The 72,089-nt window shown below is 38.0% G+C and overlaps 3 protein-coding genes across 6 annotated transcripts; 2 read left to right on the top strand and 1 right to left on the bottom strand.

Moving 5' to 3' along the window:
- The first annotated feature begins 19,230 nt into the window (after positions 1–19,230).
- Positions 19,231–40,076, top strand: LOC149845479 (uncharacterized). 3 transcript variants are annotated; one of them, XM_089995774.1, is made up of 5 exons: positions 19,231–19,317; positions 19,527–19,638; positions 19,750–19,795; positions 37,068–39,105; positions 39,660–40,076. In XM_089995774.1, the coding sequence occupies exons 4-5, from the start codon at positions 37,120–37,122 to the stop codon at positions 39,822–39,824; spliced, it is 2,151 nt and encodes a 716-aa protein (XP_089851900.1). In that variant the 5' UTR covers positions 19,231–19,317; positions 19,527–19,638; positions 19,750–19,795; positions 37,068–37,119; the 3' UTR covers positions 39,825–40,076. The 3 variants fall into 3 exon arrangements, with proteins under 3 accessions (XP_089851900.1, XP_089851898.1, XP_089851897.1); XM_089995772.1 differs by lacking the exons at positions 19,231–19,317; positions 19,750–19,795 and having other exon boundaries at positions 19,530–19,638; XM_089995771.1 differs by lacking the exon at positions 19,231–19,317 and having other exon boundaries at positions 19,619–19,795.
- Positions 40,077–44,354: 4,278 nt separating this feature from the next.
- On the top strand, positions 44,355–55,280 carry LOC149845478 (uncharacterized). 2 transcript variants are annotated; one of them, XM_089995768.1, is made up of 9 exons: positions 44,355–44,680; positions 44,812–44,850; positions 44,966–45,902; positions 46,067–47,256; positions 47,607–47,872; positions 48,673–48,739; positions 48,842–48,892; positions 54,907–55,003; positions 55,095–55,280. In XM_089995768.1, the coding sequence occupies exons 1-9, from the start codon at positions 44,498–44,500 to the stop codon at positions 55,130–55,132; spliced, it is 2,868 nt and encodes a 955-aa protein (XP_089851894.1). In that variant the 5' UTR covers positions 44,355–44,497; the 3' UTR covers positions 55,133–55,280. The 2 variants fall into 2 exon arrangements, with proteins under 2 accessions (XP_089851894.1, XP_089851895.1); XM_089995769.1 differs by lacking the exons at positions 48,673–48,739; positions 48,842–48,892; positions 54,907–55,003; positions 55,095–55,280 and having other exon boundaries at positions 47,599–47,748.
- A 1,469-nt stretch (positions 55,281–56,749) lies between these two features.
- LOC149845477 (large ribosomal subunit protein uL14-like) lies at positions 56,750–60,259 on the bottom strand. The gene is made up of 4 exons (XM_089995770.1): positions 60,184–60,259; positions 59,810–60,094; positions 57,410–57,451; positions 56,750–57,037 (listed from the first exon to the last, which is right to left on the bottom strand). The coding sequence occupies exons 1-4, from the start codon at positions 60,194–60,196 to the stop codon at positions 56,955–56,957; spliced, it is 423 nt and encodes a 140-aa protein (XP_089851896.1). The 5' UTR covers positions 60,197–60,259; the 3' UTR covers positions 56,750–56,954.
- Positions 60,260–72,089: the final 11,830 nt, after the last annotated feature.

The raw sequence follows: 72,089 nt of genomic DNA, 5'->3' as shown, positions 1-72,089 counted from the left end.
TCAAAGCCCTAATAAAAGGAAATCAAAGGAAAAACTTTAATTAAATCAAAGAAAAACCATAATCAACTTTACTAAAAAATAAACCATAATCAAATAAATTTCTTATTCACAGTCATAATCAAAGCCCTAATCGACGAAGAAGAGAGAGAGAGAGAGAGAGAGAGAGAGAGAGAGAGAGAGAGACCTGTTGCCGGCCGTTGGCCTTGCCGCCTGGCCGCTAAACAAGTCTATGTGTGTGTGTGTGAGTGAGAGATAGAGAGAGGAGAATGAGATGAGCTGGGGGTAGATCCCCTCTCCCCGACTTTTTTTTTTCTTATTAAGATCGTTCACCCCTTCCTGTTCTCAGCGTAACAGGGGGTTTCCATGGATGCGGGGGGGCGTCGCGCTTCGGCAGCATATCATGTGTTACGTATAGGATGCGTGATCAAACACACCGAGGGTATTTACATAATTTTATACTAAGTCAGTGGCCATAGGTATGACAATCTAAAAGAAGTAGCGTATTCGGGACTTTGATCCCAAGTGTGGTTTTTTCCTGTAATAAAAAGTTTCGCTTTTCTTGAATCTGATTATTTTGATACAAACCATCAACCAGTATGACGATGACGATGACAATATCAAGTATAGGATACCATATGATATGCTCATGTGACTCATGTTGGCGCCAAGTCGCCAACAAGCATGTCATATGATCCACTGATTTTAAAAAAATCGATGGTCTAAATTTGAAGTGAAATTTTTGTATTAGGTCATAAAACGTGTGGATCCCATGCAAAGAAAAGAACTATCAAAATGCATTGTCGACCTGTCCTGATCAGTAGCTCATATGTGTGTGGGGAATGGATCGGTTCATTCCTATCCATAAAGGAACTTTTTTGAGTTGCTTTATTCGCTTTCTATCTCTTTCTGTAAAAATGAAAAGTAAACAAAGCCAAAGTGATTAGCAACTAGATCCCATTCACTTCATGCAATGCAAGTGAACCAAGCTAGCCTTTCCAAGGGTTGATGCGTTGTTACAATCCCTTTATGACAAGGACAGTTCAACCACAAAGGATGATCATTAATCACTCTCATGGATAGGATCCATTTGCTCTCTCTCTCTCTCTCTCTCTCTCTCTCTCTCTCTCTCTCTCTATATATATATATATATATATATATATATATATATATATATATATATATATATATATATATATATATATATATATATATATACACACACAAAAGACATGACCATCTACAGATAAGAATAGGAAAAGTCTCATTTGGAGACTTCCTTTTGCCTATAATTCCAAAAGGAAACCTTTCTTTTTTCTCAATTTCCTGATATATACCTAAGTTTTTAGGCGATTGTCAAATAAGGACTTGATCAGTGATTACCCTCTCAACTACTTAACAGATGTCAAATGGTTTAAAAGGACAAAAGTACCCTTAACCCCTTCTTGTTTCCATTGTCCGCATCATGTGTTTGAAAGGACAATAGTGTGTTTTTAACTTTTTAGTAGAGGTGTCAACCGGTCAAGTTTAGTTAGGACCCAGGTGTAACCAGACTTAGACCAGATTTTTGGGTATGGTATCGGGTTCATACTTAGGTCTAATCCGGTCTACTGTAAAAGAAACCATATCCGGATCCGATAAGAACTACACGAACCAGACTCTGACCATGCCTGATAAAATAATATTTTTTATCATTTTTATATTGAAATATTGTGGATCTTAACCGGAAAATGGATTGGGCCTGGATCTGGTATAAAATTTCACAAACTATACCTGGGTCTACGTATTAATCTGAGTCCGAACCCAGGTCTTTTTATTTGTCACCATTTGCTCCATCAATCTTTTTTTTTTTTTTTTTTTGGACAGAGAAAGCTGGGGTTGGGCAGACACCTACTAGTTTTTTTTTTTTTTTAAGAAGCAGACCACTATCAGTTGTACAGCCATATCATTGGGATTCCAACTTGCAACGTCAAAGTGACGTGCACTAACCATAGTGACGAAAGTTAAAAACGGCAAAATCTTGCCAGGCAAAAAACTCGAGAGATTTTGAAAATTTTCATAAATCTAGTGTTTTTTTTTTTGGCAAAATCTCGGGAATAAAAACACAAATCAAAAATATAAAAAAACATTTTTTATAAGAAAATATAGATAAAACACATTTAAAAATAAAAATCTCTGGGCTTTTCATGATAAATATATTTTAAAAATATAAATATCACGATATTTGTAACAGTTTGAAAATTTTGCGAGAAATTGCTCTTTTAAACTTTTAAACTTTTAGGCAATTTCTCGTGATATATGGGCGAGATTTTTTATAAATCTCGCAATATTAATTTGTCACAGATGCATTAACTGCTCTTGGCTCCATCAATCTTGCAATGAGCTGGCTGGGATGGACGTACACCACGTTCAGCAGTTCGTTATAACTGTCACGTTCAGTAGTTCGTTGGAAGTGTAAGAAACACATCATGCAGTTTCTGAAGCCTTCTGTTTAAGGCACAATGCTTGGCAATAGACATGGAAACAAAGCAAGCTCTTTCAAATTTCAATATATGAAAGTGTGGTTGGGAAGACTGGCTTGGCTCATTAGGAAATGAACAGAAAATTCGGATGGGCTGAAACCAAAAATGTGTAGACTCACCAATCTTGTGGCACCAAGTGAAAGGGTTAGAATACCAACGAGGGCTCAGCTTGTCTGGTAGGAGCAGCTAGTGCACGTCACTTTGTGTTGGGAGGTTGCAAGTTTGAATCCCAATAGTATGGTTGTATAACATTGATGTAAAAACGACAGGTCCCTTTACCCACAAGTAGTGGTGTCAATGGGTCAGGTTTGACCCGTACCAAATTCTATAGGGTTAAGGTTTGGTGATAGATAAGAAGGCCCAATTAGAATTCAGGCCCGATTAATATATGGAGCCGATTATGGTTTGTGAAATTTCATACCAAACCTGGGCCCGACCCAAGTTTTGATTAAGATATGCAAATTTTCATTGTAAAAATAATAAAAAATATTATTTTACCCTGGTATGGTTCGGGTCTGGTTCATGTATTCCTTATGGGATCCGAGTATGGTTTCTCTTATGGTGGGTTCAATTTGACCCAAGTCCGGACCCAATACCATCATCTCAAGTCAGGTTTGGGTCTGATTCTACATGGGTCCGAACCAAACCTGAGCCGTTGAGACCCCTACCAACAAAGAGAGTACTCAGCTTTGACCTCGCATTAGGGGATGAGACACCCGTAGGTTTTGAACTCGTGACGTGTCTTCAACTTTATGAGGTTCAGGTGTCACTACAAGAAAATTGTTAATTAGCGACGGAATTTTTCCATCGCTAATTAGCGACAGATTAGCTAGAGAAACAATATGTCGCTAATTCGCGACGGATTAGCGAGGAAACAACTTTTATCGCTAATCTGTCACTACTTAGACGCGGATTAGCGACTGCAATGTTTTGTCGCTAATTCTTATTACAAGAACACCATTTTAGCGATGGATTTAGAGAGGGAACTATGTCGTCGCTAATCCGTCGCTAATTAGCGACGCCGTAGCGACATAATATATTCCGTCGCTTTTTTGGTATTTTGATTTACGATGGCTTAGCGACGGAATTATTCCGTCGCTAAGCCGTCGCTAAATGTCGCGTAAATCCCTAATCTCATCCCTCTTTCTCTTTTTCCTGTTTCGTTGTCTTGCTCCCGCCCTCTCCCTCTCGCCACCGCCCGGCCGCCGCCGCTCGCCAGCCGCCGCTCTCCGTCCACCGCTCGCCAGCCGCCGCTCCCCTCTTCTCTGTAGACGATCCATTAACCCCGCAATCCATTTTCTCGCAATCATCCATCTTCTGCCTCTCCATCTTCTTCTCCTTCACGATCTGCATCTTCCTCATTCCTCTTCCATTCCACCTCATCAGGAGCGACACAGCAGCTCGCCACTTCCCCTGGTTCCTTCTGTGCACCGCGCTTCACCCCATCACAGTACATCTGCGTCTTCTTCTTCCTCCCAATCGGCTGAACCAAAGTCACTTTTCAACCTCCAGGGCTCCGAGCAACCACGGTAAGCATCTCCTCCCTCCTTCTCTTATCCTGTTCCCCTTTACTTTGCATATTTCGCCCCGCCTCATTAGAGCATCGACATAGTATCGGTCTTGTTTATAGCAAGTACCGATCTATGTAAATATGCACATCAAAAGGAACAAATGTGTTCCGATATATTTTCTTTTATTTATCCTTGTTCTGTTTATGCTATGATATTCAGTAATTTTTTTTTTCTGCTAATCTTCGACTTGTGCTTTTATTTTGCTTATTATTTTTTTGAGAGTTTCCGATTCCCCATTCACGTTGTCATCTCTGTTCCCTGAATTTGATCCCACCTCTTCACTAGTCATTTACATGTTGATTTCCTTTTCTATTTCTTTCTCATTTCATAATATTTCAATATTTTTATTTCATTTTGCTTCACATGCTCTGATTCTCTGCAACGAGTTCAGGGTCTTAAACAAAAAAATCTGACAGGCTAGTTGGACAACGGCCTATCACTTTTTTTTTTCTTTCTTTTCGTTTCTGCAAGTGTTAAAAAAAAAAAAGGAGAGCAGATCAAAAGATCTCTGGCATCAATCTAATTTCTGGATTGATTCTGATTTGTTGGAATCTTGTTGAAGGTTAACCCGATTGCTTTAATTCTTTCATGGGTGTTGATGCTCTCGATTCAAAATATATTCAAAAGATGAAGATATTATATCTAGATATTGCTATTCTTATTTAAATTCTAAAGTTGTCTCTGTATATTCCTGTTACATTAATGTCTATTCCTGAAATTAATTTGCGGAGGCCACCTGACAAATCAATTTGCTTTTGCTGATTCTTTGGCCGAAATCCATCTGTTAACTAAGGTCATGTTGTGATATTCATCTCAATAACGTAAGGAATTCGTGGGGTAAAAGGGTTGATGTGCCCATAAGTTTGTTAAGGCCCATGTACAGCTCTGCCCTCCTTTATTTGTTGCTATCTGGATGGCAATCAGAACGAAAATGTGGGTTGAACATATGGTAGATAATGATGTAAGGGTACATGATAAGTGATTAGGAAGGGCAGGATTTCTCAAGGAAATGAATTACCGGTGCATAAGTGGTGGGTTTCTCGTGAAAACCTCACTCATCCAGTACTTCCATGGCAACATCAGGTTAATGGAATGAGAAAATTACAGATCAGTTGTCTGACCACACCCCTCTTCTCTGTATTGCAAGTTAATTTTTCTGTTTTCCTGTATTTCAATTTCCAATTGTGTTTTTCTCGTTATTTTCTTGTTTCATTTTTCTGTGTTTGCTTTTCATCATTGCATTTCATGTTTAGATAATTCCTTGTCTGCATTTCTTGTTCTGCTAATTTTTGTTAATCTTTTAGTTTTTCATTCTTGTAAAAGTTTTGTTTAGTCTTTTTGCTTCCTTTGCATAAGTGTTTGTGTTTCCCTAATTTGCTTCAATATTCATTGCAGTACATTACTTGCACACTTTATTTCAGCGCATTTCATCATTAGATATATCATCGTCAGTTTAGTTGTTTTTTGCATTGCATAAGTGTTTGTGTTTCCCTAATTAGCTTCAATATTCATTTTAACACAGTGTTTTTTGCAGATTTCTCAACGGAACTCGCTTGTGCCCCGCCACCCGTGGTAAGTAAGTGACAAAAACAATGCAAATCGGGTAAATAACCGTGGTGAGTAAGTGATGCAAGCGCATCACATGTTATTTAATTTATTGAATGTAACACTTTATTGTTCACACGCTCACTTAGTTGTTGATATCTAGGACTGCTTTGTTGGAGTTCGAAGATCATGCTGAGCATGATTTTAATGTATGAATATGGAAGTGTTCTTATTTTTGGAGTACGGAGTCCATGCTAGGCATGGTAGTAGTTAGTGGGATATTGAAGTGTGTTTGCTGCAGGTACATGTTTGACATTTGTTTGATATGAATTATTTCGATGTATTGCAATGTTTGATGTGATTGTATTCATGCTTACATGTAGTTACTTTCAATTTGATTATGTCTTCCATGTGAAATTGTATACTGAAAGCATGCTTCAAATGAATGTATCGTGTCATGAATAGTTTGCACATGAAAATATTAAGTTATCAATGCATGCATCATAATTCTTGTGATTGTATGACATCATATATTGCATGATAAATTTGATATTTTCTTTATCATAGCATTCTGATGGTTCTCTTTTAACTGGTTAGGATACTATTCGTAACATCATACGACAAAATGACTGTAAACCGTGAATGGATGTACCGTAGGATAGTGAACAATGAGTTATCGCATGAATATATGGATGGTGTTGACAGTTTTATTGAATTTGCAACGACAAGTGTCAGTACAGTAGATCCCACAGGTCGGATTAGGTGTCCCTGCAAGATTTGTAAGAATAATCGATTTGTAGAACCTCATGGCGTTAGACATCACCTATACAGGAAGGGTTTTGTGAGTGATTATCAGAACTGGACGTTTCATGGAGAAGAATTTAGAAACGATTTTGATGCACGGGTGAATGTGGTGCACAATAATCCATATACGAATTTGATATTTGATGCCGCAGGAACAGAACTGGGTTCTGCTATGAGTTCTAGTGATGTAAGAACTGCCGTAGATGAAGAATCACCAAACCATGCAGCTAGTAGATTTTATGATTTACTTAGAGATGCTGATGAGTCACTTTGGAACGGTTGTGAGAGTCACACTATCTTGTCTGCAGTTCTTCAACTAATGAATTTGAAGTCCGAGTATAATTTGAGTCAATCATGTTTTGACCGTTTGTGCATGATTATGAAGAGTATGTTGCCTAAAGATGAGAAATTGCCACAAAATTTCTATCGTGTGAAAGTTATGGTCAACGCTCTAGGTATGGGTTACAAAAAGATTGATGTTTGTTCAAATCACTGCATGTTGTATTTCAAGGAGCAGGAAAACGACATATCATGCCCGTCATGTGGGCATCCTCGGTTCAAGCCAAAGACAAGAGACAATGGTAGCACGAGATCAAAGGAAGTTTCATACAAGTCTCTCCGCTACTTTCCTATCACTCCTAGATTGCAGCGATTGTATATGTCTTCAAGGACAGCTAAACACATGAGATGGCATGCAAATAAAGTTCGACACGATGAAAACAAGATCACGCATCCTGTTGACGCTGAAGCTTGGAAGCACTTTGATCGTACACATCAGAACTTCGCAATGGAAGTGCAAAATGTTAGACTCGATATATGTACAGATGGATTTAATCCATTTGGGGGTAGATCAACTCCATACTCATGTTGGCCAGTATTTGTAACTCCATACAACCTTCCACCAAGCTTGTGTATGAAACGTCCAAATCTTTTCTTGTCTCTGTTGATCCCTGGTCTGACCTCACCTGGCTAAAATCTTGATGTAGATCTAAGGCCATTGATTGATGAACTAAAAGTACTGTGGGATGATGGTGTTACCACGTATGATGCCCACAAAAAACAAAATTTCAACATAAAGGACGTTGTTCTATGGATAATCAGTGACTTCCCTGCATATGGTATGTTATCTGGTTGGAGCACACATGGGAGGTTGGCTTGTCCGTACTGCATGGAGGATTCCAAAGCTTTTAGATTGAGGCATGGAAGGAAGCCTTGCTGGTTTGAGTGCCATCGTCGATTTCTACCCAGCGATCATCCGTTCCGACGTCAAAAGAATGCATTTAAAGCAGGCACAACTGAAACGGAAGGTCCATCCTCAAGATTTTCCGGCATAGAGATTCTAAGAAGATTGCGATACTTTCCAGATGTATTAACAGATGCCCGCAGTTCTACACCCTTCTGTGGATTTGGGAAGGATCACAATTGGACGAAAAAATCTATTTTTTGGGAACTACCGTATTGGCCGACCCTATTGATACGAATAATTTGGATGTGATGCATGTAGAGAAAAATGTGTTTGATAATGTGTTCAATACAGTAATGAATATTAAAGGAAAAATGAAGGATAATCCGAATGCCCGTATGAATTTAAAATTAATATGTAAAAGGCCAGAATTGGAACTCAAAGAGTATAATGGCAAAGTACTGAAACCAAAGGCGAAGTACGTGCTCGGACCTGATCAAATAAAACATGTATGTCAATGGTTGAGACAACTGAGATTTCCAGATGGATATGTCTCTAACATTGCTCGGGCTGTGAAGATTGACGATGGACAGTTATATGGGTTGAAGAGCCATGATTGTCATATCTTTATGCAATGATTGATACCCCTAGCATTCCATGATATGTTAGACAAACCTATATGGGGGTATTGTCTGAGTTGAGCGGATTTTTCAGAACATTGTGCGCATCGGAGGTCGTTGTATCAGATGTAAAGAATCTCGAGGACTCTATCATCACCACTGTTTGTCTGTTAGAAAAGATATTTTCGCCAGCATTTTTCGATGTTATGGAACATTTGATCATACATCTGCCATATGAACTAAGGGTTGGTGGCCCTGTGCAATATCGATGGATGTACCCATTTGTAAGGTATATGTTTTTTTATATTTGTTTCTTTAATGACAGATATTTAAAATTTGAAATGTATATTCTTGTCAGATGCATGTTCGACCTAAAAAAAAAGGTTCGTAATAAAGAAAGAGTAGAAGGCTCTATTTGTGAGGCGTACACTTTAGAAGAGATTTCAAATTTCTCATCTATGTACTTTGAACCTCATATTCCAACATGTTACACATGCCCGCCCTGTAACGATGATGGAGAACAAGTAACTGTAGCTGACAAGCTGTCGATATTTCAACCACTTGGGCATGCATTTGGTAGTTGTCGATCAAGGCTATTGACAGATCGAGAGCAAGATGCAACACACATCTATATTCTTTTTAATTGCTCAGCGATCGACCCATACATCGAGTAAGTATATGTATATGCAACTCAATTATAAATCCTTTTATGTTCTATATGTGGATACATGGCTCGGTAATATAAGTATTTGTGGTTTGCAGACGATTTGATCTGGAGTTGCAAAACGAAGTTTCACATCTCACTGATGCAGAAGTACAAAAAGAACGTGAAACTAAGTTTGTGGAGTGGTTAAAACAGTTGGTAAAGAAGCTAACATAAATTTTGTACTTATAAACAACACTAAGTTACTTAATTGATCGTGATCACAATCATTGTTTATGTCTGTGCGTAGGTTCGCCATGGTGATGTTAAAGATCAAGGAATATGTGATTTAGAAAATGGTCCGACCAAAGTTGTGCAATGCTACAACGGGTATATCGTAAATGGTTATCGATTCCATACAAAAGACTACGGTATAAACAAATCAACGATAAATAGTGGTGTGTGTGTTAAGGGTAGCAGCTACGGTAAAAATGAACATGATTACTACGGTGTTATAGAGGAAATAATGGAGTTGACTTACTTAGGCATGAATAACACAGTTACGATATTCAAGTGTCATTGGTTTGATCCAACTGCAACAAGACTCGACAAAGCTTCAGGCATTGTGGAGGTGAATCATAAATCCAGGTTTGGAACATATGAACCATTCATATTAGCCGCGCAAGCTCAACAAGTTTATTATACTTCATATCCGAGTATAAAAAAGTCAGATAGAAATGAATGATGGGCAGTTTGCAAGGTGAAATCCAAACTATACCCCGAGTATGATCAGTTACAGGAAGATGAGTTAGCTGAAGACAGTGATTACTATCAATCAGATGATGTCTATGACTTCGCTTATGGTCACGATGTTGCGCATGATATGCATGTCATATCTCCATTGGCCGATGAAACATTCATAGAGGAATGTGATCCAAATGATGTACCAAGTGGATGGGCAAACAATGAAGAAGAAGAAGAAAGTCAAACTAGTGACGAGGAAGAATTCTCAAGCTAGTGAGCAAAATCTTATACTACAATCCTCTATTTAAATGCATTGTAATACTTGATGTGAGTTGTATTGCAATACTTGGTGTGAATGATTAAAAATTTTATTTGAATGTATTGTAATACTTGATACGAATGATTCGAATGCATTGTAATACTTGATGTGAATGATTTCAATTATCTGAATGTATTATAATTTATGCAACGAATGATTTGAATTAGTGCAATACTTGATGTGAATGATTTGAATTATTTGAATGCATTGCAATACTTGATGCGAATGACTTGAATAAATTGTAATACTTGATGTGAATTATTTGAATGTATTGTATGACATATGTTATTTGTTAGAATATGGTTCGTAGAGGTTATAGTGGTCGCTCATCCAGTAGTAGTCAGGCTCAACCTTCATCTTCACAGGCTCCTGTGATAGGTATATCATATAACTAATTGGATGCTTGATTAGTTCAAATGCGCATTCTGAAAATTTCTAATGTATTTTTTTACAGATGATGTTGCGCCTGTACACGACCCACCTACACCAGTTGATCACACAAGTCAACAGCCAACACAGGAAACAGGGTCTTCTCAGGCTGGCACAAGAAGACTCATTCGAATAGTGTATATCGATAATCGACCGTAAGTATTTTGTTTTCAATTATTGTATATCTTTTAAATATTTTATATTGATATTTACTGTGTAACAATTCATGTGCAGCACGAGGTTTGAGCCACAAGAAGTAGTACGAGAGATTAGGAATTCACTTATTCAACATCTACCAGGACCAGTTGCTCAATGGAAAGAGTACCCAATGGAGGTGTTAGACAGATTGTGGTCCTCATTCATGGTATACAGTTATTCCTCATAGTTAATGTGTTTCATATTTAATTTATTTAAGCAATGTCTACTAGCTTTCTGAAAATATTTGTAGGCTTCGAATCGCTTCGCAACTACGGTGAAAGAAAATGATGCAAGGAAGGTGTGGCAGAAGGTGGCTGTCAATCGATTTGCAGATATGCTGCACACTATGAAGAATGCAGCAAAAAAAACATCTGGCGTAGTAGATGATCCATTACTGTGGAAGGGCAATGATCCTATTACTATCAGGAGAGATTACTGGGATGAAATGTGCGATAAGTGGGCGGGAGATGCATTTAGAAATCGCTCTGCGAAGGCTGCACAAAATCGATCGAAGATGCCCGAAGCCCATCTACACACAGGTGGATCTAAGACATTTGAGAGTCACCTAAAGAAAATGGTAACTCATCAATATATAATATTAATTTTATAAGTATTGTTGCAAACTTGTGTACTAAATCTTTTGTCATTTAACTTCGCAGGAAGCAGAAAAAGGAGGCAGTGTACCATATAAGGATGTGTTTGTAGAAACACATAAACGGAAGACCACGGGAGTCTTCGTATCAGAGAAGGCGAGAACGACAACGGTATGTATTAATTCTATTAATAATCATTGCAATATATATGCAAGTTATTATAATGTTATCATTAATTATTAATGAATACTTTAAACATTATTTTGTAGGAGGCATATGAGCAACAGATGGTAGAGCGATATGGTGATGACGCTACTCAGCATCCATCATTTGATCCTACAACATGGGTGACTGCAGCAGGTGAACCCAAAAAAGGTCGCGTGTTCGGGTTTGAGAGTAATATGAACACTTCACCAGTTATGGGTTCTTTCAGTTACGGCTCACCGACTTCTTGCGCCGACATAAGCTCCAAGCAGCCGACTATTCTTTCCGATGATGATGTACGCCAGATCATTAATGAATCACTGAATAACTACTTCCAATACACCGTCGCCCCCTTTCTCCGAAATGAGATCAAGGCCGCTGTTCAGGATAGGGGATCTTCGATTCCAGGTCCCTCTCAGGTATAATCACATATTCAGTTTTTTGTCTGCCTTAGAACACATATGAGCATAATCAAATCACATATATAACTTTTTGCCTGCCTAAGAACACATATGAGCATGTTATAATCACATATTCAGTTTTTTTACTGTCTTAGAGCACATATGAGCATGCTATAATAACGTATAGAGTTTTTTTATTGCATTAGAGCACATATGAGCATGCTATAATCACATATAAAGTTTTTTTGTCTGCCTTAGAGCACATATGAGCATGATAGAATCACATATAAAGTTTTTTTTACTGCATTAGAACATATATGAGCATGCTATAATCACATATTCAGTTTTTTGACTGCCTAAGAACACATATGAGCATATTATAATCACATATTCAGTTTTTTTATTGTCTTAGCACACATATGAGCATGCTATAATAACATATAGAGTTTTTTTACTGCCTTAGAACACATATGAACATGCTATATATCATTTATGATAGAATCACATATAAATTTTTTTGCTTTGCGTGCCTTAGAGCACATATGAGCATGCTATATTCACATATTCAATTTTTTGACTGTCTTAGCACACATACGAGCATGATCGAATCACATATATAGTTTTTTGCCTGCCTTAAAGCACATCTGAGCATGGTAGAATCACATATAGAGTTTTTCTAGATGCCTTAGAACACATATGAACATGCTATAATCACATATTCAATTTTTTGACTGCTTTAGCACATATATGAGCATGATAGAATCATATATATATATATATATATATATATATATATATATATATATATATATATATATATATATATATAAAACTTTTTGTCTGCCTTAGAGCACATATGAGCATGATAGAATCACATATAGAGTTTTTTTATTGCCTTAGATCACACATAAGCACATGATAGAATCACATATAGTGTGTGATTTATTTTATTATATTTTGTTTATCAATACTGACTGTTCTTTTCTTATGTAGGCTGCTAGCGATAATCTGCGTAGTGGAGATGAATGGACAGATAAAGACAATGAACAAGAAGACGCACAAAATCTTGGTGATGATTAGAGGACTGTGTTGAAGAAGTTCTATTTTTTTATGTTTCCTAATTGTAATTGTTGAATTGTAAATAATTAAACTTCTTAATTTTAAGGTGGAACGATTAATTGTTGTAGATTCTTGTTATATGAAATTTTTTGTGTGGTTTGTTTTTTATTTACAGGAAATATAAATTGTACATGAAATAGAAATTGCTCGGTATTTAATTTTCAAATAATTTTTTTTTAATTTTTTTTCGTGTTTGCGACAGATTAGCGACGGAACCATCCGTCGCTATTCATATTAATTTAGCAACGGCATAGCGACGAAAGTAAATCCGTCGCCAAGCCGTGGTCACCGTTTAGTACCGGCGGATTGACGACGGAATATAGCGCTCGTTATTCCGTCGCAATTAGCAACGGACCTGGCGACAGAATAATTCCGTCGCCAGTTAGCGTCGAAATATTCGCGACGTAAGCATACTGTCGCCTCGTTGTCGCTAATCCGTCGCTAACCATGTTAGCGACGGATTAGCGACGGAATGTGGTCGTCGCTAATCTACTGCTTTGTTGTAGTGTGTCACCCCTACAAGCCCGTAGGGTGTCAATGGCTTAGGTTTGACCTGGATCCAACCCGTACCAAACTCGATAAAGATTTGGTGATAAATGAGAAGGTCCAATTAAAATCTGGGTTATGTGTCTCATTAATATATAAAGTCGTGTATGATTTGTGAAATTTCATACCAGGCCCAGGCCCGACCTGAGTTTTGACTAAGATTGGCAATTTTTCAATGTAAATAAGATATAAAAATATATATATATTAAAAGATAACCAGGTCTGGTTCATGTGAACTTTATAGGATCGGAGTATAGTTTCTCTTGCTGTTGATCTGATTGAACACAGGTCCGGACCCGGTATCATCATCTCAAATCAAATCTGAGTTTGATTTTACCTAGATCCGAACCAAACCCGACCCGTTGACACCCTTACCTCCAGGCTTCAAGAAGACGTAGGCGTTTTTGAAATATATTCCACTGGAATGCCCCTCATTGGTATTATTCCAAATTCCAAGGTTCTAACAAGAGAATAGAAATATTCTTCCACAAGCAACCAAAGTACGACGGACGCGTTGGTTCCCAACGCGGCATCCAAAGCAAACCGTGCACAGCTTTTATTGACTTATGAGCAAATTACAGTAAGGTACATGAATTTAAAGTATTTGACGAAGGGCTGCTTCTTTTTAAATGAAATCGGATCTGACCAGATATCCCTAACTAGGGGTACTCATCGGGCCGGGTGCTCCACAGGGTTATTGGTTACTCGGTCCGTTTCTGGTCAGGCTAGGACCCAATTAAATTCGGGTGAGGCTGCGCCCGATTGCTTAATCGAGCCAGTAATGGACGACCGGGCCCATGTTCAAAAATGCACAAGGCTTGACAGACCCGGGCTGTTACTAAGTCTGGTCCGAGCTCGATTATAATTGGGTCACGAGCTCAAACCCGAAGATGGTCGCGCTTGCTTATCGGGGCTTAATTGGGTCAGGCTGGGCCGGGCAGGCCCCATGGCCAGTTGGCCACCCCTACCCCTGACGGTCAGAGGTCTCTTATATATATATGACAAGTAGGTGCTAACGTCCATCCAAATATGCCAAAAGATACATTGGGTTTTATAAGCAATATATATATATATATAAGATAATATTTAACAATGGTGACAAGCGATGCTTTTTTTGTTTTTATTTTTATATGGTTTTTCATGAAACTAACCTTACAAATATGATTTACATATTTTGCTTAGTGAGAATCGGCTTTTTAAATCACCCGATCGCAATAAATAGGTAGGTTTTTATAAGGCTTCAAAATACCAACGACATAGAATGTGCAATACTGTTCAGGGTCATCAAATTGTGTTTTTTTATTGAGAAAACATGATTAAAAAACGGGTTTTCACTATTTTGAAAATACTGAATTCATCCATGAGGTCAGAGAAGAACACACGCCATAAACTATGTATGTAATCTTACTATTACCAAATATTAACCAACATTGAACGGCAATGGACACGCCCCTGAGTGTTGATTTCGCGTAAAAAAATAGTGACGGAAAAATGACAACTAGCAGCGGTCTAATTGTCGTGTTTTCATAAATAAAAAAAAATTGTTCGCCACGGGCGATCAGCGGCGGACCATAACAGTGGACGGCTTCTCTCTCTCTCTCTCTTCGAATCAAAGCTGATCATACAAAGGGCATTTTCGTTCTTTAGAAGCCTGGGGGCCTTTTTGAAATTTAAAAAGGGTATTTCTGGAGCAATATTTTGGTAATTTGTCCGTCCTTTTGTTCACAAGCTTGAAGTGGACAACTCAATTTCAGACTCCTTGTCTAATAGGGCAGTTTGGTCATTTTCAAAAAACATTTATGTTTATTCATATGCATAAATTTCTGCAATAATGAGTAAAAAGGATTTTCTTTGCTTAAATGACTATAATACCCTGTTTTTTCTAAACTATCACTCAGATGACTCCATTGTTGAGACTAGTTTAGAAAGTGCCCTTCTTAGTCAAAGTCTGACTTGAATGCGTCTTGGTTGGGATTTTCAGTCAGGTAGGTCCGGAGCTTCACTCAGCCAAGCTTATTTTATTGCCAAAGTAGGTAAGGATTAAGCTTGATCAGCATGGCTGTATAGGTTGGTATTTTTTACAGCTAAGTTGGTTTTGAAGTGTGTGTGATAGCAATACTACTTGAATTTGATCAGCTTCAGGCTCAATGGGCTTGTCTTTGTTCGAGTCCTAGGCAACACATAGGACTCATATGGCATGAATATCAAGTAGGTCTCATGGATGATGAACCAAGTACAAGCCAAGTTTACAGGCTTATTCCAATCTTGATTCAAATCATGTGAAGTTTGGCCTTTTTATTTAGTTTGTTTGTACCCTATAGGGTCCGGTATGGTGATAAATAAGAAGACCCGATTAAGACCTGGGTCTGGACCTGAAGGTCCGATTAATACATGGATCCAGGTATAGTTTGTGAAATTTTATACTTGACCCGAGCCCGACTCGAGTTCCGATTAAGACCCAGAAATTTTCAATGTAAAAATGATACAACATTTATTATTTTACCAGGTATGGTACGGGTCTGGTTCATGTAGTTCTTATCGGGTCCGGGTATGGTTTTTCTTATAGTGAACCCATTTAGATCTGGGTCCAGATCCGTTACCATACCCAAAAATTGGGTCCAGGTCTGGTTACACCTGTGTCTGAACCATGGGTCTGAACCAAACCCGACCCTTACTTGCCCCCAGGGTTTAGGACTCATTTATAAATAATTTTCTTTTTAGTTTGTTTAGATTCAGTTTGGAACTTGAATAGATTTGAATTCCAAATTAAATCCAAACAAACTAAAAAAAATGGATTCACAAATGGATCTTAGGCCTGAACCGTCTCGCTTCTGCTCCTGCATCAATGTAATTTCCCTGGAGTGGAGATCCTCGGATCTTTTTGCTCAAGGTGGTGTTTGGCATGAGGTCTATACCATATTGACCCTATCGGATCAAAAACCTATGAATTTGAGATCCATTGTCTCAGATCTATGATCCGAAGCAAATCAAACACACTAAAAAAAACTCATTCTTCTCATAACGGAGATTTTTCATATTTTAATCGTGATCCTAACTTTTTTTTTTATTTTGGTGGAGATCAACTCTGCTAGAAACACGTGTATCTCTAATCTTCAATTGAACTCAAGCTTGAGATTTAAGCATTCAAACACACCCATAGTATCTTGTCCCACATTAGGTGGTGCCAGTGTTGTGAGAGGCGTACGCCTCAATACCTGAAGCGTACGCCTCATAGGCGAAGCGCACACTCAAGGTATTGAGGTGTTGCATTGAGGCGTTTCAGGCTTGAAACGCACGCTTCACTCATGTGAAGCGCACGCCTCAAGTCGAAACCCGCTTCGCTTCTAAAGCGTACGCATCTGCGTATGGACTCGACAATCCCGAAGGAGATCGATCCGATGTTCAGGATGATGTACTTGGTAAACGAGGGCAATCTGCAAGGGATTCAGGAGCTTCTTGATGCAGGGACAGATGTGAACTTTAGAGATATTGATGGGCGGACTGCCCTTCATGTTGCTGCGTGCCAAGGTAGAGTGGATGTTGTTGAATCGCTGCTTAAGCGAGGTGCCAAGGTTGATCTCCAGGACCGCTGGGGAAGCACAGTAAGATTCATTGGTAGTGGTTCATTTCCGGTTTTAACTTTTGTCTGATTTTTCCGCTTCTCAGGAAAAAAAGAAAAAAACCACTTTAATCACTTTCCTAAGCCTGGCCAGCCCACATTACCACCTTTTTCTTTACTCCTTTTTTCGCCCTTTGCCGGTTGGGAAATCTGATTCCTGCCTTTGTCTTTCCCTGCCCCTTTCCTTTCCTTCTTTGCGTTTTCTATCATTCCACCACAGAAGTTTCCACGGCGTCTTTTTCCCCTTTTTCAGGAGATTTCATTCCCTCGCAACGCGGAGAACGCCCTAATCCCTTGCTCCTTCTCGCTACAAAGGTAACGATAAGTTGTTTTTTCGAATCCCAATTCTCTCATTTCTTGTGCTAGACCGAAATTCTCTCTGCAGAACGAAGAAATCTCCTCTAGGGTTGTATATTTTAGGGTTTTGTCTTCTTTTTATTCTATGTTGAGTCTGCTAGAAGTCTTTGTTGTCATTCGGATTCGTCGTAATTGGTGGTTTTGAAATTGGTTGGGGTTTTTCTGCTTTGAATCTTGGGTGTTGAGTGTGTAATCTAGTTCAGTGCAAGGGACCCCCGATTGATCATGAAGCTTACGCTCCAACGCCTCGAGGCTTACGCCTCGTTTCATAACATGCTCAACGCCTAGCTTCGCCTCAGCGCATTTAACAACCTTGGGTGGTGCTTCACCAATGTTTGAACTTTGAAGTTCGGTTTGGATAAGTTGGTTGGGCTTTAATACCAATGGATTGTGACACCTAACTTTTTATATTTAAATCCGAATTGTATTGCAACCGATCACCATATCCCATCATTATCATCATGATTGAGCTTTGTCTCATTTGCATGAGTCCAGGCTTTACAATTTCTGTTATCTTCACTTTTTTTTTTTTTGATAATCAAGCTGTCAACAATTCTTTCAATTCAAAGTAATGCACTGCAATTAGGGTTGTCAACGGGGCCAATTTACCTACCCCTAGGATCCAGATATGGTGATAAATAAGAAGACCCAATTAAGAGCTGAAGGTCCGATTAATACATGAATCTGGGTATAGTTTGTGAAATTTTATGCTAGACCAAGGCCTGGCCCGATTTTTTATCAAGACATGCAATTTTTCAATGTAAAAATGATAAAAAGAAATTATTTTATGGGGTATGGGGTTTGGTTCATATGGTTCTTTTCGGGTTCGGGGACGGTTTCTCTTATGGTGGGTCCGATTAGACTCGAGTTTGAACTGGATACTTTACTTGTAGCCAGGTTTAGTACCCGACCCGTTGACACCCCCTAACTACAACTTGAGAGCGATGAGCAAAATCAACCTTTCCCAGCCCAAAGGGGTTTGGCGTAGTAGAAGAGGGGGACCTTGGCAGATATTGGCTGCTAGACAGGTGGTTAGGGTTTCATTCTTATTGGGGTCAGTCCCTTGTATTACAAAGAGCAAGAGTGTTATGTTATGCCCCTTACTCATGCAGAAGCAAGGTAAACTCCCTTGCTCCATGAGTTTGCACCGTCAAGAAAGCTAAGTATAGCCAGCACAACTAAGTCTTTAATCTCGAGGATGGGTTCCTCATTTTTTAAAGAACAAAAATTACCTTCCCCAAAATTATGTATCGATGCTTTAACATCAACTTACCGATTCCAATTACAAAGGGTCGCTTATATGGTTTAAAGCTCGTAGTTAAGGACGTCTCTTTCTTTCTCCTCCTGTAAGCACTCTTTTCTGCAATGCTAAGCAAGAGAGTCCTTGGGGATGGGAGGAATGCCCATGGAGTTTTACATTGCTGAAACAACGGACCAAAACCTTCAAACAAAGACACACAAACAAGTGGGCTCATGGTCAAAGAACCCAAAAGATTCAACACTGGACATCTCTGGATACGGTCAGGCCACGAAACCCAAAAAAGAAGGGCAGTTTGCGTAAACATTCCATGCACTCTGAGGGTGTGTTGGTGATAAAAGCATTAAATCTCCAAATGAAAGAAGGAAAAGATCTGATTTGTGTGTCATTCTGTGGTAGTGAAAAGAGTTTTTTAAGTAAAAGGGTTTGAACTTTGAACTTTGAACTTTGTTTGAAATGGAACTGGAGTGAGAGAGAGAGAGAGAGGTGGGGAAACGTCTTAGTCAGTTGCAGTGGTGGACAAAAATGCTAGTGTTTTGACGGAGGAGGGAGAGAAGAGGGTGGTCCGTTTTTTCTTTCCCAGTTGGTTTGTGGAGTTGTACCGTATTCGGGTAGCTCGTGAAGGTGGTCTCTCTGTTGGTGGAGGTAAAAATGGAGGAGTTTTTTAACCTACACATGGCTGACCTCATCCTTCATTTCTGTTCTTCTTTCTCCTTCCTCCATTTCTGTTCTTCTTTCTCCTTCCTCCATTTCTGGCAGTTTTCGCTACCACCCACCTTTTCTCTTGGCCTAAAATATGGGTTAGAGTGTTGGGATTTGCGTGTTATCTTATTTTTTTTTATCTTTGTTTGAAGGGTATAATGGTTGTGATGTTGGTGGTGGTTTTCGGGGTCTGCGTGAGTTGAGAAATTTGATGTTGGTTACGCTTTGCTTGTGAGAGGGAGGAAGGTGGGGGAGCGGTTCTTGGTGAGTTTTTCTGTGTCGTTTTCGGTTTTGTGATGGAAAACATGGGGCTTTTCTATATTTTTTCATGGAATTATGATGTTTAGTTGATGTTGGTGGTTTTGGAATTCATAGAGATCGAGGAACTTGAATTCGAGTGCGCTGGAATTTTGAAGAGAAGGTGGGAAAGAGTTTTTTGGGATGTTTCATGTTTGTTTTCATTTCACCTTTTTATCTCTTTCTTATCTTAGAAAATATTAGTTGGATTTCCTTGCTCTTCTGTTCTCTACATAACATAGAAGTTCTTGTTCATTTGTTAATTTTCGTACTTGGAGGGAAGGACTTGCTTTTTAACTGTATATTGTTAATTTTAGATTCTTGTTAACCCTGGGGAGAATTGCTTAGTTTTAGAGCACTGATAGTTTTGTATTTGCTTTTTTTTTTCCATTGAGTAATTGATTCGAGAACAATTGATATGTGAAATTAAGCCTAATAATCTTGCTTGGTAAGCGTGATTCCTTTTAGGAAATAGACGAGAGAAGGAGATGAACTTTGGTGAATGGGAAAATAACAGGGTAAGATGAACATGTTCTTTGAATGGTATCTAGTAACTCATCCGCTGTTGAATGTTGCGTATGTGTCTTGAAGCATGTTAATAGTGGAAGTAATCTTATTCACTGCTCTTCTTGGTTTTTATGCTGCGTGGTGGGACTAGGCGCTTGCTACCAACCATGGAATTAATTAACTAAGTATGCAGTGTATACCTAAGAATTAATAAGTTCAAATGCATGTTGCAATTCAAGGGCGTGCTTGGTGGTAGAAATGAATGCAGAAGCTCCTTGGCTGGAGGGTCAGCACATAATTGATACTCTGGTTCAATCTGTTTTTAAAACCTGCAAGTAATGTGTCAACTGTCAATGTCTTGACCACTAAATGAATGACTGCTTGATTTAATGGAGGCTTAAATGAAACCATTTGCATGCCTGATTCCAGGTAAGATCACTGGTATCCATCAAGAAGATTAGTGACATTCATATTCCTCCCCTTTAAGAGCTTTTATTTTCTAGAAGATGCCTTTACATTCACGGAGAAGCATGGTGAAAGTCCTTATTCATTTTAATCTTGAACAGAGCTTTTGGTTCATTTCCATGCTGAAGTTCATTCAGTGGTATAGGCTGCTAATTATCTAGAATCTATGTTACTTGGACACTGACATGGGTGTTGGTGTCGAACAGGAGAAGAAGTGTCAGACATGGCGGATCTTAAAAAAGACACTTGGACACAACAATATATATATATATATATATATATATATATATATATATATATATATATATATAAAGAGGCAAACAAAACCATAAAATATAAAATACACATTCTTTTCCCATTTGTAATTTGATCATTGATAATTTACAGTTTTATGAACATGTAAGATTGTAAAGCAAGGTTGTAAGTAATGTATCGTTACCCGTATCGGTCGGGCCCAAAGTTAGATATGTATCGTAGCTTATCGTAAAAAATCATAAATTTTTAATTTTTTTTCAAAAATTCTAAAAAATCAAGAAAAATCAGAAAAATTTAGCAAAAAAGTCTTAAAAATCATAACACATGAAACAATGATGAATTGCACAGATACAACTATAAAATCACATATGAATGCTTGGTGGTAGAAATGAATGCAGAAGCTCCTTGCCTGGAGGGTCAGCACATAATTGATACTCTAGTTCAATCTGTTTTTAAAACCTGCAAGTAATGGGTCAACTGTCAATGTCTTGACCACTAAATGAATGACTCCTTGATTTAATGGAGGCTTAAATGAAACCATTTACATGCCTGATTCTGGGTAAGGTCACTGGTATCCATCAACAAGATTAGTGACATTCATATTCCTCTCCTTTAAGAGCTTTTATTTTCTAGAAGATGCATTTACATTCACGGAGAAGCATGGTGGAAGTCCTTTTTCAGTTTAATCTTGAACTGAGTTTTTGGTTCATTTCCATGCTGAAGTTCATTGAGTGGTATAGGCTGCTAATTATCTAGAATCTGTTACTTGGACACTGACACAGATGTCAGTGTCAAACACAAGAAGAAATGTCAGCTTAAAAAACTAGATACTTGGACACAACAATATATATATAAGAGATTTAAAGAATTATGCAAACAAAACCGTAAAATATAAAATACACATTCTTTTACCATTTGTAATTTGATCATTGATAATTTACAGTTTTATGAACATGTAAGATTGTAAGCAAGGTTGTAAGTAGTGTAGCGTTACTCGTATCGGTCGGGCCCAAAGTTAGATATGTATCGTAGCATATCATAAAAAATCATATTTTTTTTAAATATTTTTCAAAATTCTAAAAAATCAAGAAAAAAAAAATCATAACACATGAAACAACGATGAATTGCACAAGATACAATTATAAAATCACATATGAAACATTTATGTATCTATGAGCTGCATAAGACATCATCAAATATTAAATAATATAGATAATATTGCATGCATATCTCACAAGAACAATGCAAAATATTAAATATCTTTAGAACATGCCACAAGACTCATACTTTCATATTACATAAAAAAACAAAATAACCAAGTTTACGAACACTTTAAGTGTTAAATAACCAAGTTTTTGAAAATATAACTTCAATCATCATTATCATTATCTTCTTCTTCTCCTCCTGATGTTATGCTAGGGGCTATAGGATCAGAAGTAGGGAGCTCATCTTCGTCATACACATCCTCTGAAGGCTACACATACCCCATTTTTTGCCTTACTCATCTTTTTTTTTCTTGTCTTTTTTCTCTCAGACCAGTGAGTAATTGTTGGCATTGTCATTTCACAACATCCGACAAATCCCTTAACATGCAAGGGGAAACATTGTGATGTGTCATGGTTAAATTATGCTTCAACTGAGATATACTACCCGAAACAATATGATGACAATAGTTGCACTCAATTTTCAATCATTTTTCATACTACTTGAGTGCCCCATTGTCATGTCGGATAATTTGATGCCATCTTCTCAAAAACAATTCAATGGGAAACAAAAAATACAGATACCTTAGCCCACTCCCTTGAGTGAAAAAAAAATGATAAAAATGCACTCTTACATGAGAAATCCACAAAAGCCCTCTCCCCTGCGCACAAATCGGCCCCCAAATCGCTCACGCCTATTAGGGTGTGTGGGTTCTCCTCTAAAGGCCTCTACATAAATGAGAGAATGGGCCCTACGGAGGTCTTTAAAATCCAAAATTAAAAAAGTCAGGTTTCACTCATTTTAAAGTGTGTCGAACACGTATTGTACGATACACTATGTATCATACAATACTGTACGATATAGGATTGTATCGTACTATATAGTTGATATGGATACGATACACACTTGTATCGCTATATGAGTGTGTATGGTATCGAGTTAGACCATAGTTATGATACGTGTAGTACAATATGGTACAATACTTACAACATTGATTCTAAGTACAAAAAGTCAAAAACAAAATATCAAGATTAATAGGAGTGTCAATGCATGGTGGATACTTCTTAGATAAGTTTTTTCCACACCCTAGAATAGTCGACACTTCCTTGTTTAACAAGTATTTATAAAGCTGGACACCCTTGTCCTTTATGCAAGAAACTGGACACTACTTGGACACACCACAATTTCAGGTGTCAGGCACCCGACATGCATGTCCAAATTTTTGGATACTTCTAATTTTAAAAACGGTGTGTCAGTGCTGTGTCTAGGAGTGTCGGTGTCGGGAAGTGTTTGATACCAACACTTCAACTTAGGTGAAGTGTCCATGTAACATAGTCTAGATTATAACACATGGATTGGTGACAGTGACTAAGCAACAAGGGTCCATTTCCATATCGCACCTTGATGATACCTACAAGAAAATGATGCAAAATTAAAATAAATTATTATGCCTCATAGCATTTAAATAATTTAAAATAGGATTTACTTATAAAATAAACTAAACCCAGTAAGTGGGTCACACTTAGTGTTCTTTGGCTCTGAATAAAATGAGTTTGAAATGAGTAATCTATGTCATATAGGTGCAGATACGGGTGCGTGTGCGGCAATGTATCACTTTAAAAAAACTTGGGTGCGGGGGTGCAGGGAGGGTGTATATATATATACATACTTTAACAGTTTTAAGTTAGCATTACTAATGAAATAAAAATAATTATCCATAAATTCATGTAATAAATTAAATTAACTATGAAGTACAAGTCTAAGTCAAGCATATTGCATATCAATCAAACAAGTCAAACAAAAAAGAAGCAAATTATGCTAACAAAAGAAGTAATCAATGCATAATTCATAAAACTAAAACATGGATTATGAAGATGATGTAATTTCTTTCCCTTTGTTCGCGAGTCCTTTCCTTTTATCTGCCATTTCTGTCCTTAAAACAAAAAAAAAACATCTCATTAAAATAAAATTCATAAAAATAGCTAGCTAAATTTAGAATAAAATTATAGAACCCAACCCAAACTTGGATTCGGTTCTGCTGAACCCATGTTGGGTTCAGATTCTGCCGAACCCAGGCTCAAGCTGTGGTTTGGTTCTACTGAACCCAGGTTTGTTGAACCCACTTCTGGGTTCAGCTTCTGTTGAACCCAGGCTTGGGTTCAGCAAAGCCGAACCCAACCTTGGGTTTCGCCCTTGCGACAATGAGGTGAGGAGGAGAAGGAAGAAAGAGCGAGAGAGGAGGAGGAGAAGGAAGAAGAAGAAGAAAGAGAGAGAGAGAGAGAGAGAGAGAGAGAGAGAGAGAGAGAAGAAGAAGAAGAAGAAGAAGAAGAAGAAGAAGAAGAAGAAGAAGAAGAAGAAGAAGAAGAAGAAGAAAGAGAGGGGGCGGAAAAGGAGAAAGAAGAAGATAGGAGAGAGAGAAAGGCTTACCGGTGTCGCTGCAGAAGAGGAGGAGAACCGATGTCGCCGTCACTACCGTAGGAAGATGAGGAGGGGGAGTGGGGACAAGAGGCGAAGGAGGGGTCGAGAAAGGGGGGGGGGGGGTTACGTAATTGTGCCTCCCCCCTCCCCCTGTTAGAAAATAATACATATATGTATATATTTGAATATATATATATATATATATATATATATATATATATATATATATATATATATATATATATATATATATATGCACTCTTTGTAATACAAGAGTATTATATGTATAAGTATACGTATATAAATACATATTTAAAGTATATACGTATATTCTTGTAATTTTTATTTTCTTATTTCTATAATTTCTCATTTTATTTATTTTTATTTTTCACTTTTTGTTCCCTTTCTGTATACAATCAGTAGTTGACTGTGTACAGTGTACAACAGTTAGCCACTGACTGTGTACACAGTCCGTCAAATAAGAGTCGTTGGGCTGATTCCCAACAGCTTTAATTAGAGCTGTTGGGAATAGCCCAACGACTCTTTCAAAGTGTAATGTATTATAAATAAGGGCAATGAGCCCATTGTAATAGTAAATTAAAGAAATGGTTTTATCTTCTCATAGCAATAACACAGTGCATTTGAAGCACTTGTTCTTTCTTGTGGTGTAAAGCTTTTTATGTTATTTTGTGTTGGCATATGTTTTGAATATCAAGTTATTTGTAAACTTGATTGTGTGTAAGACTTTTCACATGGTATCAGAGCTTGATGCATGATCAACCATGCATTGGTGGGTTGCCTCGAAAAGCGTGCTTATTCTCCTTCGTGAAAAGACGTGCGTGCTTCTTGTAATGGGTCAAGGGATCCAGACCTGTAATCATGCTATTTTATTAATGGCATGTATGTAATTTATTATTATTGTAATAGGGGTATTTTAGTACCCTAAAATTTGTATTAGTGTGTGCATATAAGTGAATAAGAACAACATCCGATCCCTGTGAGTGGAATCGGGTTTTCTCTGCAGCTCCTTCTCTCTCTCTGTTCCTCACCCTTCACGCATGGATGAACTCGGGTTTTACAAAACTAACATGGTATCAGAGCCACGCTAGAGTTGGATCTGGGATTGATTTCAAAGGTATGTCTAAAAGGATCTGAATCTCATCGTTTTACTCTTCCAAGTCATCAATTTTTTTTTTCTCAATATTCTTTCTATCTGCCTTCTCATCTCGATCTTGATCAGTTCTGATTAAAATCAGATCTGATCAAGTTTCTTCTTTGTCAAAACCGAATCGGTCTTGGTATCTCAATCTTGATTAGTTCTGATTAAAATCAGATCTGATCGAGTTTCTTTTCTGATAAAACTGAATCGGTCTCGGTCTTGGTATCTCGATTTTAGTATTCTCATTTTTTTTCATCATCATCTTGATCAGATCTGATCAGATTAGATCTGATCAGATTCAGTTCTGATCATGATTCTGGGTTGCCTTCTTAATCTTTAATTTGGTTCTAATCTATCTTGTTGATCAGTTTCGATCAGAGTGTGATCTAATCACGTAATCGGTTGTCCATTAATCTCGCCATATTCCTCCTTGACCAGATCTGATCAGATTCAGATCTGGATTCTCCTTCTCTTTGACACCTTCATTACTTTCATTCTTTTCAGTCTTGAAAGGCATTATATCAATATCGGATATATTTTTCTACCCATATGTTCTTTCAGGTTTTCGTATTCAGTGATTAATTTTTTATTCATTTATGAAAATCAGAGATCTGATCGGAATTCAATATTTAGTTTTAAATTAGATATCGGATTTAAATTAGATATTGAATCAGTTTTTTTCTTAATCTTTGTCTAGTGTCCCTTACATAGCCCGATATAGTCCTCTCTGCAAAAAAAAAAAGGTTGCAGGAATTGTAGATGGGCTGTGTGCTGGACACATTCTTATTATTGTGAAACATGGATCCATTTCCTACTCAGTCTGGTATTTCTTTAAGCTTCCTCAGTCAACTCGTGTCTGAAAAATTAAACAATTCTAACTTCTTGACTTGGAAGAGGCAAATCATTCCTTTCATTAGGAGTCAGGATCTTTCTGGACACCTGGATGGATCTGTTCTAGTTCCTTAAGAGTTCATATCACGAGAAGAAAGGGACAGTAAAGGAGCATCTACCACAGTATATGTTAGAAATCCTGAATTTGTAGCTTGGATGAAAAGAGACCAGGCGCTAGTTGCTTATATTACATTTACATTGTCACAAGAGGTGCTTATGGCAATTCCAGATGACTGTACTGCCATGCAACTTTGGGACATACTTGTTCAGACATATTCACAGGTTTCGCAGGCCAGGATTGTGTTTCTTAAAAGAGAGTTTCAAATGTTAAGAAAGGATTCCATGACTATCATGGAGTACTTGAACAAAATGAAGATCATCACAGATCAACTAGCAGTTGTTGGGTGTGCAGTGACTGATAAAGATTTGGTACAACAAACTCTGAGTGGATTGGGGCCTGACTACCATATGATTGTTACTTCCTTATTATGTTTACCTGAGCTGCCTAACTTTAAAGACCTGCGTGCAAAATTACTTCAATATGAGATGAACTTAAAGGGATTTTCTGCAGAATCATCTATGAATACAGGGACACAAGACGTTCTTGCTACATGGATAGCTTATGAACGAGGACGAAAAAGTTATGATGTTAAGGAAAAGGAAGGACAAGGAAGAAGTGGACAAGGAGGCCGTGGACTATTGCTTACACCCAACATATATACCAATCCACAGCGACAGAGGCCAATTCTTACTTGTTTTCTGTGTAATAAAAATGGGCACATCAAAGCTAACTGTTGGTTCAATCCCCTAAATAAAGGAAAATCAACACAGACTGAAGCAAAGAGAGGTACAAACAATACAAGGGCCAACGGAGAAGTAAAGGAGTTATTATTATCAGCTTTAGCAGGATTAAATCTGAAACAGAATGAGCAAGGTACTTGGTACGTGGACTCTGGGGCAGCGACTCACGTTATTGGTGATGCTGGTAAGCTCCTAAACCTTGTTCCTTACATTGGTAGAAGTAGTATAGTTACTGGGGATGGATCCTACCATTCTATCTCTCATATTGGAAACTCCGTTATACCTATGTCAAAGTCCTCTCTCAACCTTTCAAAGGTTCTTTATGCCCCTAACATCAAGAAAAACATTGTTTCCGTTTCTTAACTTGTTGATGATATCAATGCCTCAGTTGAATTTACTCTCTCTTCTGTTCTTGTCAAGGATCTCTGCACGAATGAGACGTTCGCTAAAGGAAAACGGCAATGCAATATTTATGTTTTCCAAGAAGACCCTTCGGCTCGTGTTCGTTCTGTAGACCCAAACTTGAAGCTCTCCTCATCGTCGTCCTCTGAGATTCCTACATGTGTCTTTAGTGTTTCTGAAATCAATAAGCTAAATCTTTGGCATGGTAGTCTAGGTCATTGCAATAGTAGTTTCATTGAGAAGCTTGTCTCAAATAACCTCCTTCCCAAGTCAAGTTTAGGAATAAATGTTAATGACAACAAATGTTCTAGTTGTCTCTTATATAAGAGTCATGTTTTACCCTTTCATTCTATCAATAAAAGAGCTTCAAGACCTTTTGAGATTATCTGTTCTGATGTTTGAGGGACTGCCTCAATTGCTTCTATATCTGGAACTAGATATTATCTTATATTTGTTGATAGTTATTCTCGTTATACTTGGATTTTCTTCATAAAACACAAATCTGAGACTTTCAAGTTGTTCCAAAATTTTCATTCTTTTGTCAAGAATCAATTTTCTGAAAACATTCTTTGTTTTCAATGTGATGAAGGAGGTGAATTCTCTTCCATTGACTTTACTAACTTTCTTCAAAGTAATGGGATAAGGAGAATGGTGTCTTGCCCTCACACACCTCAGTATAATGGGATTGTTGAAAGGAAGCATCGCCATATTGTTGAGAGTGCGATGAGCATGATGCATGATAGTAATCTTCCGATTACTTTATGGACAAAAGCTTTTCATTCCGCAGTCCATGTGATAAATCGATTGCCCATGACTATTTTGGAAAACAAGTCTCCTTACTTTTCTCTATTTGAAGTTCATCCCAACTACCATGATTTGCGCGTGTTTGGTTGTTTATGTTATATTCATATTGATAGATCAATGAGACATAAGTTTCAGGACAAAGCCTTGAAGTGCAGGTTCGTGGGCTATGCCGATGACTATAAAGGATGCAGGCGCTATGACCCCATGAGCAAGCGCATCAAAATATCAAGAAATGTTATCTTGATGAATTGAATTTTGATTGTCGATGCATTAGTCCTTCAGAATCAAATTTCAGAGTTGAGGTTTATTATCCTTGGTTGAATTCTGAACTTTTCTCCGACACTAGTGATGTTTGTTCGTCAGATTGTGCTCAAAAGGATAAGGAATCTATGCTTGCTGATGAGATGATTGTACAAGAGAGTGCAGAGCCATCTTTAGATCCCAAAAGGTATAAAGGTCTTGTTTACACCCGACGAGGAAGAGAGGCGCCCACTATTGTTAATCAAGAAATTGATACATCCTCTACATCCACTTCTACCTTTGATGCTATAAGATCCACTCGTTCTCGTCATCCGATAGAAAGATGGGTCAGTTATGAAAATTTCTCACTGGATTTTCAACTTTTTCTAACAACTTTGAGGAAGATGAACCCACAACGTTTTCTCAAGCATCAAATTCTAGAAGATGGATTGAAGCAATGAATGAAGAAATGGAAGCTTTATATGAATGTGGTATGTGGGATGTTGTATCGAGACCACCTGACAGAAATGTAGTTGGGTCGAAATGGGTGTACAAAAAAAGTATAAACCGGATGAGACTATAGAACGGTACAAGGCGAGGCTTGTAGCCAAAGGATTTACACAGGAGCAAGGATAGGATTATGATGAGACTTTTAGTCCAGTGGTGAAAATGGGGACAATCAAAGTCATACTTTCTTTAGCTATTGAACATCAATGGACTATTAGTCAACTTGATGTGAAAAATGCTTTTCTCTATGAAAATATGAAGGAGGAAGTATACATGGAGCAACCCACTGGTTATACAGAAGGCAATCCTACAAAATACGTATGCAGATTAAAAATGGCGATATACGGATTGAAGCAGGCATCCCGTTCTTGGTTTGATAGTTTCTCTCTTGAAATACAAAAATCTGGTTTTAGGAGATCTCTCCTTGACCATTCCTTGTTTATATTCAAGAACCAAGACATAGTTACTCTGCTGTTGATATATGTAGATGATATTATCATCACTGGTAATTCCAATGAGCATATTGAGGAGGTCAAACATCTCTTGAATCAGAGATTCAAAATGAAGGACCTTGGTAAATTACGATACTTCCTTGGAGTTGAAGTCGACAGTACCCCTGAAAAAATGACTCTCACTCAACATAAGTATACTATTGATGTCCTCAATAAGGCAGGTATGAAAGATTGCAAGCCCTTGGGAACTCCTAGTGTTCTTAACTCAGTTCTCAAGATAGAGATCCATATGAGAATCCCACACAATATCGTAGCATAGTGGGCATGTTACAATACCTCACTTTCACTCGACCCGATATTGTTTACTCTGTAAATCAGGTATCTCAGTTTATGCATGCTCCATGTGAAGGGCATATGGAAGCAGCTAAACGGATACTTCGGTACCTGAAGGAAACTGTTGGGGATGATCTTTTGTATAAGAGAAAGACAAATGAACAAAATGCACATGAGATTACTGTCTATACTGATGCAGACTGGGCGGGAGATCCAGATGAACGTAAATCAATATCCGACTATTGTGTGTTTGTTGGGATGAATTTGGTTTCCTGGAGTAGCAAGAAACAAAAGGTTGTTGCTAGATCAAGTACAGAAGCCGAATATAGATCAATGGCAGCCGCTACTGCTGAAGCTACTTGGATTAGGCACTTACTGACAGAAGTGGGAGAGTCTATCTCTCGATCTCTTCTTTTATGTGACAACCAAAGTGCCATCAATATGTCATTTAATCCCATCTATCACAGTAGTGCCAAACATATTGAAATAGATCAGCATTTTGTGAGACAAAAAGTAGAAGAGAAGGAGATTGAGCCCGAATTTGTACGAACTACAAATCAAGTGGCTGATATATTTACAAAAGGATTGACAAAAGACAGATTTTGGATGTTAAAAGGCAAGTTGTTCATGGTTCAAAACCATACACAACTTGAGGGAGGGTGAAAAGATGTGCGTGCTTCTTGTAATGGGTCACGGGTCAGGGGATCCAGACTCGTAATCATGCTATTTCATTAATGACATGTATGTAATTTATTACTGTTGTAATAGGGGTATTTTAGTACCCTAAAATTTGTATTAGTGTGTGCATATAAATGAATAAGAACAACAACCAATCCCTGTGAGTGGAATCGGGTTTTCTCTGCAGCTCATTCTCTCTCTGTTCCTCACCCTTCACGCGTGGATGAACTCGGGTTTTACAAAACTAACACTTTATGTTGGTGATTAGTTTTTCTCTTCTAATTCATTATGGGTGAATTTTTTCCACACAATACAAGCAACTCCAACTTTATTCTGCCATTCAAACTTGAAGGAAACAACTATAACATTTGGGCGGGACACTTGGAGACATTTATCAAGGGTCAAGGTTTGTAGGGATTCGTAAGAGGTACTATTTTTGAACCTACTCCCAAAATTACATTTGGTGAAAATGGGATTGAGACTAGTCTTGACGAAAAAAACAAAGCCATGGAAGAATATTACAAGAAATTGGATGAATGGGAAATGAAAAATGCAAAAATTCTTTCATGGATGCTAAGTGGAGAGACAAAAATTGCCTCAAACCTATTGTGCTAAAAAAAGGCAAATGAAGCATGAGAATATCTTAGAGGTATGTTTACCGAAAAAGATATGATCCACAAGTATTAACTCCAAGAAAAAGTTAGAAATATCAAACAAGGAGATAAAAATGTAAGAGATTACTTTATGGAGTTATCTTTCATATGGACCCAACTTGCCCAAATTGAACCCAAATGAGAAGGTAAGTGTATAGAAATGCGAAGAGTTCAAGTTGAAGAAGATAGATCCTTCGCTTTTCTCTATGGTTTGAGACCCGAGTTTGAACAAACAAGGGCCTCTTGCTATCATCTTCGTCTCCTTCTCCTATTCATGAGATTCTCACTAAACTTAGTAGAGAAAAAACTAGACTAAATATGAATAAAAATATTAGTGTGCTTGCTACATCTAGTAATGGTCAAGAAGAGAATTGCGCACTTGCCGCATCAAAACCAGGGCATCATATCAAGTCATATAAACCTCCTCATTTTAGCAAGAATAGGGGAGAATAAAAAATCATTTGCCATAACTGTAATGAACCTGGTCATATTAGGCCTCAATGTCCTAGATACAAATATAGGCCTCAAGAAAAACGTGTTGCCGCTGCACCATCAAAACAAGATGAGGATACTCTGAATCTTAAAGACCTCACCAAATCATTATCTCAACTAATGGAAGCATTGCAACCAATACTCAAATGATCTACTTCAGGAGCGGCCATTGCATCATCTTCTACTCCTGGTATGTGCTCTTGGCTTCTTGATTCAGGAGCTTCTTTTCACATGACGCCACATAAGTCTATATTATCCGAATGTCAACATAATTTGAATGCATCTTTTGTTTCCACTGCCGATGGCACTGCCTTGAAAATAACGGGTGTTGAAACTTTTAAAAATGATTTGTCAAAACATAACAAATTTTACATTCCAAAAATAAGACTTGTACCAAAACTTCATCTTAACCTACTTTCAGGGTCTCAAATTTCGGATCATGGATATGATGTCATTTTCTCATCAAGTAAATGTTGGGTGCAGGATCGCCAGTTCGGGAAATTGATTGGGGAATGTTCTAGGCAAGGAGATCTTTATTATATGGATTTTCTTTGTATTCCAAAGGAATCATTTTGTAACACTTCCCAAACAAAAGACATAAGGACTTGGCATTATAGACTTGGGCATCCAAATATGAGGAAATTAAATTTTGTACCGGTTATCAAAAATCTTTGTAAATATAATTTTGAATGTAAAGAATGTTTACTCTGTAAAATGACAGCCTTGCCTTATGGTGAAAGAACTTTTTACTTTTCACTGCCTTTTGAATTAGTTCATTCGGATGTATGGGGTCCTGCTCCTGTTGCTTCTAAAGGAGGATTCTCCTACTACGTTGTGTTTATTGATGACTTCACTAAATATTGTTGGATTTACTTTCTTAAGTTTAAATCAGATGTATTTACAACCTTCAAAACATTCCATAACATGATTAAAAATCTATTTGAAAGTAAGATCAAAATTCTCAGAACTGACTTTGGAGGAGAATATTTGTCGGATGAGTTTAAACAATTTTTAGAAAATGAAGGAATTTCACATAAAAAGTCATGTCCTAGAACCCCACAACAAAAACGAAAATTCAGAAAGAAAACACAGACATATTATGGAAACTACAAGGACCCTTCTTATTGCTAGAAATGTTCCTGAATTTTTTTGGGCTGAAGCTGCATTAACCGCAGTATATCTCATAAACAGAATGTCTTCAAAAACTTTGTCAAATGAGATTCCTTTAGAAAAATTATTCAAATATCAACCTGACTATCAAAGACCGAGAATCTTTTGTTGTAAATATTATGTTTTAAATGATAAAGTAGATAAACTATCCTCTAAGGCTATCCCCTGTGTGTTCATTGGTTACTCTGAAACACAAAAAAGATTTAAATGCTATGATATAAAAAATGATAAACTTCTTGTCTCAAGAAATGTTAATTTTGTTGAAAATGAAAGTGGATTTGAAGGAAACACGTCACAAGACATAAATTATGATTATTCTTTCTTGTTTAAACTGTTGTCTAATGATGAAAATAGTTACGTAGAATCTCCTATTGAAGATAAAACAACAGTTGAACTAATAGTATACACTAGAAGAAATCAAAATGCAACCAATGAAAGTGTAAATCAAAGTAACAATGAAGCATTAGAAATTCCTTCAGAACAAATCACCATTCGTAGATCTGAACGAACCTCAAGAATTTTAAATAAATTTGTGTCTTATGACTCATTCTCTCCTAGACATAGAGCATGTCTTATAGCTATTTTCATATTTTGAGCCCTCATGTTACAATGAAGCAAACAATTTACCTGAATGGATAAAAGCTATCCATATAGAATTAGACGCTCTTAAAGAAGCTAACACTTGGAAAATTCTAAATTTACCCATTGGAAAGAAGACCATAAGATGTAGATGGGTTTTTAAAGTAAAAACTAAAAGTGATGGATCATTGGAAAGGCATAAAGCCAGGCTAGTTGCCAAAGGATATTCTTAAGAATATGGAGTGGATTACGAAGATACTTCTGCTCCTATTGTCAAGATTACCATTGTTCGAATGCTTGTAGTTATTTCAGCTATTAAAAATTGGAATATATTTCAAATGGATGTTAAAAATGCCTTTTTGAATGAGAATCTTAATGAGGCAGTATACACAGATGTTCCACCTAGATTGATAATTCTTTCAGGTAAAGTACTTAAATTAAAAAAAGCACTGTATGGTCTCAAACAAGCACCTAAGGCTTGATTTGATACTTTTAACAATGTTATTGCAAGATATGGTTTTAAACCATGTTATACTGATACAACTTTATTTATCAAGAATTCTTCAGCAAGTATTATAATTTTACTTTTATATGTTGATGATATGTTGATTACAGGGAGTGGCAAAGAAGAAATCAAGAAAGTAAAACAGTTTTTAAAAAATTCTTCTGAAATGACAGGTCTTGGGTTCCTAACATACTTTCTTGGTATAGAAGTATCCTACTCTAACAGAGGGTACATATTGTCATAAACAAAGATTACTTCAGATATTATTGACAGGTCAGGACTATCAGATGATAAAGTTGTTGACACCCCAGAGACTCTTGGAATGAAGATGCGAGCCGATGATGGAGTTCCTTTAGACAATCCAACTCCCTTCAGACAACTCGTGGGATCTCTTATGTATTTGAGTATTACACGACCAGACATAGCTCATGTTGTACATATAGCCAGTCAATTTCAAGACGCTCCAACATCAACTCATATGAGTGCAGTGATGAGAATTATCAATATATTAGAAGCACAATAAATAAGAGAGTTTTTCTATCATCTTCTTCCTCCTTAGATTTTATTGCATATTCTGATGCTGATTAGGAAGGAGATCCAAATAATAGACACTCAACAACTGGTTTTTGTGTGTTTCTAGGTGAATCATTGATTTCATGGAGGTGCAAGAAACAACAAAAAGTGTCACTATTATCTAAAGAAGCTGAATATAGAGCAATGACAACTACTACCATAGAAATCGTGTCGCTCCAACAACTAATTTCAGGTATACGAATTCATCTTCAGAATCCTACAAGATTATGCTGTGACGACAAGAACTCCATATACATTGCTCGAAATCATACGTTTCATAAAAGAATCAAGCATATAGAGATGGATTCTCATTTTGTTCGTGAAGAATATTTAAAGAAGACTATTGATATTCCCTACGTGACATCAGAATATCAACTTGCGGATTTCTTCACCAAGGCACTGTGCTCACCAAGATTCAACTTTTTTCTTGACAAACTTTCTGTGATTTCACCATAAGTTTGAGGGAGACTGTTAGAAAATAATACATATATGTATATACTTGAATATATATATATATATATATATATAAATACATATTTAAAGTATATACGTATATTCTTGTCATTTTTATTTTCTTATTTCTGTAATTTCTTATTTTATTTTTCACTTTTTGTTCCCTTTTTGTACACAGTACAATGTACAACAGTCAGCTACTGACTGTGTACACAGTCCGTCAAATAAGAGTCGTTGGGCTGATTCCCAACAGCTCTAATTAGAGCCGTTGGGAATAGCCCAACGACTCTTTCAAAGTGTAACGTATTATAAATAAGGGCAATGAGCCCATTGTAATAGTGAATTAATGAAAGGGTTTTATCCCCTCATAGCAATAACACACTGCATTTGAAGCACTTGTTCTTTCTTATGGTGTGAAGTTTTTTATGCTATTTTGTGTTGGCGTATGTTTTGAATATCAAGTTATTTGGAAACTTGATTGTGTGTAAGACTTTTCACCCCCCCCCCCCCCAAAAAAAAAAAAAAAACACACACACACACGCACACACACGATTTTGTGTTTTTTTTTACTACGAACCGAAATGGACTCGGTCATAGTTGATCGAGTCCATTTCTGAATAATTATAACCTTGGGTGCAAGTTGACCGCACCCGGTGTGGCTGATGCTTATGGTAGCTACACCGGGTGCCGCACCCGCGTCGCTTCATGTCGATGCTGGTGTGGCGACCCTAAGGAATAGTCCATGTGACACAGGGTATATTTCCCATGAATAAAAACATGGAAATCATCAAATATTCTTACCCATGGCTTGAGGCTTAAGCTTTCTAAAACTCACTTTTAATGGGCAAGAAAGTGAGTTGCTGCTTCATAAAAGACGAGCAATTGCCTCGTTGAACTTATCATACTTTAGTGACCAATTGCACAATATTGCTACATGAAGGACTTAACTATTAAACACAGATTTGCATGAGGGACTTGATAGCTAAACAGAAAGCTTTCTAGGAAAATGTGGTTAACTTGACAGAGCCCAAATCATTAGAACTTGGAAATGAGATCTATACTTGACTGGTTAAACAATTAGACTGGGAGTCTAGAACTAAACCGTAGTTCTTGAGTTCACTGACCCATTATATTTTAATTGTTCACCAGTAAGATTTTTATTCTTGATGTCCTTATAGTTGTGTTCTTTATTGATCTCTTTGATGTGTGTTTCATTCCAGAGGGATTATTTCTTAAAAATAGCTGTGCATTTATATCCATCAGTAAATTTCACTCTGACACATCCTAAGCAATTGTAAAAATATGGTATATCTGCATTTTCAGTCATCGTATGAAACCATCAAGTTTACCAATTGAAATTCTAGTTCAAGTTTGACATTCTCCATGCTCTGCTCTTGCTAAACAAGTTGGATTAGTACATTCAGGAGTCCATCAATGCTGGTAGCCACGACTTGCTTGCTTAGGATAATCTGAACTGCCAATTTATGCTGGTTTTGAGACTGATACAGAGCTGAAAAGCATGGATTTGTGGTTCTCGGCTGAGTGGTATATGCATGTATAATTGTATATGGTGCATATCCATATTCCTTCTGTTAACCCCTTCCAATTTATGCTGTTTTGAGGCCGATGCAGAGCTGAAAAACATGGATTTGTGGTTCTCGGAATGAGTGGTATATGCATGCATAATTGTATATGGTGCATATCCATATTCCTTCTGTTAACCCCTTCCAATGAATTGATCCCTGACCAAGTAGTTAGAACAGCAATAGAAAATTCTGCAGCCTTCTGATGATAATTTAATGAATGCAAGTAATGACAGAATAATTTGAATATCAAGATCATGTGGTCCTGTGCAGGTTGAAACAATCTAGACAAGCGGATGCAGCTTCTATATTTTCATTTGACACAATGATTTTTAATGCCATGGATACAGAAGAGACTTTTGCAGATGCTCATGAATGTTTCTCTGACGAGAGCTGTTCATCACAATCCTGCCTGAATACTGATGTGAGATTAGCTAGACATGATGGATTGGACTTGGATGTACAGGACTTGGGCAAAGTGCTAGAGAGGGAACCACAAGAACCCACATCTTCTGAACCATGCTGTAGCTCATACCAGATTGACACCACTCTATTCTATAGATTCCATGAAGAAAATGTCCAAGGGGAGTCTGCAGCAGTCTTTATAGAAGGTGATCCTCAAGAGCAACAGAGCTCTTGTAAGAATATGCAGGGAGCTAGTAATGGAAATATCCGAGAAGGATGCCTTCTGAACCAGTTTGTTGGGGAACATAGATTCCCTGATTGTATGAACTCCGTGGGATATGAAGATCTTGCCGATTGTAGTTGCTCAGTTTCAGAAGGAACTAGGGTTTTGGACTATGTAACAGTCACTGCTCCTTTAAACATTATATGCAGAGCTTCAATATCATTGAAGGATCCGGTTAAGGTCAAAACCAAGATGGAGCTTCTTTTTGGGAGTTCCAAACTTCAAAAGAAAAGAACAAAAACTGCTGATGACTTGAACAACCTTATAATTCAGAATATGAGAGTAGCTGATTCAGAAAGTAGCTATAATCTTCAGAAGAACATAACAATCAGCCCAGTTGGACAATGGGTTATCAATGCTATTAATGGAAACAGAAAGATGTTGAGCATTTTAAGAAGTCCATTGTTCATTCAATTTACTGATCAAGTTAAAAGTATTGTCCCAGATGGATTGAGATCTATTGAGAGTAGGGAAGCAAGTTGCTCAGGTTCTGATAGCTTTCCTGTTGGGCTCTGTGGTACTTCATCACATGCACAAGAGGCAGAATCAGTGGGAAACCTCAGATGTGATTCAGATATATCCAGGCCAGAATTTTCAGATGATATAATTTTCTCTTGCTCAAGTTCTAAAACAACATATTCATATCAATCCAGTTTGGCCTCCTGTCCGACCATTTCTAGAGGAGTGCTTCAATGTATTTGGGAAGGTGGAGTCCCTCATTTTATGTTTTCCTTGGATGATCAGGGAAAGGTTTATGTAGCCAATCCATGGAGGATTGAGTCTTCAGAAGATAAAGCTCTAGACTGGATGTATTTATTCTGTATAAAGGCCAGCGGTCAAGAGAAGCAAATCAATGGTGTTGGTTGTGTTTCTGATGTTGTTGGTAAGATGAAAGTGTCAAGCTCTCTTTCACTTGATTGTGATAACCCAAATCAGTTGAAGTTTATTGAGACAGAATATGTTTTATTTGGTGTAACTGAGAATCATAGTGAACAGTTGGAGCAAGGGATGGCACGTGTAAACCCAATTCTTAAGAAGACTAAGGGGATGCAGAAGATGGTATCAGATATTTTTAAGGCATCATACTCATCTAAGCAAAGAACTGTTACTAAGTTGGCTCCATCCAGCTCCAATTGTAAGGACCTTTGCCAGAGGTACCCTTGTACACAAGCAAACTTCAATAATTCGAGTGTGGAGAACCTCTTGATGGAACGTCTGATACCCAACCTTGAGCTGTCTGCCATGGTGGTGAAAGGCTGTCTAGACCGGAAGAGTAGCCAAGAGTCGTCTATTGATGGTTGGGGCCTGAAATTTCTAAGGAAGAGGGAGGTTGCAGACTCAAACTTCTCTTCTAACGGGAAAGAATCTGTTCAAATAAGTAAAGGCAAGTCTATTGCCAATATGACTGTTCTAGTCCCTGAAGACTTTCATGGTGGGCCACTATCCAGAAATGGTGGACCATCAAGCCTTATTGAGAGATGGAGATCTGGTGGTCGCTGTGATTGTGATGGATGGGATATTGGCTGTCCTCTCAAAGTATTTGATGACCGGTCGTGTAATGACACAGACGTGGCTCAAGCTGAGTCCGAGGAAGAATGTAAATCATTTGATCTATTTGTTAAGGTAACCGTTCATTTTCTGTTCAAATTTATTTCAGCATCATGCAGGAATAAGTTGATTCTTCAGAAATACACTCTGAATAGTTCAATCTGCCCTTTGAACTTTATTCTTAGTCTGTTTGGTAGTTTTTAGCTTTCTAAAAGGGATGACACCTAATCATATATGAGTTACAAAATTCCATGAACAAACACTGAATTATTTGTAGAAATACACAAATCTAATCATCAAATTTTTTCTCTGCAATTCATGTCGAGACTGGAAGCTGGATAAAATATAGAAATTCAAAAGTGAAATCTAAGTTTTTTGTGTAATGGAATTTGGATCTGTTATAAGCATATACATGAAGCTTTCATGATAAATTGATGTTAGTAGCTTTTGACACTATGCAAAGTATTTCAGGAGCCATCTTATATGTTGAGGTTTCTCATAAGAAAAGGGTTATGCACTTTTTCCGTTATCGATGTCTATGGTACTATTTTGAGGGGTAAAGTTCTTTTTTGAAAATTAACGTTTTAGTTGAATAATTCATTGATTGTTACCCACTAAATGATCTTCAGGGTACCAAGAAAGATTCACCAGTCCTGAAAATGGTAAACATACATGAAGGCTTGTATTTTGTTCACTTTCAATCGACATTGTCAGCTCTGCAATCCTTCTCAATTGGAGTGGCCATAATCCACAGCCAGAGTCCATCTCTCTTCTCTAAGATGTACAATAAATGACCTGACAATCATCAAAGGATTGAGCATCTATTTAAAATATCCTCTGATTTTTGCCAGATAAAGTCATGCCTTGAGAGTATGTATGAGACAACTTGATATTCACTTCCTTTTCTGCATCCGGAATCTGTGTGTCGAACTAAGTGGTGCATCACTTTCAATGGAGTGTGGCTGCTAACAACAGATGGTAGGCTTGGGGAAGCCAGCTACTGCCATTGGATTTTTGAGAAAATGTGCTAATATTTGAGACTAAAATTTCCTTATTGTCTTCACTTAGAGAGAGAGGAAAACAGAGATGCCTTGGCTAACAAAAGGTTTGATTTCTGATGTCCTGTCTTCGTAGTTCCATAGGATTTATTTAATATGGGACTCATGCAGGTCAGTGAGCTAAATGTTGCATGTATAGAAGGCAGCTGCTTTAGTTTTTTCTGAGTGTATATCATTGTACCTGTAGAATTGTAGTCGCTTTAAACCATCTGTATGTATTTATATTCAACCTATAAAGTGAAACCCAGGATTATATAATGAATGATATATGCTATTTGCCTCACCAGACTTCAAAGATAGTGTTAAACTATCTTCTGATTGCATGTATGCTTTAGACCTATGTCACATGGATGCTTCAATTTGCACCCGTGTCCCCTTGTATACTATTTGTAATGGGAAACTGCATAAAATGGCATATATCGTGTCCTTTTGGGTGTGTCTGTGATGTAGCTTTATACTGCATTTCTAGGGAAAGTATTTACTTACCCTCCTAAGAAACCCCGTAGTTGAAACTCAGAGAGAGGTAGTTTTGACTAAATCTGGCCTCATGGCCAAGATAATAGTGATCGACTTTGGATCATATTTTTTCGATGTATAAATATGATCTTCAATATCCACATCAAAGCATGTTATAGAGGGTGTTTAGGGAATGGAGATATACTTTATGATCATAGTCCATAAAACCAATTTTTGTAGCCAAGCTTAAAGATAAGTGGCTCTTTATAAGAACGTATTTTATTAGTTTAAGTGATAAAAAATGTTTATTTTATTAGATGTATTTCTTTAAAGTCGTGTACCCATTATGATAGAGAGTGTCCATTGACATACGTCTATTCATTGTCAATTTAAGTGAAATAGATTATTTTGGAGAACATAACTAGGACTTGTTTAGCAAAATCGAGTTGGTTCGTTGTGTTCAATCCTTGTAGGGATGAGTGCAACTTGTGTTCAGATACAAGTGGTTCGGCTCAATGTTGTTAGAATCGAACGAATCGACCTGAATCAGGCGATTCTAATTCACCGATTTTCTTCCTTTTTTTATACTAATTATAATATTTATTCACTCTCTGATTGTTTAGGCAGTAAACAGATTTTGGAATTTGATTAGGCCCTATAAGTCGTAGTGTACATTATTTCTGTATTTTCATAATTTTTCCTGATTTTTTAAAATCATAAGACAAATAACATGGATTGGTTGGAGTTGCACTCTTACTTGGTGAAAATTTTGATTTTAAAAAAGAAATTATGACAGGAGTTCATAGCTGGATGGTTATGTTTTTCACCAACTGTATGTTATGTTTGCACAATATTAAATCATGGATGTTGAATAATTTTTACAAGCATCTAAGGTACCTTTGGTTGTGTTTTTTTTTAAAGTGAAAATATTGTTCAAAAGATATTTACTTTTAAAATCTTATGAGATTTGAAATCTCATGATACCTCACGAAAAGTGAACACTTTCTAAATCTCACTTTTGAGTTATGCGCTAACTCACTCTGTATGAGGTTTGCTTTTAGAGTTACATGCCAAAAAAGTTTTGTCATTTGTTTTTTTTTATTTCTAAAGTGTATTAGAAAGTAAATCTCATGTGATTGAATGAGACCTTTTTTTTTTTTTATTTGCCAAGAACTCAAAAGGTTTTTAGCAAAACAATTTTGTTTAATATCCCAAGATGTTCTATTGGCATGAATTTCCTAAGAATGATATCTTGTGGCCACGATGCAACATGGATTACATAATTATTAACAGATTTTTATTTCCTTTTTATTGCAATTTTATAAGACAAAGTGGTTGCATATTTTGCAAGTGATAAAATAGTACCACTCACCTTATTATGAATTTGCATAAGAAACAGGATTAGGGTCAACCATAGTGACAAATATCGGTGATATTTTGAAAATATCGTGAAAAAATGCGATATATTATCTTGCCATTTTAAATTTTAAATTCTCACGATATTTTCAACCATCTAAATATTGTTTTTTTATCATGATATTTATGTTTTTATCATGAGATTTAAAATAAAAAAGAGACCTTGGCTTTAAATTAATTTAAAATACATCAAACAACATTATTTTTAAGTGAATAAATTCTCATTAAACTATCTTTTAATTCATCTCTCTCTCTCTCTCTCTCATTCAGTAGTAATAAAACTTCCTCTCATCCACCGACAACATAAACGAGTCTCTCAATAAGGCAGCTTTAGAAAGTGTTGATAATATAAAACGTTTTCCTAAAATCTATCTTGTAAAAGCCAAGGTGTAAATTAAACCCATATTTTGAAGTTTTAAATGATTCTATTTAGAAGTTTCAATTTTGGACATGACCTTAAACCCATATCATTTTTATTATTTTTTTATTTTGCCCCATATTTATTAAATATTACTTAATTTATTTTTAGCATATATTTTCTCAAAAAAAAAACTCAGATAAATAAAAAATTTCAAAATCTCACGAGAAAAAACTTGGTGATAACTTTTTTTTTAAACTTTTGTCACTATGGGGACGATTTTCCTTCATAATCCAAACTTCTATGAGAGAGAATGTGTGTGTTTTGTGAGAGTAACTATTTTTTTTCTTTTTATGATGAGGAACTTTATCAAGCAAACCCCAAGTGGGTTCACCAATACCCAAACCCTTATGGAGCCCACCAGTCAAAGAAACTCCCACCCGGTGGGGTGCCTAACTAAATTTAGTAAGGGTGCACATGGCATGAGCTGGGTTTAGTTTGCATATAGATAACAAGATCAGCATAGTCTTGGACTCATATTTTCCCCAGGTCCGATTAGTTTCTTCTCCTTACAGGAGCCAAACTTACATTTTAAGGTTGGGTAATTGGATTCAGATCTTTATCAGATTTAGTACATGTACTTAGGATATCAGATTTAGTACATGCCATTGACATTCTTAGTAAGCAGGTGTTAAAACTAGGGCTGTCAACGGGTGGGGTCAAGGTTGACCCAGACCCACATAATTTTAAAATTTTATTTTTGTTAAAAATATATATAATACTTGGATTGGGTTGAATACCCGACAAAAATCATAACTAAACCCAACCCGCTTGGTTCAAGTTTGGCTCGATCCAAATATTATTCAGGTCGGTACTTTTCCATGTTCATACCCGAGAATTCGGGTTTGACTGGTTGGGTACCCAAAGCCTAAGTAGAACTGCTCAACCAACTGGAGCAAGTTTTTTTTTTTTTCTGATTTATCTGAATCTTTTTTTGATATTAAACTAGAAAAGGGCCAGAATCATAGAGGTGCTGGCTCTGCCTGCCGTACTTACGATCAATGTCCTGACAGCGTAAAACTTACCCCTTGCCCCCAAGGGAGTTGCGGCTTAGATTTATCTGAATTTGGATAAAATGTCAATCCTGTTAAAGCGCCAACAACTAAGAAATTGAAAATACATGAATCTAAACTTAACCCGTTGAAAGGGTTTGATTTCAAAAAAAAATTGGGTGAGTATAATGACCAGTGACAAATATTGCTAGATTTATGAAAATCTCACTATAATATCACGAGAAATTGCCTGAAAGTTTTAAATGGTAATTTCTAGTGTGATTTTCAAAATATCGCGATATTTATGAAAAAACATAAATACCGCGATTTAAACACGATATTTAAGTTTTAAACAGCTACCTATCGTGAAAAAACCCATCTATTTTTATTTTTAAATAATTTTTATTAATATTTTCTTATAAATTTTTTATATAATTTATAATTTAGTTTTTTATTGCCGAAAAAACGCGAGATTTGTGAAAAATTTTCAATTTCTCGCGAGTTTTTGAAAAACGAGATTTTGCCGAAAAACAAGTTTTGTCACTACGAGTATAAGAACTCAAAAAGGAAACAATCAAAGCCTTACCCTTCTCTCTCTCTCTCTCTCTCTCTCTCTCTCTCTCTCTCTCTCTCTGTGATTCTAGTGCTGAATTCATCACTAAACGGGGTTTCAGGTATCTTCCTCCTCTCTCTTTTGCACTAAAACTAAGAAAATCAGATTATCCCTAGTTTTTTTTTATGAACCCCACTCCCACTTCCTGTTTTTCCCTTTTATTTCTTCTCCACCCCTTATTTTTCTACCCCATTTCATGAAGATTCTGCGTTGGTAGTGTCAAGATATTTTCATTTAATACACTGCATGTTGAAGTTTTGGTTGCATGCTCTACCATAGTATCTTACCACATTTGCTTAGAAACCTAAACCCTAAAACCCCAAAACCCCAAAACCTCTTGTTGGTCCTGTTCTGATCGGCCATTTGAATCAAAGCAAACGTTTTTCTTAGTGTTTTTGGGTTGTTTGGGATTTCATGCATTCTGGGTGCCTTTTGGTTCCGTGAGAGAGGGAATGCTGAGGGCCACCTTGGGTGTTTGATGGTCTGACTATGCAAGCAAAGACGATCAGCAGCAATGGCGCCACTCTCGAGATTCAATTTGGCCGTTCAGGCGATGAAAGATATCGGCATCCCGCCGAAGACGGTGAAGCCTGTCCTCAGGAACCTTCTTAAACTGTACGACGATAATTGGCAGCTGATCGAGGAGGAGAGTTACAGAGCTCTCGCTGATGCTATATTTGAGTCGGAAGATTCTCAGGTTTTCTCTTTTGTTTCCAGTTCTGGGATTGCTTTCGATAGCGTCCAAAATGGCATTCATGATTCTGCGTTTTATTTTATTTGGGTTTATGTTCAAGTTTGGGCTTTTGATCGTGTCTAACCACTGATCAGGAAGAAGGTAAAAAGGAGGACAATGACAATGCATGTGAGGTATAGTGAATTAGAACCTGGTCTGCTCAATACATTTGTTCGTCTGTGTAGTTGCTAGTAGTGTATCGTCAACCTTTTCTATCTTTTGCTTTAGCTAATGTTCCGTTTGAGACAGAGGGAAGAGGATGATTTTGAATATGAAGTGCCATTGACGCGATCACGGGTAAGAATAGAGGAGCCTCCGTCTTCTCCACCCTCTGTTCTGCTGTTGTCTTATCGTGACTCACCATCATCGTCGAAGAAAGTGGTGCTGGAGGAGCCACCCCCACCAAGAAGGCGGTTGCAGTTGAAATTGGAGGAGCCACCATCTTCCCCACCTCAGTATTCTCCTCCAAGATTGTCGTACCATGAAGCCTCATCGTCAATGACAACGGTGTTGGAGGAGCCTCCAAGAAGGCGGTCTTTGAGATTGGAGGAGCCCCCACGTTCACCATCAGCATCTTCTATGTGCTTGCCCTATAGGGAAGCTTCATCTTCAAAGAGGCCCAATGCAGAGGAGGTTGTTTGGCCTCCATTATTTGCTCGAGAGAAGAGAGGGTCTGCCGACAAAAACAATAATTTGGCTGGCATTAAGAAGCCAAAGATTGAATCGCCCGATGTTGAGCCTTTTCCTATTTCATCAATTAATGACCTTGTGCGAGGTAGTCCACCGAACCCAAGTAGAGCACTTCAACATTCAGGATACACATCTTCTGATTGCACAAAGAGTCCATGCAGGAACAAATATATGCCTCCCATTAGCCCTGACAGTGGGCATGTGTCCCCTGATGTTGAGCCTTTTCCTATTTCATCAATTAATGACCTTGTGCGAGGTAGTCCACCTAACCCAAGTAGAGCACTTCAACATTCAGGATACCCATCTTCCGATTGCACAAAGAGTCCATGCAGGAACAAATATATGCCTTCCATTAGCCGTGACAGTGGGCATGTGCAGCATTCCAACCCTTTTCCTCTGAGAACGCCAAAACCTGAGCCAGTTGATGATGATTTTCATGAATTTTGTACCGAAGTTCCCATTGCTATGATGCAGCCTCCATGTCCTGAGAAAGCTTGTAAGAATTCTCACTTATCTTTGTTTTGATTTCTTTGTTATGCAGTGCTTTTGAATCATTATTTTATCTTGATTGTGTTCATAATCAGGTATAGGAAATACACCTTGATGGTAAATATGGATATGATCACTGACTTTGGTCTCTTGTTTTGTTTTGTTTTGTAGATAAAGAAAACCGTGAAAATGGGCTTGCTGATTCACTTGATGCCCTCGCTACAGCATATACAGATGATGATGAAGATGAAGATGAAGATGAAGAAGATGGCAGTTCTATAACGGCTCTCAAGAGTGAGAAGAATCTTGAGATTGTTAGTGTGCCTGAGGCCACTTTGAATTATGAGCTTGCATCGACAAGTTTAGGGGAAGTTAAGCTTGCATTGTCTTGTGACTCTTCTCATAGACAGTCCGATTTCCATGTGCCAAGTCTCAATGCAGTTCTGAAGTTGGCAGAAGATCGGGCTTTGAAATCTTACAAGATCCTTGGACCTGGTTTCTCTATCATGAAGCTGATGAAGGAGATATGCCAATGTTTTTTAGAACTTTCAACTGACACTAACGACAAACAAATTAGAGTCACCTCTGTAACTCCAAGGATCGACATTTCAAAACTCAAGAAAAACAATGTTTTGGGTGCAGAGTGTTCAATGTCACTTGATCTTCACAGTTCGTTAGAGCGGGTGCTCCCCCAAATTTCAGAGCGAGTTGCTTTGAACTGTGTAGATGGTCTGCGGCGAAAAAAAAAAGTTAACCAAAAATCACACAAAAATGGCAACCCAAAAAAGAAGGGATCAAAACCCTTGGAGTGCAATTATAGGACTGATATAGTATTATCTCAGGAAAATCATGGTCCGTTTAATGTTGAGAGGCCTTTGCATGACATTAATGATATATCGAAAGGTGAAGAAAAAGTACGGATTCCAATTGTGAATGAAGTCAGCAGTGAACCCTATCCTCCTTCATTTCATTACATTCCAAATAATATTGTTTATCAAAATGCATATGTTAATTTTTCTCTTGCCCGGATAGGGGATGAAGACTGTTGTCCAGGATGTTTTGGAGATTGTCTATTGGGATCAATACCTTGTGCTTGTGCACGTGAAACAGGTGGTGAATATGCTTATACATTGGATGGTCTTGTTAATAAAGAGTTTTTGGATGAAGCCATTTCCATGAACCGTGAGCCACAAAAACATCAACAATTCTATTGTAAAGACTGCCCACTTGAGAGGTCTAAGCCAGAGCCTTGTAAGGGACATTTAGTCAGGAGGTTTATTAAGGAGTGCTGGAGTAAATGTGGCTGCAGTAAACAATGTGAGAATCGGGTCGTGCAAAGAGGCATAACAATTAACTTGCAGGTAAGACTTACTTTCTTTTGTGTCATGGATATCCTCCATTTTCTGTCTGAAAATATCATCGGGTGGCCATAAGTTTTAATTAGCTTCTTGGTCACTCAATTTATATAGACAGAAAAGAGACTCCAAATTAGAAAGAATTGATCTAAGTTGGCTTGACTGAAAGTTGAGATTATGGCTTGAGCAACTTGATCAAATGTTCCTATGGCTGGAAATTGGAAATGTCTGGCTGAACATCCTAATATTGGGCCTCTCCAAGCAAGCAAAAACTGATTCATGATTTTAAACAGGTTTAAGTAAATTATTCAGCTTTTGTGGAATTTATGCTTCTAATGTTGATGTTAGGCTTTCAGGTATTTTTGACTCCTGAAGGAAAAGGATGGGGTCTTCGGACACTAGATAATTTGCCTAGAGGTGCTTTTGTGTGTGAATATGTTGGTGAAGTATTAACTAATACTGAGTTGTACAATCGAAATTCACAAAGCACGGGAGATGAAACGCATACATATCCAGTGCTACTGGATGCTGATTGGGGATCAGAGGGGGTCCTGAAAGATGAAGAAGCCCTTTGTCTAGATGCAACGTTCTACGGAAACGTTGCCAGGTTCATTAATCATAGGTACTATTTTGGTGCCAGCTAGTGAATTTGTGATGTTAAATTTTAGCCACCCTTAAATGTTATCTTCCATGTCCTTTCTGTGGTTGGTTGGTGATGACTATGCATTGAGTTCAAAGGCTTAGATAATGGTGTTTGCTCCTAAAATTGATCTATGTTGATATGCGCATCCCATCTGTTAGCTATCATGGAGCTTTATCATTTTATAAGTTTGTGATCTTTATTCTTGTTCAACTGTTACATTAGGAATTGGTTCATTACAGCCTTAATTCATAGAGATTGGTCAACATGTGCTGTAAATTCTTATCTTATTAGGAAGAAAAAGGTCTGATTGGGGAATACACATTTAACAGATCTCAGTTCAGCCCTGAGATTTTAAAGAGACCTAAAATAAAGCTGGCAGAGTAACCAGGTATGGTCCCAGACCCTATAGAGAGATCTAACCTGCAAGTCTCCGAAAAATAAGTTGGCGCTTAGTAGGATTTCTGTCTCAATCAGAGGCCTGTTAATATTTGGGTTGCATCCTGTCATGGATTGGACCCTTACACTTTCTCACTGGGCTGTGAGGCCATTCTATGAGGGTTATAGTTATGCAACATTTCTTGTGTGTTATCATTGTCATGTTTGTTATGTTGAAATTGTTGCTAATGGCTTGCCTGTAGTACATATTGCAAAGGGTCAAATGTCAGCTCTAACAAGAACCACACATCCATGATACATTGACTATTAGTCTATTAATAAGTAGTTGGATTGCATTACTCATGTATAATTACTTGCTTTGCTTTTGTTTGTCATTCCTGTAGGTGTTTTGATGCAACTTTGGTTGAGATACCAGTTGAAATTGAGACGCCGGATCACCATTATTATCATGTATGCAGAATCATTGTCCATTATGTTTATTCTTCATCAACCATCTTTGGTCTATGACTTAGTGTGCAACTCTCTGACCAAACAACTTGTAATTTTATGCAGCTTGCCTTTTTCACTACAAGAGAGGTAGAAGCACTTGAAGAACTTACATGGGTATGCAGTTTGGTTTCAGTTACCTACTCCTCTTTATTTCTCTTTAGTTATTGACTATGTATCATTTCCCCCCTCCCAGCCAATTTCAATGTTGTATTAATTTTTTAATCAGAAATATGTTGCATATTTGTCAATGTATTATTTAATTATGCAAAGTTACCATCTTTCCATTTTTATAGGTTGCTATTTTGTAATATTTTTTTCAACTATATTATATAAAAAAAACATATGCCTAATGATGGAATTTTTCTTCTGGGTCATTCTTTGAGACTGTGTGGGACAAAAGTTAGAAAGGACTTGAATATTTAGCTTTATATAGTTAGGGTTTAACTACTGATGGAGCTTCAAGGATAACTATATTATGCATCTCTGAGGCAGTAAATTGAGAAAAGTATATCATAGTGTATATTGGGAAAGGTTTTTATCTCATGTTGGAAAGAAATATGTCTTAGGTTGAATTCTTGCCTGAAGTTTTATTTGTTGTATATGGTGAAATATATATTGGCATCTAAACTTTTGTTAAAATATACTGACGTGACAGGGACAGGGGAATGGTATCCTGATGAATTATCATGATCTATTCCCCAACTTCATAATGTTGTATAATTTTGGTACTTTATTAAAAAATTCTTCTTGTACATGCCAAGTTTACTATATATATATATATATATATATATATATATATATATATATATATATATATATATATATATATCTGCAAAAAAACAAATGGATATCAGTTACATGTTCTATTAAATCATTATTGTCCTTAATGGCTTAGGAATCAACTTGTCCATGGTTGCTCGTGAGTTGGCAGGGGCTTGTTTACTTTTAGTTTTATATAATAATGGTTCATTATTATCATATAAATAGAAAAGGTGCCATAGAATCCCATGATTATGTGTAAAATCAAGAAATAAGTCAAATAACATCAAGTCGAGCTACAAGCCTACAACTGAAGTACATTGACTCGTTAAGTACTAAGAAATCGGACAACGAAGCTATTGCGTAATAGTATATTGCTTGACGTACTATCAAAGACTATGTCACATGGGTGCGGGCACGGGTGTGGGTGCAGGTGCGGGTGCGGGGATTCGGCACTTCCAAAAAACCCGGGTGCGGGGGTGCGGCAGGGGCAAAAATGTAAATATATATATATATATATATATATATATATATATATATATATATATATATGGGGGTTACCCCGATGCGGGTTTTTTCAAATTTCATTTTATATACAGCTGCACGTACCCATCTCGTCAGGAGAACAATGAATACTAATAGCCAGCAAGGCTACCACCATCATTATCATTTATTATGGAGAGAGAAGAAGGATTAGGAGCAGCAGCTGCTGTCAGCAGCTGTCTATCATTTATTATGGAGAGAGAAAATCCTTTACGAAAAAGAAGGATTAGGAGCAGCAGCTGTCTATCATTTATTATGGAGAGAGAAAATCCTTTACGAAAAAGAAGGATTAGGAGCAGCAGCGGCTGTCAGCAGATTTGTTTTTAAAAATTTCGCAGCCCATTTCATACGGCAAATGTTTTTTAAAAAAAAAATCCAAAAAAAAAAACGGACCTAAATGATCCTGGGTGCGGTCAACACACCCAGGATCGGGTTGACCGCACCCGGTGCCGCACCCACACCCGCGTCGAGTCGCGTCGACGTGGGTGCGGCACCCTGCTAGCCGAATCCCTGTGACATAGATCAAAGATCAATGATCAAAACAAAAATGAGCAAAAACAAGCATTTAACTTCACACATTAAAAGTATCCAGTTTAAGAAAAACACTTGGAAAATAAATAATCAAATTTAGTATATATATATATATATAGGAATGAAAACCTACCCAATGGACGTTTTATTGGATTTTCTGGTGTTTTTCTCAAAATTCCGACCGTACATATGTGATCTATATGCTTGTTTTTTTATAGGAATCAGTTCTTGGAGCATTTGATTATGATGCATGGATAGGTTTTTATAAGTTTAAAAAATCAACGGCATACAATTTTCATAAATTTTGAGGCTCCAAATACCACGGCATACAATTTTCATAAATTTTGAGGCTCCAAATACCATTTTTTCTATCCAAAATTCATGATCCAAGTGTCAATTTCTAGTAAATCAATCATGCTGAACACATCTGTACGGCCAGAATTAAAAAAAAAACACCAAAATTTTTTCATTGGGCAAGTTTGGGACCATTTTCATTGGGGCGGTTTTCATTCTTCTCTCTCTCTCTCTCTCTATATATATATATATATATATATATATACACACACACACACAAGCGAGTTGGTTCGAGTCAATGAGTCGACTCACTCGGTTTTAAACATTTTAGCTACTTTAGGCTGCAAACCTCAACTTGTGATCTAGCATTCCCAGTGGATAAGGTACTTTTAGTTCAAATGATTTTATTGCAGCTATAAGTTGGTCACTTGATGACTCACGACCTGCAACCGATGAGCCAAGTGGCTATGGTCAGCGTTGTAAATATCGTATTGTATCGTACAATAGAATAAGAAATGTATCGTTAATTTGGGGAAGATTGATATGATATACCGTATCTCGATATGGGTGTGTATTGTGGTGTATCATACAATACACTGCGATACCGGGTGTCAATTAGTGCAGTTTTTTCATTTTTTTTGAAACATATAAGACTCCTTAGGTTGAGTTTGTGTTCACTCCTAAAGAACTTGAGAGTGATTTGGGGTTGATTTCTTGCAAGAAGAAGTCCATTTTTGTTTGAAGTTAAAAAAATTTGGTTATGTAAAATTTTTAAGTAGTGAGAAACACTTTAGGATTTTGTTTTTGTTTATATAAACATGCACTGTTATGAATCTTATGGCTTGTTAGCTTAGTTTTGTTGTTCATTATTTCACAATGTACTTATTTCTTATGAGATATGCATGCCATTCGTAGCATATTATCTTTTTTATTGAATGTTCGATGTCTTATGCAGCTAATAATTGCTTGATATGTGATATATATGGTTTTATTTATCATTGTTTCTTGTGTTATGATTTTTTTAGAAATTTTCTGATTTTTTTTTGGATTTTTTGCAGGTTTTCTACTAAAAACACTATTTTTTACAATACATATCTTTTTTCTGACCCAGCAGATACAGGTTATGATATGCTTTTTACAACCTTGGTAATGACCATAATATGCTCACCAAGGGTCTTTAACATAGTTACCAGGAAACAAAATGAATACGAGAAGTGATACAGGAAGCAGAAGCGGGGATGCATGTGTTAAAATGTACTATGAAGCGGGAAGTGTGATATGGTTATAAAGAGACTATGCAAATACATAAAAAAATGAAATGAAAACACGTAGAAAACAATATAAAGCACAGGCTGAAGCAAATGAGAAACGATCTAAATACATCCCACATATATATATATATAGATATAGATATCATCAAATAATTGTTTTATTTACACGTAACTATGGTCTTTAATTCATCAAATATGAAGACGAAAAGACCGCTGGCTGCTTAGAGATAGTGGTACACTAAGGTAGTTTTGTAGATGTAGTCTAAATCCCAGCCTAAAATCCATCTTCCAGCAAGTTTCTAGTGGCAAAAACTCCAATATTCATTAGAATTGATATACACATGCCAAGTATCCACTAGCAAGTCTAAATAAAATGTATTTGGACTCTAAACAAATCTATGTAAATTCAACCATCAACAACCTACCTGATGGGGTAGGAATCTGAGGTTTTGCTAGACTCCTTTATCGACAACTAGCCCAAAGCACAGGAAGGAAGCCCCAAAATGACACATTTCTTGGTCATTGTAGGGTATTGAAAATTATCTACATTTTGATGTTCCCCAGTTGGTTTGAGCTGAAACTTTGATATGCGAGACATCAGAACATCAACTATCCAATGTGGGTCTCTTAGGTCCCTCAAACTCTCTGTCACATAGGTGCCAGTGCAGATGTGGGTGTGGATACGGCGATGCGGCACTTCAAAAAAACTTGGGTGTGCGGGTACGGAGAGGGATTTTAACAGTTTTAAGTGAACACTAATGAAATAAACAATTATCATATCATAAATTCATCATGCATAAATTCATATAATAAATCAAATTAACAATCTACAATTGCTATTTCCCATCAATAAAAAATAACACCACTGGTGCAGACGTGCGTGTGTGTGCATTTATGTATTTATATATAATATAGATAAAACTGGACCTGGTTAGGATTAACTGAATATACTTTTGGACAAAAATGGACCTCAGTGTGGTTGACTTCACCTAACACAAAGTAAGTCATGTCCAAGTGCCGCACCCGCATGCCAGTGCTTTGTCCTGTTAGAAGAGTCCGTGTTGCATAGCTCAAACTCTAGAAGCTGGAGTTTCAGGTGTAGAGTTTAGCATCTAAAATCTAGCCTACTTACACACACAGGTATTATATTACATTAGACATTAAAAGTTTAATATTTAATAACTTAATAATTAGCCTATGGCTATGGAACTATCTGCCCACAAGGGCTGCACACACGTGGCTAGGGTGCAGTTCAATTCTTCCTGAAATGGACATTCAAAGTTTGAAACCTGGAGGGTGTATCCCGTGCACAACTCGAAGCATAAGGGAAAGCATGAAAGGTTGGGGGGGGGGGGGGGCGTGGACTGGGGTTGGGTTTTGGAAGTTGTATCCATTGAGTGTTATACCAAGGGCATGGTCAATGTTGCACCTCTTGGCAACCCAAAAGATTGGTGGTTTCTCCCTGAGATCAGATAAAAAGTTATGGAGCTATGGTGATATCCTAATATATTTAGCATGCTATTTGTAAATCTAGAGTTATATAAAGTTATATTGATAACAGATAATATAACATGCAGAAGTGGAACACCTTTTTTCTCAATTTCAGCAAACTGTGTTGCCAGGAACTTCATCCTACTAGGTGGGACACATTTCATTGGTCTCTATCTGGTCGGGCAATACCTTTAACGTGGCTGGCAATGATTTACAAGTGCATGACATCTATGACAAATGTTTTAAAATTTATTTTTCTCATATAAATGGGAGGAATGTTAGACTTGGTTGGACAGACAGAAGTGTGTGGATTCAAGTCCTGTTACTTGTAAAGACTTGAATGTTAGGGTCATGGGTAGCCTTACCTGGTTCCCTTTTAGAAAAAAGAAAAAAAATTTGTTTCACCGTTTTATTTGTCACCCATTAAGGGTAGCATGTCCTTACCCAAATAAATCAACAAACGACATGACCGCTTTCTCCTAAAGATGCAGGGTATGGTCTTAGTTAAGCTGCTAAGACTTTTTTTTTTCCTCTGTGGTAAGAACTTATCTTTTTATATTTTTGAGAAAAACAAACCCTAGTGTTGATTTGCAGAACTAGAATGTAGAGTTTCTGGCATCATAAATCTCCATTCTTGCTGCTAATTCTGTTCTTTGTTCCCCATTTGTTTCTCTAAAGAAACTTGTTACTCTGTGTGCAGTTTTTAGGGCTTTCATGTGAATCAAAGTGGAGGAAACCTTAGAAATTTCAAAATAACCTTCAAGAGTCTGATAAATGGATCTACTTTAATTCTACAATACGCTTATTATGTACCCCGAATTGTACAATATATATAGAGTGAGGGAAACATGCTAAATGGGGTTTTAGGCTTATACGGAGCTTCTTTCTTAATTCCAACCCCATAGCATGGTCGATTTACTAGGAATTGACACCTGGGCCGTGTGTTTTCGATCAAAAAAATGATATTTGGAGGCTTGAAAATTTACAAAGATTTTGGACCATTGATTTTTCGAACCTTATAGAAACCCATACATATGTCGGAATCAAATGCTCCAAGAGCTGATCCCTACAAAATCGAGTTGTAGATCACATCTGTATGGTCAGAATTTAAAACTAAAATGAAAAATACCTGAGGAACCTGTTTAACATGTTTAGCATGTTTTCCTCACTATATATTTCACTTGGTCGTGGTGTCTATCTTTCTTTTGCTCATTACTGTTCTGTCTGGGAATATTGCAGGACTACGGGATAGATTTTGATGATGTTGACCATCCTGTCAAGGCCTTCCAGTGCCTCTGTGGAAGCCGAATATGTCGTGGTCCAAAGCGTCCCAACAGTTAATACCACATCAAACAAAGACAGTTTTTGCCTTGATCTTCTCTTTATTTGATATTCAACTTACCCTTGGATTTTTATTTTTTGTCAAGGGACGAAATATGGGCAACTAACTTTGAACGGCAGATGACGCCCATCACCAAGGTTTCCTGTGCCCCCCACACTCTAAGACTGACAAGAGTTATTATTTTGAGGTTTTTGTACAGTAAATTGTATATAGATGCCGCATATTGCATATCATTTGTGCTGAAGTTCATGAGAGTTAGTATGGTTTCTGTAAAGTGGGCCCGTCAATGTTCTTTTGGGGTCTTGTGATGGTCGTTGGCTACTTGGAGAGCATTTAGATGCCATTTTGTATGCAACTCCATTTCTTGGATATGCTTAGCGGCTCTTTCTCCTTTAACTGAACTACCTTGAGATGATTCTATCATCTGCAATGGAAAGTACTGAAAATTTATTTTGAAATCATCAAACTTCAGGAAGAATAAAAAACTCTTGTATTTAGATGCGAGGTTTACTATAAATAATTAGGCCCCATCTTCCATTCTATCTCTTCATGATGACCATCTGAACTTGGGAATTTCTGAGTTCCTATGATAAATAACTGAAACATAAGTCCAGATCTCGTAACAATAGAATATGGTTTAGCTCAGGTCATGCGTCATGTATCTTAGTTGAGGACAGGATTAGAATCAAGAAAATGAAAGTAGGCTTTCAACGAGCTGCAAGCCTAAAAAAATGTTCATACTCCATATATATAGTCATTGGAGTTGTGTTGCCCGGTTCCTCGAGCTCATCTATATACAAACCTACTGGCAGTTATGCGAGGGTAGAGAAAAGGAAAAGAAAAACTTGGCTGTTTTCTCTTTTTGAAGACCACTGAGCTTGTACAAATCATATGCTCTCTCTCTCAATCAAGCTCTCTCTCTGTTATCCAAATTTAATAAAGTCTATTTCTAAGTTAAATTGTTTTCAGAACAGAAGTTAATTTTCTTTAGAAACTAAACCGTGATATCAAAAGAAAGTTGCATCCATTTCAGACTCCAGCATGAGGGGTATAATCTGTTTGTTCTTGACAAAGGGGCACGTTTTTGCACTTCTACTGGAGGCAGAACTGCATCGGGCATACATTGACATGGGTATAAATTCGGAAAACTGCATTTAAGCAAGTTGCCATGAGCACATTATAGGCCCAGGACCTGTTATGGTTTATCTTGGCTATACAATTCAATTGCAGAAAGGATCAAGCTTGAAATACTTGTAAAATATCTTATCGCCAATGTATAACTCCTGAATATTTGATTGCATTCATTTTCATACTATAAGAATTGGATTAAAGCTTTTATTAAACTCTATCAATAAACTCTTGGTAAAGATGTGTGGTTCATCAAATTCCTATCTCCATATTTATCTCTTCTCATAGATGTTTGAAAATTTCAAAACTCTCTAAACATGCAAAAGAGAGACGCCATCTAAATTTTGTATTAAAACATCACTTTCAGTGGATGCTTTAGTCTAAGTTTATTCTAATCATTTTGTTCAAATAACAATTTTAAAATAATCCGGGCTCAAGAACAGGTCTGTTATCCACCACTACCTTCCGTGTGGCACTGCAGTCATTTCACCGACAGATGCTAGATCAAATGGCAGGCTTGGTTATGGAACTCAAAAGTGATCAGAAGTAGCTCCAAATACCAGTGAAAGGTTCGAATGTGGCAAGGACAACCTCTTATCGTTCACAGGATGCAAGATAAAATACATATCAATTCACTCTAACAAGAACGGTACTGAGAGCCACATTGAAGTCTAAAGCTACCAATTATAAAGAAAATCTCAAAATTGTCATACATGGAATGAATCAAAACTCAATCAGCCTGGTTCCATTAAGGCTTTCAAAAAACCAACTGCAACCCTAAAACTCAAAAACTGTGATATGGAAACCACAGATATTTTCAAACTATAGCATTTGCAGCACTTGCAATCCTCGGCCACAGATCAGCACACTCCTTGCCGATAGGCCCTGTAATTGCCGATCCTGTATGAAAATACCAAAACCAGACATTAGGTGTACTATATGAATCACAAACTCAAAGGTTCTTGAGGAGAATCTATTTATCTGGAAAAAGCAGCATAAATTGGGATTTTGTGTTGCACACAATTCCGCATCTAAGTTTATATGGATAAATCTAAAGATTCTAAACACACATTAAAAATTTGTTTGGAATTTCGATGCAATCCAATCCCAAGAAGCCACAACATTAGCGCCCCTTTATACCCAAGCACACATCCATTTTAGAAGGGCAGTTTGCAAAACCAGTACCATTTTCCTCAGGCATCTGTGCCCAAAGAAGAAAAAACTAGACTCTAACTCATGGTCGGTGATGCAGAAGGTGAAGAAAGTATGTACCCTTCATCTCTCCTTTTGGATTCACTATCACACCAGCATTATCTGCAATAAATAGCAGCCCAACCAAACAGAATAAATATAAGGTTCATTCTTCAGCATTTCAAGAGAAAGAAAAGCAACAAAATCCACTTAGATATAAGTAAATTTAATCAAATTTAATTACACTAAAAATTGTCCAGGCAAATGCATATTCTTCGGTTCACATTTTTCCAAAGTTTTAGCTAATTAAATTGAAACATTAGATTACACTCCTAAATAGCTTTGCAGATAACATCATGAGACCAGTTTACATCTAATCCACAACTAAAAACACTACTAGACATCAATGACAATCAACCATGGTAGCACACAATCTAGAGAGCCTGCATATCAGCTATGTACATAACTAATATGCCACTACATAAGCTATGATGTATTCAGAAAAAAAAATAGATGGTTAAATCATAGAATACGATAATGTCATTTCATTTCCATCCTACATAGGCTGAAGTAATTCTCGACCAACCAAAAGCATTACCTCAAGACTAATATGCCACAGAAAACCTATGAAGCTATGACACTTTTCAAAACAAGCTCCTCTAGCATGCATATACAAATGTACAGAAAAAAATGCAATCTTTTGCATCATCAGAACTGACCACAATTTACATTGAGGAATTCCTTATGGTTTTATAGAATAATATAACAAGCTTTGTGTTCAAAGACTCCAGAACACAAACGTAAAGAGTAACATATTCTCTGTTTAGTGAAGTTGCATATTCAATGGCATATTTTATGATTCACACTTTACGCTGTCATTTGATAGTACACAGTGTGATTTACTAACTAAATGTAGGCCAACCATGGAAATAAGCAACAAGTAATAAACTTGTATAAGAATAATAACGGACAGCTACTCATAGTAGTAACACTGATAATATATCTAGCAATAGCTCCATCTGGAGACTAAACACAACTTCATCTAATTAAAAATTAAAATAAAATAAAAGAATGCAAAAGATAGAAAAACCATTACAAAAAATATAAGAGAATAAGTAAGATAATGCCATTCATAAAGAAAAGACATTATAAAGGATGCAAAAGAATGAGATTTATAAGAAATATGCCAATCAGATGACTAACCAAATGGAAATGTAACATATGCCTCAAGCAGAAATCATCAAACCCATCACACCATATATCAGAATACAAGACAATGACCATTATCATAACAAAGCGTCCTTTATCTAATATAGGAACTAAGTCTGTTCCCCACAGGCAAACCAACGGAAACAAAAGCAGTGAGTTGCAAACCTTAAATCACGAAAAGAAATCCTTCCAACGAAACATCACACCCACATCAAACAACCAGATCAGAAGCTCATGTTTGCCAACAACAAGGCTCTGTTTGGGAGCAGGGTACCGGAAGATTTGGGAGGGCGTCGGGTCCGGTTAAGTGACGTGGCAGGGTCCAAAAGGATTTGGACTGTGTTTGGGAGAAAGGCGGCATGAATATCGGCTGGGAATCAGCCACCTCCAAATCCTAAAAACTTCAAATTTTAACTCCTCTCATAAAGAGGAGGTGTTTACAACTCCTTGAATCACAAGGATTCAAGTGGATTCCTGAATTTAGGATGGTTCAAATTGTTTACCGCATTTACCTCAGTAAATCCCCTATTCGCAGGGTCTCCCTCCTCTATAAATCCTCCTCAAACCCAATCAACTTAGCTGTTGCACTCAATAAGCTAATTACAGTCACCTACAGCCAAGCATGGTGAGGAATCAAGAAGAGTTGAAAGCTTGAATCCTTGAAGGAGTTACTTATGCTTCCAAACAATATAGGAAATCCACAACTCCTTTGAAATCCATATCCCTTGAAGTCCAGCTTTTGTATTCCCCCGGACCCCTTGCAAATCCCTCCAACACCGGTTCCCAAAAAGAGCTTAATAATCAAACACCTATAGATACACATAGATACATAGACGGATAGATAGATAGATGCACATAAACAAAAAAACAACAGGCACAAAATGACTGTTTACAATAACCAACAAAGATCCAAATAACAAAATATAAAACCAATACAACTTAGACATCAAATTCCTAAAAAGAAAAGGAAACCCACCAATCCAAATAACAAAAATAATCATATACCTGTAGATACAACCACGATACATAGACGGATACATGCATAGATTATCATAAACAAAAAATCAATAGGCACAAAATAACCTAACTAACAAAGACACAAAATACCAGAATATAACACCAATGCAACTCAGCCATCAAATTCCGAAAAAGAAATGAAAACCCCACCAATCCCCACACAACGAACACAATCAAAATCCACCAACAAACCACAAAACACCAAAATCAAACAACTAAGAAACTCCGAAATGATGGATTTCTGCAGATGGGTACCTTCGAAATACATGTAGACGCCGTCCTTTCGGCGCCATGGCTTCCGCTGGCGGACGATGACTGCGGGCATCACCTTCTTCCTCAGATCGGGCTTCCCCTTCTTGACGGTGGCCATGACCATGTCGCCGACGCAGGCCGAGGGGAGGCGGTTTAGCCTGCCCTTGATCCCCTTCACGGAGATTATGTAGAGGTTCTTCGCTCCCGTGTTGTCGGCGCAGTTCACCGTCGCCGCCACTGGAAGACCCAAAGACATCCGGAACTTGTTCCCGGCGCTACCTCCACGCCCTGTTTCGCACAAAACCAATGGAGATCGTGAGATCGAATCCCCAAGTTGGTTGCTTTCGATTCTCTAGAGACAGAGAAAGATGGCATACCTCTCTTCGACATCGTTGGAGATGAAGAGATCTCCTCTCCCCCTTTGCTCTGCTGAAACCTAAACAGAGAACGAGGGGGATTAGGGGGGGAGGGTTGCACCCTTTTGAAGGTTTAGGGTTTCTGACTGACTTGTGTAATGACAGAAATGGCCTTTTTAATTGTTGAGAAGGACTTTGCCTGATTCAGAGTCAAACAGTAAAGGTTGCAAACGGATCGGATACGGGTCTGGATCTTTTAATCCCAAGTTCTGATCCGAATGATACCCGATTATGTAAAGTTAAATCCGGATCTAAAGTGTCTGTAGTAATATTGGGTCTAGGGGTGTCAAAATGGGTCGGGTTTGGTTCGGACTCAGGTGGAACCAGACCTGGCTCTAATTTTTGGGTATGGTATCTGGTCCAAACCTGGGTCTAATCAGACCCACCATAAGAAACCATATCCGAACCCGATAAAAACTACACGAACCAGACATACTCGATGAAATAATATTATTTTTATCATTTTTACATTGAAAAGTTGCAGGTCTTAATCGAAACTCGGGTTGGGCCCGGGTTTGGGTATAAAATTTCACAAACTATACCTGATTCCATGTATTAATCCGATCTTTAAGTCTGAACTTAGGTCTTAATTGGGTATTCTTATTTATCACCATACTTGGATCTTATAGGGTTTGGTACACCTGTTGATAACCCTAATTGGGTTGGGTAAAAGAAGAATAAAGTCAAGGATTTGACATCTTGATTCTTTTATGCTATGTTTGGATGTAGGTGTTGCAGAAGAGATGAGAGTGAAGAAGAAAATGAGAGATGGGGATGGAGTTGTCAACTGGTGGATGATGGATGTAGTTGAAAATAACTCATTTTCACTCTCATCACCATTCTCATTTCCCAAAAAAAGGGTTCTCAAACACAGTTCGGGGTACGTTGATTAGACCCAAACCAAACTTGGATTCCACTTGCAATGTTGATTAGGATCCAAGAATAATGTGAATGGGTAAATCAAAAATTCGATCCGAATATCCTTTTGGATTCTTAATTTAAGAACTCATATGCGGAAATAAATTGTCGGATTCGGATGAGAGGCCCTTATGAATAATCGCTTTGGTGAAACCTCATCTGGTAATATGTATGAACATGGATTCGATAAAGAAAATGTGAATCTGGACCCTGGGTTGGTAATTAGTGGATAATAAAGAACCTAGTGTATGCTTAAGGCGTGGGTAGGATATGGATACGTTATGTTCCCTTTTTTTTTTTTTGGGTACCAAGATTAGGGTGGACAATGGACTGGGCTCGAGTTTTTGTGGCCTTGCCTGGCCCGACTATGGGGAGGCCGCGCATGGGCTGACATGAGCATTCCGGCGGGGGGGGGGGGGGGCGGCCTAGATCAATCCGGCACAGATTAGGCTCGTGAGCTTAGCAGGTGAGCTATGGCCTATACGGCCGAACCTTCCCTAACCCAAACTAAGGCTTAATTAGCTTGATAAATTGACGATCCAGGCTTGACTAGTACTTAAAATTTTATCAATTTTTTGGTACCAAAATACTGGAAGGTGAAGTATTGGATTTTGCCCAAATCCCACTTGGTTAAGGTTTCACTAGTCATTGTGAGGGCTCATTTCTCAGCTAATCCTTGAGTTTTTCTGGTAAGTTTGTTTTCCATTGGTGAATCATTTTTTTTACTTCTCGTAAGGTCATTTTCTATAGGTAAATCAGTTTTTTTTTAAACATTAGCACGAGTGAGTTACTTTATATGGTTTCAAGTTATGCGAGTGTTCGTTTGTCATTTTGTTTCCTTAAGCAAGGGTATGCCTTTATCTTCGATTTGGTTATACTTGAAAACATTATCAATTTGTCGCTGAAAACATTGTCAGTTTTGTCGTTGAAAAAATCACTTTCGAGTTTTTCATGCATTTTTGGTAGACTATTTCACATTTCTATTATTGTATGGTTTTTTTTTATTTTAAGTATTGCAATATAATATCAAAGAAAAGCAAAAAATCCACTGCCTCCAATAGGCTTGCAAAATAACAATAAAAGCACTTCAAACACATAGCCTGAAGTACTTGATGATTCTTATGCAGTGATTCATAGTTCATATAAAAAAACATACAATAAGCTTGTCGCCTGAGTATAGTGGGAGCCTGATCTGTGTCCAAAAATCTAAGTGTAATGCATAAAAAAATACCCTCACTAAGTTGGATCGTCGAAATCTTGGCTCAATCCAGCAGTTGCTAGCACTTCCAATAAAACAACAACTAGCGGTTTCATAATGGTCCAAAGATACGGTTGAAGCTACAAAAAGGCTAATAAGATTGCGGCCAAAATATTATCTCTCATCCCAAAAACATTGAAGGAGGGAGAGATGGACCCATTGGTTGTTGCTAACCTTAATCCCTGGGCGTGGCCACCTGTAGTGGCTGAGGCAAGATGAAGGAGAGTAAGGGCCTAGAAGTGGAGGAGGGTGAGAGAAAAGTTGAGGCAGTTGTGGAGGGTTTACAGGGAGTGGAAGAGAGTGAGGTTGAGCTGGAGAGTGCACATGAGGTTCTTCCTTTCCTAGGATTGGAGATAGTGCATTATTCATGGAAAAAGTCTCAACAACCAACATGATCCAATGCTCGTCAAGAGGTACTTTCCTTAACTTATGTGTGTGTATATAAGCTTGCTTTTAGGTTACAAAAAAGTAGGTTCAATCTTGTATTTTAATTTTTAAAATGTTATATTGGTTTGTGTATTCAGGATCTGCATGGAGAAGATGCAGAAGGTCCAACATCCCGCATGCACCAATTCTACTGGTTTCGAGCACACGTGGTTCTGAGCATTGACGAAGAACACAAAGGATTGGCTAAATCATATGCATTTTTTAAATTTTTTTAAGATTACACTGTAGAATACTGATCACAATCTCTTAGAATCCGTTATCTAATTCTGGAATCTGTCAATAAACACATTCCAATTCAGAAGCATTGAGATGACCATTACATTGGAGGACGTGACATGAATTATCAGATTTAAGTGCCATGAGAAACCAGTAACTGGCCATTAGTGGAGAAATTTCAATCACTTGGGTCAAGGGCTCTTAGAAGCGGGGGAGAATGCATTCGAAGGTGGCATGCTCAAAATAGGATGGTTGAGAAGCCACTATGACTATTGTTTCATAGAATTTGAGTGCAAAGCTACCCGGTTTTGGAGGGAAGGGCATGTATAGTCTAGACAAAGAGGTGAGAACATCTTGTTCTATTTTTTCGGCACGTGCTTATTCATTGGCATTGGTAGAAAGATGATCCATGGATCATACTTCTAATATGTCGTGTCACTAGATCACATCAATGCATAGGCGGAGCTAGGGGGGGGGGGGGGCAGGACTAGGTTGTAGCCCAACCCTGCCTCCCGAAACAGTTAATTTTTTTTTGTAAAAGCCCAGTCCTAGCCCAGCCCTGATTCCATATGAAATGGTTTTTTATCCATTTTTTAGCCTAGTCCTAGCCCAGCCCCGACTGCAGCAAATAGTTTGATTTGTCCATATGAAATAGATTTTTATTAATAATTGTAGGCATTTTTTATTTTATCTCAAAAAAAAATTTGGGGGGGGGGGAGCGCTGCCCCCGAACCCCAGACTATCAGACCAAATTTTTTTCTACACCCCTGTTTGCCCCCCCCCCCCCCCCTCACATGAATCCTAGCTACGCCACTGCATCAATGAGTACGCATGAGGAGTTGTCGCACTTGCACAACTATATGCAAGTTTTAATGAATGAAAGAATGATAGAAAAAATATCACTAGAATGTTTGTGTTGTTGGAGGTATTAACTCTTTTAATTTTCCTTAATTTTTGATTTATACTCAAGTATTTTGTAGAAATTGTTCATGTACTATATTATGTATGAATTTGTATTAACTATTGTATTGATCTTTATATGTCTGGATATATTTGCATATATCCATTAGAAGGCCCATGAGATGTGACAGGTCCCTTGAATTTTCTTGTATTGGGTCCTCATATCAACAAGGAAATTTGAATTGCAAAATTGTGCAAGATGTCCACAACATATTTAAGTATTCTTTAAACAATTTTCTACATTTTGACTATGATGCGATATAGGACCAACCATGAATGAAATGTTATTGTAGGTAATGTGGTGCCCATATGTAAACGCAATGAATGAGGATAAACAGGATGTGGTTATGACAATGAAGGGTCTCATGAGGAGGGATATTTGGTTACACAACATTAATGAAGTTGAATGTCAACTAGCCAGTTGAGTGGTTTAACAATTTGGTTTTGTTCAGCAACCACCCTGTTGCCCTGGTATACTAAGCAAAATTGTATATGACACATTCAATGATTGAAAGAATGATTACCTGACATTGTTTGAATTCGAACTTGAAAGCTGATATGATGACAAAAAAGACATCAGTGGCTCATTCATGGAGGAAAAATTTAGATGGAGTCTGAAGCATGCAAGAAAAAGTGCTACCAAAGTGAATGTAAATGTGACCCTTTTAAGAAAAGAAAATGACAAGCTAGGAAGTTTCTTAAAACATAGGACGTCATGCTACATAGTCAAACTAACCTTATCAAAAACATGGATAAGGTCAATAAGAAGTTATTGTCGTGCCTTAAGCAACATGAGCAATGATTGCAATTTTTTTACTGTTTTGTATAATATAAATAGCATTAAACATTGTTATATATGTTATTGTAAATTAAATTGTAATTGAATTGTTCTTTAACAATTTAATTAGTTTGAATTGTATATGCTTGTATGTCAGATCAACTGTGAAAAAATAATTGACCTAAGACAAGTTAGCTAAGTACACTAACTAAGCTAATTAACTAAGCTAAGGGGTTAATTGATTAGTTAGTAAGTATGATAGATGATTATTTTAATCACAAAATGTAGCCTAATATAAGTAGACTAACTAAGGCTATCCAATATATATAAAAATTGATTAATTTTATTAAGCATGGTAGAGACCTAGGCTTAATGAGTAAATTAATCTAAGGCACTTTATAGAGTGAACCTACTTAGGTTGGAACCAAATAAAGACCCACAATCCATGAAACCCAATATGATGAGAAATAATAATAATAATAAATATTGCCCTTGTTTGGATTGGGCCTAATGAGGACCCAACCCATCCCCTCTAGGGAGGTCGACCCCTAGAGAGGAGCATTCTTGGGTGGCGCCAAGTGTTGGCCCCAAGATTCCTTGTGAATCCCAAACGAGAGAGGGGGATTCTAGAAAAGGTAAAAAAATAAAGGCTTGCACACTTTTACAAGTAATAACATGCTTTTGCAAGAGAGAAACATTAATGAGATTCTAGAAAAGGTAGAAAAAAATAAACGCTTGTACACTTTCACAAGTAATAGCATGCTTTTTCAAGAAATGAACAATAATAGATTCTTACAATAATTGGTTTCTCTTAAAGTTGATTGAAAGAGGGAAGAGGCCAAATCCTAGCCATCCATTCCCTCATCCTCCAATCCTAGCCATTCATTTGAACTAAACCACATTTTCCATTCTATAAATAGTAGAGAAAAAGGTAATTTCATCTCATTCTCACTTTCATTTTTTTTTGTTGCACACACTTCTGTGACGCCCCAAAATCCCAACTTGGAAAATCCTTAATTTCTTAGGGTAATTTTTTTTTTAAAACATTACGCAAAGCGGAAAATCTGGCAAAGGAAAACAGTTAGAAATTCTAAGTGGGTCACAGGAAGAGACAATAGGAAGAAACATTTTAATTATTATAATTTGATACATAAGGAATGCACATCATCTCCCTTTTCAAAGACCACTGCCAAGATCTCAAGTTCTAGAGTGTGGGTTCAGTCTGCTGCCGCACATCGAGCTCCATCACACCACTAGAAGCCAAACACCTGTATCCCCATAAAATGGGGTCAGTACTCTTGCGAGCTGGATAAGTACAGGAGTAGTACTACGTAAGCAAGCAAGGTAACGAATATTGCTAAGTAATAAGCGACAATGTCAAACACTAACCACTTAGACAATGACGACAACTATCTAAGCAAAAAAAGCAAAGAAGCTACAACTCTAGCATCACGATCAAGTATGAGCAGCACTATCGTGATCAAACGGTTAACATTTGCATTCAAGGGCATCAATGGATTGTTCATCAATTACATATCCAAGCACACAATATATACTATAAGAAAAAATACGTGTAACCACACGTTTTCAACACAGGTGAGCTTAACTCACGAGATGGGTCTATCGCCCACACGAACTCGCCACAAAGTTCATCACAACTGAAACCAGTCTCGAAACAAGCATATATTTTGACAATGTGCTATAAGTCCTCTCGGGACAGATCAAAGGTCACGGGTAAACTGTGTGCCTCATGCAACCATACCCATAAATACTTAGGCATTTAGGCAGTTAAACAATTTAATAATGGAGCCATCTCGATGACGAAAATCATCGCATTCTGAAATCAAAAATTAACCTTAGCTAGGCATATCCAGCCACAATTTCTTCTTCCGAGGTACTTAGGCCCATCCGACCTTGTGTTCCCCGCAGGGCAACACGAGCAGAAATGTCGAGGTGATACCCGAACATTTTCGTGCTCCAGCACAACAAACACAAAGAAGATCCTTGTCGGCGAAGGCATTATCCTCATATTGTCAATCAGGGATGAAAACATTAGTTTAATACCAAGAGGGGAATTATCACATACACGAGTGTATCGATGTCGCATACAACCCCTAGGACGTTCGTGTTCATAGGTACAAGCGCAAGGTATAACTACTCGACCATCAAACATAAATGTCAATATTTATGTATCTCAAGTCTTCTCACGTGTGAACACGTGCAAGTGCCAAGTGAGATCAGACAATCATAAAAAAAATACAAGTGCTCGTGTTGTTATTCGCGATATGACGATGCAAGCATATCAAAATACGTGCCTCTTTGCACGAATACAAAACTGCGCACAAGCATTAGGCATATGTGCCTCGTGGTCCCTGCAGGGTACACAACGAGGTCTTAACCACTCCATCTACGTGCTTGGCCTCACACGGCCTACAAAGAGCGTATCGCCAACGAAGGCGAAACACAAACTCCATTCCCAAAACTTGGGTATCACAGTACGTGAACTCTCTCACGTTCATGGGGCCATCGCCCGAAGACTCCAACCGAGTCGCAACCCTCACCAGGGGTTCTGTGCCATACCCTTACGGTGTTCAGGGATTTCAAGTGCACACTAGGTCGAGTGTGTAGCATGCCTCTGGTGCGATATATATATATATATATATATATATATCCATCATTATACTCACACGAGCCAATCAACAGTAACACTCGACAAACTGAAACAAGTGACATATGAGTCAGGATGTGCCAACGTGCTCATGCAAAATAAAGAAAGTCGTAAAGTCACATCATTTTCATATGCATCAAGAATAAGAAAAAATGGCATAATTCACTATTTTTGAGCGGTGCGAGGCTCAAAATGCATATACAATCACTATTGTATGAGTGGGGAGTGTCCAAAGCCTGGAATGCGTATTTTCCCAAATATGCGTATTCCAACCATCGTATCACGACAAATCTCGTGTAGCGAAGCCTTCTGCGAAGGACCTTTGCGCAATCGACACTCACGAGTGTCAAGAATGAATCATAACTTAATCCCATACTTATGGGGATAACATTAGCATATCCAAATGTGTGGTCGCACTCTGTCCGCACAAACGGGGCACAAACGATGCCATCTGCCGAAGGCGTCCGACGAAGACGGGAAAAATACTTGCGAGTGTGTAGCATGACTCTCGACATAAGCTCAACACATCACAACCATGATGGGACAGCGGGGCACGAGCATTTGATGCCCACAGTCGCAATGATCTCGTTGCCCACAAGCGAATTTCCTCGCTTTAACTAGCTATTTCACCTTGCAGGTTCACTGCAACGAAGGGAAAGCTGCAACCAGTCTGCTGAGCTCCCAAGGGACGCTCAGCTAGGTCCAGTCACAGTGGGATCAAACCCGGCTATGCCCATGAACCCACCTTGGTCTGAACCCAAGGTGGTTCAGACCGAACTGGTGCCCCTAAGGGGAAAAATCGGTTGGTGGTGTATCAACTAGCTCAGCGGCAAGACCGTAGGGTCCGGTCCCTCAGACCAAACCTTACGTGGTCTAAGCGACACGTGTCTGAGCCCAAGAATGGCTCAGACCATGGGCTGCTATAGGGGTACAACGCAGTCCCACGGGTTGCTAAATGAGCAGTGAGGCTGCCCGGGGCACCTAGCTCCCGGGGCTATTGTGGCACCAAGACAATGGTAGAAAAGGTGGGGTCAGATCCTCGAGACTAGACCGTGACCAAGTCACTATCCCTAGTCTGAACTGAGTGTTCAGACCCGGTGCTGCAGTAGCAGCTGGGGCCCCACACAACACCCAGGCCGGTGGGCTACCCCAAAAACACACCAGGGTGGGTGTGGCTTGCACTCCACCCAGTGAGCTGACAGAAACAAAGCAGCTGGTTTGGTTCAAGTCGAACCAAACCCAATTTGGTCCAACGCAGGGCATCCCTGGTCTGAATCAGTAGGGAACCAGGGCTGCAGCCTTCGGCTCACACCTAAATATCAGGTAAGCTGAAAGTGCATCCCCAAGGTTCCCGGCTAGCACCCCACGAGATGGGTCTAGCGCCGAACAACATGGTCTGGACCCTGTGGGTCCAGACCCTGCTAAGTCAACAGTCAAAGGGTTATGCAATCCCCCTTATCTGAACCCAATAGGCGGTTCAGACCAGGGCTGCAGCCATAGCCCCTGTGCCAAGGTTATGGGTGCGCTCAAGAGGGCGCCTAGTACCTGACTAGGGTGGTGCTGACCAAGAGCATGGTCTGGACCCTGTGGGTCCAGACTTTGCTAGGTCAAGAAGGTGGCCAAAATGGTTAGGGGGTCTGTACCCACACACACCCCTGGTTTGACCCGTGAACAGGTCCAGACCAGGCCCCCATCTAAGCCCAGTGCCCCAAAGGTGGGTGTGCCAACGATAGGAATCCGGGTGCCATGTGCACCTGGTTCCTAATGGTTTCTAGGCAACCGAAGGGGAAGGTCCCCATGGTGACCCCACTCAATATGAGGGTCACCTAGGTAGGTTTGGGTCCCATGATGACCCAGACCTCTCTGCAACTACACGGGAACGTAGCAGCCCAGCTGGGGCTGCTGCCGACGCAAGCTCACACGCACAAGGGGAGGCGAATGGAGGGCCCAGACTGACCGACCCTTGGTCAGTCCGAGGGCTTGCTGCAGCGGCCTCCCATAGGGCCATGGGGCCCCAAACGAAACACATCAAGGGGTCCAAGCTTGCTGCAAGAGCCCAACCGAGCATCGAATCAACCGACACCACCACAATGCTAAAAAAAAAATCGAGAAACACCATAGAAGGAAAATAATGAAAGGGAGTAAAAATGAAAATTCAAGGGGCATTATATATATATATATATATATATATATATATATATATATATATATATATATATATATATATCCCTCTCTAAGTAAAAACGAAAACATGAATACTTCAAAAGAAAATTTGAGTTAAACAGAAAAGAAATAAGCCACTTTCCTGCAATTTCAGAAAAAGTCAGTATGCTTCCAACCCCCTTTTTTGAATTTTCACAGAATTCCATATTTAAACTAAAATTTTATTTTTTTTAAATGTAAAAAAGGTTATACAATAAAAACAAAAAGGGGGAATACCCGATTAGGGTTCCCTTGTTTCGTTTTATCGTGTTTTGATGAAGAATGAAAACCGTCGCCGGAGCGACGCTGGGTGGCACCAGTTTTTTCAGTAGGGGTCCTTTCGGCAACCTCCTCTGGCTTGTCCGGCTACACCCACACCTCTTTCTTCCTCCTTTTAAGTTTTTTTCGTTTTGATGTCTTTCTTATCGCTGCAGACAAAAAAAAATGATGTCGATCATTGATCTAGTGATTGCACACCTCACCCGACGACACCTGGTTATCAACTAGCATCAGGACGTTGCACGAAACCCAACGATCGTCGCACAACCTTTGAAGGCCTTCATTGGTGAGGGTTTAACAGCTGGGAAAACTGTCCAATATTTGCCACTGTAGGTGGCCTGTCTGGCGGCCCTTTCTGTCAACAATGACCCTCCAAAATCCGACGACCCTTCATGTCAATGGTGACCCTCCAAAATCCGACGGCCAATCAGGCCTCCGACCGTAAGGTGAGCAAAATTTTTCTTTTTTTGTTTTATTCAGCTGATGCCTCTTTGGATGTCTTCCGTCTAGTTCGAGCCCTTCAGAAAGGGAGAGAGGAAAGAAGGAACTGAACCCTCTTCCTCTTCTCTCTTTTTTTTTTTTTGCACTGCAACCACCAACAACTTGGGTGGTTCGGTGCACAGTGTGCAATTTAGAAAGACCGGGCCACCACTGGTGTTTGATCACCAACGGTGGTCGTTTCCCTTTTTCTTTCCGAAAAGCAAAACTTGAAGAGGTCCGAACCCTCTTCCTATTTTTTTTACGCAAATCGAGAACTCTCTTGGTTTGCCGATTTGTCTAAATCAGAAAAATAAAAATTGACCTCTCATTTTGTTTTTTGTTTTTTGTTTTTCTTTATTTATGTGTTTTTCTCGCGATGAGTCATTGTCGTTTATCGATGTTCAATTTCTGCATCAATGCGCCCACATACACAGGGGACTTCCGACGATACCGTCATAGATTTGTTGAACCTGCTCTGATACCATTGTAGGGATTCACTCTGCATGAGACCAGTTTTGTAGTGGCATAAAGACTTCGTTGTTATGCTCAAAATTGCCCGGGAGTTTGAACACTCAAATCATTCACAAAGCAAAATGCTTTTATCACTGTAATTGTGAATGCTTGTATGACTTATTGTATTTTCATACATTATTAATCATACCCTTTTCATTGCATTTTATAGACTGTGAAGAGTTCGAGTCTTGGGACATAACCCCTGAGAGAAATCCCTTCATCCCTCTAGAGAGACACGTCTCTTGCAACCTAACAACCAGTGGGGTGAACTTTCCAAGAGGATATGACCGCGACTCTAGCAAGCTTAGCTAGGTCCCATGGCCAAAAATTAGAATAGCTATCGGATGAACTCTGAATTTCGTAATGAACTCTGAATTTTTAAGAATTTTCAGGATCTACTCTCTTCTCTCTCTTGATTTCACAAGAGAAGAGGTTCCATTATTAGTAATAGTGGGTACAAGAGGTAGACTGGTAGAGGAAGTCTTTCTCTTAGCAGTTTCATCTCTAATGTAAATTACATGGGGCAAGTTTCCTTTCTTATGAGAATGTCCATATTCATTACTAATGTATTTGGAAACATGACCTTGCTGGAAACTCCAGATGACTGGATTTCCTTATTTGAAAGTGGAACACTATCGGCTGCCTTGATTGGATCTGGATCACCAATCGATCCTCTCTCTCTCTCTCTCTCTCTAGCATCCCTTGCAAGAGCAACATAGCAGAAGTCACGTTGAGATTGGAACACAACCAGGAAAACTGAACCACAGTCAAGAAAATATCAGCAAGTTGGATGAAATATATCGAATCAAAAGCTCACCCTTCTTGACTTTGTCCCGAACAAAGTTCACATCAATCTCGATGTGCTTGCTATGCTGGTGAAGAACAAGATTTCTAGTCAAGTGGCAGAGAGATTATCACAACAGAGAAGTTGGGGACCAACGGGCTTGGCCAATAAATCACTCAGAAGTTATTGAACCCAAGTCACCTCAACAACAGCATTAGCTAGAGCACGAAGTGATGAAGCGATTGTTAAAAGTAGATGATGTTAGGTGTAAGAAGGAAGGGAGAGAGAATTCCAAGAAGAAACGTGGGTTGCTTTTTACCTTTTGGAAAAGGTTGGTTTTGAATAGTCCCATATTGATTGTGCT

The sequence above is a fragment of the Nuphar pumila genome, chromosome 2 (assembly GCF_984573655.1).
Source record: "Nuphar pumila chromosome 2, dmNupPumi1.hap1.1, whole genome shotgun sequence".
NCBI classification, from domain to species: Eukaryota; Viridiplantae; Streptophyta; class Magnoliopsida; order Nymphaeales; family Nymphaeaceae; genus Nuphar; species Nuphar pumila.
This window is presented reverse-complemented; position numbering and strand designations above follow the sequence as displayed.

Bases quoted from the DNA above. Each gene is read 5' to 3' on its own strand.
- LOC149845479 (XM_089995771.1), top strand. From the start codon at position 19,725: ATGTTGGTGGTTTTGGAATTCATAGAGATCGAGGAACTTGAATTCGAG. The intron at 19,796-37,067 runs GTGGGAAAGAGT...GGTCCTGTGCAG, and splicing joins GCTGGAATTTTGAAGAGAAG to GTTGAAACAATCTAGACAAG. The intron at 39,106-39,659 runs GTAACCGTTCAT...AATGATCTTCAG, and splicing joins CATTTGATCTATTTGTTAAG to GGTACCAAGAAAGATTCACC.
- LOC149845478 (XM_089995768.1), top strand. From the start codon at position 44,498: ATGGCGCCACTCTCGAGATTCAATTTGGCCGTTCAGGCGATGAAAGAT. The intron at 45,903-46,066 runs GTAAGAATTCTC...TTTGTTTTGTAG, and splicing joins TCCATGTCCTGAGAAAGCTT to ATAAAGAAAACCGTGAAAAT. The intron at 48,740-48,841 runs GTATGCAGAATC...AATTTTATGCAG, and splicing joins CGGATCACCATTATTATCAT to CTTGCCTTTTTCACTACAAG.
- LOC149845477 (XM_089995770.1), bottom strand. The intron at 57,452-59,809 runs GTACCCATCTGC...TATTTATTGCAG, and splicing joins CGTCTACATGTATTTCGAAG to ATAATGCTGGTGTGATAGTG. The intron at 57,038-57,409 runs GTACATACTTTC...ATTTTCATACAG, and splicing joins TCCAAAAGGAGAGATGAAGG to GATCGGCAATTACAGGGCCT.